We start from the raw sequence: 52,270 nt of genomic DNA, 5'->3' as shown, positions 1-52,270 counted from the left end.
CAAAAAATATCAATTTTATTCCTGTTTCTCCGATCATCCTTGCCTGGAGAACTAGGGTTTATCAAACTAAAACCCAAGCCGCTAGTAGTGTAAAGTTTCATGCTTACTTAAAAAGATTTTACCAATGTGATTTCTCGAAACAGCAAAATTGCATCATGAAATTTTATTCTGGAATTAGGCTTTCAAAAGTATCAAATAAAAAATTCATAAATTAAGAGTGTTGAACCAGTTTTCGCCAGAAGAGTGTTGAACCATTTTAATGTTTTTGCGACACGTGAAAAGTGTCGTTAATTTTTTGCTCAAATAGAGCAAAAATCACTTTTTGTCTTGGTTTCTCCAGTTAACAAAAACTAGACCTGTGATAATTTATGAAACATGATTGAATCAAGTTAGGCTTTATTAAACAACTAAACAAAAAAATGCTTTTAGGTCCACATTAGCGTGATAGCCGAGAGGAAAGGTGTGTGATTTACACGCCAATGATTGAGAGTTCAATCCCCTGCCTCCGTGAAGATATCTGTGTAAGGATGAGCTCTTACTTAACCATAGCTTCAGGTTGATCATAGCCTGACTAATGCTGGCTGCAATAATGGTACCACGTCAAAGTCTCAGATGCAAAAAAAGGGGCCATAGTAATCAAAAAAGAGCTTTCATGCTCACCAAATGAACAGTCTGAGATGTGGGGAATAATTGAAAAATGACAGGCAGCTGAGAACAGGCTACTGTTAATACACTGCATACTGAAAACCTAATGCTGCTCGGCTGCGATTACGCAGAAACACATTTATCTATTTTTGATAAATCAGTCATCAGTGAATCATAAGAAAAAAAATTTTTAAAATTTTTGCTGAGATTTTCTTTGAAAGAAAAACTACTGGGTTCAATTTAAGCGGAAGTTCAGCAAACATCTCAGATACGCCGATTAAAGATATAGTGATTATAAAAGTAAGGTAGCCCACTATTTATGAAGAAAAATTCAATGTTCGACAAAATTGTCCACTTTTGGAAAAAGTTCAACATCACTACTTCCCAACGCTAGTGATCTCACGAGCATCTGTTTATGAAATAAGATACAGCGCTCACTTACCGGATACCCCAATGTCAATTTGAAAAACTCCATTAAATGTTCACATCACAAAAATTTCTCATGGCGCAATATGTTTATGTACACTATGTTTATTCAGTGTATTACTAAGCTCAACAACTGATGTGCATGACTCTTTCGAGCATAACGATTCATTTCGACGCAACAGGCAGAGGAAAGGTTGTAATTGTTTTTTAAGTGTCATAATTAACTCAATTCCTTAGCAAGCTATATTCATATTCCTATAATAGCAATTTAGGGGCCTAAATAAGTTAATAAGAAAGTTAAACAAGTTATATCAGAAAATATTTGTGAGAATCCTTAGATAATCCGAGCTGTGCCGCTATAGCGCAAGCCTGAAGCAATATTACCTAAATTATGATATCAATTTCTAAGATTATATGATCACATTCTAAGATTCTTTATTAATGATCACCATTCTTGGACAATTGAACTCTTGAAAATTATAAACAGACAAGTCTCTGCTTATATTAAGTTATGCTTTACACTCAGCGTGTATTCATCAAGTTATTTTTTCGAAAACAGAAGTAAAAATTCCAGCCTATTTGATGACGTCATAAACCGCACATTCAAACTATTCTGCGCTCTTGGAAAAAAACTCAATTGACGTCAAAAGTAATTAAACAGGAGCAGTTAACTAAATACTGTAACTGATTATTTGACGATGATGTAGTCACAAGTAATGATTTTTTCAGAGATTCAGGTAGACATCTAAAAGTCTTTTTAAGTGATGCATAATTAACGACATAAACACGCTTAGTTTATACGTTTCCAACGTGTCTGCAGGGGATATCGTCATAAATAAATATTAGACTGATGAAATATATTAATCGAATAAAGCCAGACAATTAAGCATACAGTACACACACGCCTATTGATTTCATTCCCTTACAATAAAATAGGAGAAATGGCAAACGAGTTTCTTTGGTGTCGTTGAATCACTACTGAATACAAGAGTACATGGGGCTCGTTTCTATTTATAGAACCACCAGTTAGTTGGGTTTTTCATATATAGTCCCTCAAATTATTTCAAAATATTAATTATCGAGTGGATATAATTTTGTGGAGTGACCCCGCAGTTGACCCACAGTGTATTTCAGCACTGCCCGGGTTGAATTTTTCCGCCCAAAAGGACGTAAGAGTGGGGCTCCAATGGGAGAATTTTTTAAAAAAAATGCAGCTCAAAACTCTGACATCTTTTTGGGCTGCATGGGGCTTCCATCGGGGGTAAAATGGTTTAAGAGTGAGGAAGTAAAACCCAAATTAACCCCCCACTTTTACGTCTTTTTGGTCTGTCAAGGGGGTAAAACGATGTAAGAGTTCGGGGGTAATTTCTCCATTACCCCCGAACTCTTACATCGTTTTACCCCCTTGACAGACCAAAAAGATGCAAGAGTGGGGGGTTAATTTGTCTTTTACCACCTCACTCTTACACCATTTTACCCCCCTTGGAAGCCCAATGCAGCCCAAAAAGACGTACGAGTTTTGAACTGCATTTTCCTAAAAAATCCTCCTATTGCAGCCCCACTCTTACATCAGTTTATCCCCCTCGGCAGCCCAACTCTTAAATCATTTTACCCCCTCAATTTACATTATTTCAGCGCCCATACCTGAAGACTGCCAGTCTTGAACCCACAACCTCTGTACCCTCAGCTGCGTCGCCTTAACCTCCAGGCCATTAATGCTTGTCCAACTCTTGACAGTCTCTATATATGAATAATACTTTTTAGAATTGCCCCCTCTCAACAAATTACCCCCTCACTCTTACATCATTTTACCCCCTCAGAACAAATTACCCCCTCACTCTTACACCATTTTACCCAGTTGGAAGCCCAACTCTTACACCATTTTACCCCCTCTGAACAAATTAACCAATCACTCTTACACCATTTTACCCCCTTTGGCAGCCCAAATCTTACACCATTTTACCCCTCTGAACAAATTAACCCCTCACTCTTACACCATTTTACCCCCGTTGGCAGCCCAACTCTTACATCATTTTTCCCCCTCTGAACAAATTACCCCCTCACTCTTACAACATTTTAACCCCCTGTCCAACCATGAGGCAACCTAACTCGAGTAAAGCATGAGTAAGACGATAGAGTTTGAAGTGAGTACGCTGCGTTATGAGGTACGCCATTTGAAAGAAAGTCGGTAATAAATTCTGGCAAGTAGAGAGACAGTCTGAAATTAGTTCTGGCAATTAGAGGGGCAACCAGCAATTAACGCTGTCCAGTTCCAGGGCAGTCAGGCAATTTAATCTGTCCAGTTTGAAGCCAGTCGGCAAATATTTTTGGCAATTAGAGCAGCAGTGTACAAATAATTTAAGCACAGCTAAAGACAAGACCAATGACTCATTAGTAAAAAAAATCTGCTGACCATAATTTGTAAAGTTTGACACGAACATAGAAATGAGCATACTAAATAACAGAATGTTTTTTCTATTGATTCACCCCTGATTTACACTGACATCAAGTTCCGGGACTATAAAAGGAAAAAGCCGAACATCTCTGTTTACAGAAGTGTCAAATTTACAGATGCGAATTGAATTGAGCCCCAAAACGGAGGACTCGATGAACTCAACACCATAATTGAAAAAAATCTAAAATTAACGTAGTTGTTTAAAACAATGTTAACATAAAGATAGAGTATCATCTATATACCCTGAACAATTTGTTCTCTTTAAGTTGGTATCGAAATTTAGGGAAGTTCAAAAAAACTGAGACGTAGCGATACGCCTAAATATCACAGAAAGAAAAAAAGCTTAGAAATTGCAGGTGTGAGAAACTATCTGTGAATTAATGGCTAGGCTATTGTTTATGATACATTTTCTGAAGTTTTCAGTAATTTGTAGCGAACTTACAAAAATAGTGTGAGAATATTACCATCATTTTACCCCCCTTGGAAGCCCAATGCAGCCCAAATAGACGTACGAGTTTTGAGTTGCATTTTCCTAAAAAATCCTCCCATTGCAGCCCCACTCTTACATCATTTTACCCCCCTTGGCAGTCCAACTCTTACATCATTTTACCCCCTCAATCTTACATTATTTTAGCGCCATACCTGAAGACGGCCAGTCTTGAACCCACAACCTCTGTACCCTCAGCTGCGTCGCCTTAACCTCCAGACCATTAATGCTTGTCCAACTCTTGACAGTCTCTATATATGAATAATACTTTTTAGAATTGCCCCCTCTCAACAAATTACCCCCTCACTCTTACATCATTTTACCCCCTCAGAACAAATTATCCCCTCACTCTTACACCATTTTACCCCCTTGGAAGCCCAACTCTTACACCATTTTACCCCCTCTGAACAAATTAACCCCTCACTCTTACACCATTTTACCCCCTTTGGCAGCCCAACTCTTACACCATTTTTCCCCCTCTGAACAAATTACCCCCTCACTCTTACACCATTTTAACCCCCTGTCCAACCATGGGGCAACCTAACTCGAGTAAAGCCTGCGTAAGGCGATAGAGTTTGAAGTGAGTACGCTGTGTTATGAGGTACGCCACTTGAAAGAAAGTCGGTAAAAAATTCTGGCAAGTAGAGAGACAGTCTGCAATTAGTTCTGAGAATTAGAGGGGCAACCATCAATTAACGCTGTCCAATTCCAAGGCAGTGAAGCAATTTAATCTGGCCAGTTTGAAGCCTGTCGGCAAATAATTTTGGCAATTAGAGCAGCAGTGTGCAATTAATTCAAGCACAGCTAAAGACAAGACCAATGACTCATTAGTAAAAAAAATCTGCAGACCATAATTTGTAAAGTTTGACACGAACATAGAAATGAGCATACTAAAAAACAGAATGTTTTTCTATTGAATCACCCCTGATTTACACTCACATCAAGTTCCGGGACTATAAAAAGAAAAAGCCGAACATCTCTGTTTACAGAAGTGTCAAATTTACAGATGCGAATTGAATTGGGCCCCAAAACGGAGGAATCGATGAACTCAACACCATAATTGAAAAAAAAATCTAAAGTTAACGTAGATGTTCAAAACAATGTTAACATAAAGAGAGAGTATCATCTGTATACCCTGAACAATTTGTTCACTTTAAGTTGGTATCAAAATTTAGGGAAGTTCAAAAAAAACTGAGACGTACCGATACGCCTAAAAATCACAAAAACAAAAAAAGCTTAGATAAATAAACTATCTGTGAATTAATGGCTATTATTTATGATAGATTTTCTGAAGTTTTCATTAATTTGAAGCGAACTTACAAAAATATTGTGAGAATATCACCACCATTTTACCCCCCCTTGGAAGCCCAATGCAGCCCAAAAAGACGTACGAGTTTTGAGCTGCATTTTCCTAAAAAGTCCTCCCATTGCAGCCCCACGCTTACGTCATTTTACCCCCCTTGGCAGTCCAACTCTTACATCAATTTATCCCCTCAATCTTACATTAAGTTAGCGCCATACCTGAAGACTGCCAGTCTTGAACCCACAACCTCTGTACCCTCAGCTGCGTCGCCTTAACCTCCAGGCCATAAATGCTTGTCCAACTCTTGACAGTCTATATATATGAATAATACTTTTAAGAATTGCCCCCTCTCAAAAAATTACAACCTCACTCTTACATCATTTTACCCCCTCAGAACAAATTACCCCCTCACTCTTACACCATTTTACCCCCTTGGAAGCCCAACTCTTACACTATCTTACCCCCTCTGAACAAATTCACTCCTCACTCTCACACTATTTTACCCCCTTTGGCAGCCCAACTCTTACACCATTTTACCCCCTCTGAACAAATTAACCCCTCACTCTTACACCATTCTACCCCCTTTGGCAGCCAAACTCGTACACCATTTTACCCCCTCTGAACAAATTACCCCCTCACTCTTACACCATTTTACCCCCCTGTCCATCCATGAGGCAACCGAACTCGAGTAAAGCATGAGTAAGACGATAGAGTTTGAAGCGAGTACACTGCGTTATGAGGTACGGCACTTGAAAGAAAGTGGGTAAAATATTCTGGCAAATAGAGAAAGAGTCTGCAAATAGTTCTGGCAATTGGAGGGGCAACCGTTAATTAACGCTGTCCAGTTCGAGGGCAGTGAGGCAATTTAATCTGTCCAGTTTGAAGCCAGTCGGCGATTAATTTTGTCAATTACAGCAGCAGTGTGCAATTTATTCAAGCACAGCTAAAGACAAGACCAATGACTCATTAGTAAAAAAAAATCTGCAGACCATAATTTGTAAAATTTGACACGAACATAGAAATGAGCATACTAAATAACAGAATGTTTTTTCTTTTGATTCATCCCTGATTTACACTGACATCAAGTTCCGGGACTATAAAAGGAAAAAGTCGGACATCTCTGTTTACAGAAGTGTCAAACTTACAGATGCGAATTGAATTGAGCCCCAAAACGGAGGAGGAATCGATGAACTCAACACCATAATTGAAAAAAAATCTAAAGTTAACGTAGATGTTTAAAACAATGTTAACATAAAGAGAGAGTATCATCTGTATACCCTGAACAATTTGTTCACTTTAAGTTGGTATCAAAATTTAGGGAAGTTCAAAAAAACTGAGACGTTACGATACGCCTCAATATCACAGAAACAAAAAAGCTTAGAATTTGCAGGTGTGATAAACTATCTGTGAATTAATGGCTATTATTTATGATAGATTTTCTGAAGTTTTCATTAATTTGAAGCGAACTTACAAAAATAGTGTGAGAATATCACCACCATTTTACCCCCCCCCCTTGGAAGCCCAATGCAGCCCAAAAAGACGTACGAGTTTTGAGCTGCATTTTCCTAAAAAGTCCTCCCATTGCAGCCCCACGCTTACATCATTTTACCCCCCTTGGCAGTCCAACTCTTACATCAATTTACCCCCTCAATCTTACATTAAGTTAGCGCCATACCTGAAGACTGCCAGTCTTGAACCCACAACCTCTGTACCCTCAGCTGCGTCGCCTTAACCTCCAGACCATAAATGCTTGTCCAACTCTTGACAGTCTATATATATGAATAATACTTTTTAGAATTGCCCCCTCTCAAAAAATTACCCCCTCACTCTTACATCATTTTACCCCCTCAGAACAAATTACCCCCTCACTCTTACACCATTTTACCCCCTTGGAAGCCCAACTCTTACATTATTTTACCCCCTCTGAACAAATTCACCCCTCACTCTTACACCATTTTAACCCCTTTGGCAGCCCAACTCTTACACCATTTTACCCCCTCTGAACTAATTAACCCCTCACTCTTACACCATTTTACCCCCTTTGGCAGCCAAACTCGTACACCATTTTACCCCCTCTGAACAAATTACCCCCTCACTCTTACACCATTTTACCCCCCTGTCCATCCATGAGGCAACCGAACTCGAGTAAAGCATGAGTAAGACGATAGAGTTTGAAGCGAGTACACTGCGTTATGAGGTACGGCACTTGAAAGAAAGTCGGTAAAATTTTCTGGCAAATAGAGAAAGAGTCTGCAAATAGTTCTGGCAATTGGAGGGGCAACCGTCAATTAACGCTGTCCAGTTCGAGGGCAGTGAGGCAATATAATCTGTCCAGTTTGAAGCCAGTCGGCGATTAATTTTGTCAATTACAGCAGCAGTGTGCAATTTATTCAAGCACAGCTAAAGACAAGACCAATGACTCATTAGTAAAAAAATATCTGCAGATCATAATTTGTAAAGTTTGACACGAACATAGAAATGAGCATACTAAATAACAGAATGTTTTTTTTTTGATTCACCCCTGATTTACAACTGACATCAAGTTCCGGGACTATAAAAGGATAAAGTCGGACATCTCTGTTTACAGAAGTGTCAAACTTACAGACGCGAATTGAATTGAGCCCCAAAACGGAGGAGGAATCGATGAACTCAACACCATAATTGAAAAAAAATCTAAAGTTAACGTAGATGTTTAAAACAATGTTAACATAAAGAGAGAGTATCATCTGTATACCCTGAACAATTTGTTCACTTTAAGTTGGTATCGAAATTTAGGGAAGTTCAAAAAAACTGAGACGTACCGATACACCTAAATATCACAGAAACAAAAAAAGCCTAGAACTTGCAGGTGCGATAAACTATCTGTGAAGTAATGGCTATTATTTATTATACATTTTCTGAAGTTTTCATTAATTTGAAGCGAACTTACAAAGATATTGTGAGAATATTACCAAACAATTTTAACCCTAGAAAGGGATGAGATCAGTATGATTTGAGTTAAATAACTTTTTAAAATAAGAGAACTGGCAAAAAGCACACGAGTTCTTTTTTAATCATGATGCCAAAAAAGCCGGTTAGAATAAGAAAGTTATTGAAAAGCCGTCAGAGTTGTTTGTCTGTATGTCTTTAACAACAGAGAGGGGAGTAATAACAAGCTTTTTGAAAACAAACAAAATAAAAATGCAATAATTAATATTTTTTGGTCTTTTTTGGAAAAAAAATCAATCCTTGGGCACACAACAAATAAAACTGCACCCACTGGCGAAGAGAGAAAACTGATTGCGTTTTTTCGTCATCTTTCCAGAGTTATTCTGTTGCCTAAAAATCTCAAAGTCAAACAAATTGAGAATAATGAAAAAAACACAATGCTGCTACCATTTAGTTTTCTGTTTTCTTATAATTTGTAATTCGTTAATGGTAATCATCGAGAATTTTAAGCAAAAGTAGAACTCTGGAAACAGAGGAAAAAACAGCAAATCCTTGCTTCTTTCGTTTTTCATCAAAAGTGGAGCATCAATTCGTGTGAGTTTTCATCTTAATTTTTTGTTGCCAAATGTGTCATCTATCTCTAAATCCCATGTACATAAAATTGTTATTCTTTTTACAGAAGTTTTAATAAACGTTAATTCAAAAACAAGGATTTTTAAGATGCATTAGTTTTGATTATGCTTAGCCACGACAGAAGTTAATGATTTCCAGCAACTATGATATTATCGATTCAAGGGCTATAAAAATAATTCTGTTTTTCAAGTTGTTTCGGCAATATATTTTCGTCTGTATAATACGACTACGCTCACTCTCTGATGCATTTTATTATTTCAAAAGAAAACAATTTTTTGTTTTTGCATTAGATTTATATGTTATACTCGGAAATAAAGATAGAAATATTGAATTGAGACTACATTACCGTTTTGAAACCGAAGCGAGGATACATTGGTGGACATGCGTATCGTGTCAGACCTTTTGGTCTTCTTGTGAAAAATAGGATATTTTGATAAGGTTTCTTTGATTGAATTAAGAAAATAAGTACAAAACGTCTGATCTAAACAATCGATTCTGAACGTTTCAGCAAAAAAGGTTAAAAGTACTGGAACTATAGCTGGAAAGGTTACTAGCTCGAGATGAATAGCTCTGAAAGTTGACAAGATTGGAAGTTGAATAGCTCAAGATGACTATAAACCAGGATTGCCCATTATAGTTTATCAAAAAGGTCCTTCTATAAAGTATGCTTTTGTTACAATGATGCAAAATTTACTATTTAGAGGCTATTTTTAAGATATCAAGAGCATTGTTGAATAATCAACCAGGGCAGTATTTGTGTGTGAATTTTTTCTTACCAAGACAATTGCTATGAAAAGGAAAGTTTTAAGTTGACATTTCTCAATTTTCTGGACGCTGTGGAATGTTTGAGGGCTATAATTGATTTTTGTTCAAAAAAGTACAATCAGATCTGTATGATGAACTGTAATACTTGCGTGACTCATTGCCTAAAAATTTCTTTATTCTGAAAAAATTTAACAAAAATATAGATAACACATTTTAAAGGTTTTGATGAAATAAATTAACAAGCCTTTAAACTTTCAGGAGCTGAAAAACTTTTTATTAGCTCTTCTTTTTCCCCAAATTTTGTTAGAATGATTGTAGCAGATGTGTCTTTGCTTAACGAATCAGATAAGAATCAATTGAGTTATCGAAAAAGTAATTAAGTTGAGAAAAAACTACAAATTTTCGATTTCTCGAACACAAATTCAGTTTCTAAGTTTTTCAAAGTTTTTAACTCATTTAAAAAATTTTTTCTACTTATCCAAATTGTCTAAAATTTCACCTTTTTTTCTTTAATTTTTGAAATAGGAAAATATGAACTGAAGATATGACTCAAACATTGGTGAGCAGATCTGGTTTCTTATAATTTGAGATCATTGTTATGATGATGACAGTTCTTTTCCGCATTTTTGATGTGACATTTAACCAGATCCAACGGGTTGTAATTTTGACTTTCGAACGCGCACTCTCTTTGTATAGGTCACGTGACGCTGATGTAGTAACAGAGAAAACTCGACAAGCGGGTACCTCGTAGTGGTTAGAGACATAAGCCAGAATTTCGATGTGAATTTATAGTCGGTCCTATAAAGTTGAAATGATTGAACGTTCGAAAACCATCAATGTGCTCATTTGAATGACAACGCTTCTTCCGTTTACCTCGATTCCAGTGGTTTTTCTCCTCAAATTTAAAGTTTGAAAACTGTCAAGTACTTTGGAAATCAGAGTCGCGGAACCTTGTTTGAAAAACGCACTTTGCAAGATGACGACAGTTTTGAAATCAGGCACTGCATATAAAAAATCTGGCATCTTAGAATCTGACACTGAAGATATCTGGAATTTTAGAATCTGACACTGAAGATATCTGGCATTTTAAAACTTGCATGTGCATTTTTCAAGTAATGCTTATTTGACCCAGATATCAAGTCAAAATTTCGAGGAGAGTATTCCGCAAAGTCCTGTAAACCAAGCTTAATACACGAAAAGCGCACGTTTTAAAATGACGAAAGTCAACTTTTGGCTAAGTAGGAACTTCTGGCATTTTAACTTCTGGCACTGAAGACTTTCAGCATTTTAAAATGTGCACGTGAGTGTTTTAAGTTAAACAGAGAAATTTCTCTATTTAACTTAAAACACCCACGTGCACATTTGGACAATGGGATGTTTTCATACCTGAGTGCAGTGATGATGAGTTCACTGGGAGTGGGGTTGTGTCGCCAGGTGTAAACAAGGATAACCACAATAGCCCCAATCAGTCCAATCACCCCAACTGACACATTCACACAACTCTCTATCACCTCAATCACTCCCAGGAGACCTCCCTCGTCTCCCTCTCCCCCTATTCCCGATCCAGCAGAAGGGGAAGGGGTTGAATAGAGGTTACCACCGTTCCGACTCATCAAATTTGAGTTCTCATTCAGCCTGCTCGTTCCAGTCTCGTTTGAGCTGCGTAAATTGCGCGCCAAAAGTTCTTCAAGTGGGAGCATATTTGCAAAAAATTGGGTAACTTTAGGAATGCTTTTCAAAGCGGGTGTGAAATAATCGAGGATACAAATGCGACTTTGTAAATAATATTTCAAACAGGAAGACCATCAAACTTGATCACCATAATTAAACTATCAAATTCCTAATTTTCTCGTGAAAACCATCAAAAATGAGGGATAGCAAAAATTATTGCCTGCAAACTAGTAGAAGTAATGACTGGTTATAAATAAGCGAGGTTGTAAATAACACCATGTAGATAGCTATACTATTATCTTTAAGCTCGAGGGAACATGGAAAATATATCTATCTGTTCACGATTTTGGGCACATCAGATCAGATTTTAAAGCGGATTAAGGTCATAAAAATCTGGTATTTTTTTGTTGCGAGGCACCGGAGCGAAAGATGGTTCTTTTTCATCAAAAATAATCTACAGCTTATTCAACATAAATTCAACTGAAGCATACTGGTATGTACAACAACATAAATGCTCGTAAAATATTTTTATACTGCGTTATTTCGTGCTATTTCGTGTAATATTCTAGCTTATGTAATTTGCCAGAACATCGGAGTAAAAAGTATATTACAGCTCAAAACGGGGAACGGAAATTTTAAATTAAAAGAACTTTTAATCAATTTTTAATCTTTGAACTACACCAAAGGAAATGGAGTATTACCATAGTCAAATCCGGCCCAATTAAAGCATACACAAACGAGGTTATAAACATAGCTTTTAGAAAAAAAGTAATTTGCACGAATATTTTTCATAGTAAGTATCGATCAGATTTAGATAAAAATACAAGCAGGCAGGGGTTGTAAAAAATTTGTTCCAATTTGAAGTTATGAACAAAAACCTCCTGTGTTTATATTAACAAAAGTAAGATAAAGTGACGTGAATATTTGCTTTGGGCTAATAAAATTAAAGTTGAAGCTTAAAATCCCATCTGAGCCCTTCTTACGTAATCATCATTAATATGTGAATCAATCTGATTGGTTGTTTTTAATCGCCATTCCAATTCTGCTTTGTTCACACAACACCTGAAAATAGCAATCACTTCTGATGAGGTTTTTCATGAGACCGCAATTTGTTCCCACGCTTACCTGCGTGAGACAATTAACTTTTCATCTGGTGGCGACAATTTCTTTTTAGTATGGATTTTAATGATGACAGAATTGAGACAACAAAATTAAATTTTAACAATGGTAAATTGATTTCCTTATTCGATTGTGTTTAACATGTGAGGTCAGTAATAGACTTTAGTAATGTTAAAATAAACTTGCTGTCTTTAATTTTGTCATTAATTGGTATTTGAGAACCATGAATTTGCGCATCCAGTATAAATTTTTCATCACTTCATATTAAATATGTAATTTTAAGACCATAATTATGCTGGGTAAAATTTCCATAATGAAAATGGATACAAGAGTTTACAATTTAAATGTAAAAAAATTGACGATTCTCCGTTGACCAGCACAGAACAGTACTGCGCAGTGCTGTATTGCCTCAAAATTTCAAAATCAAGACGGCTGAAAACTAAATGAAATATAACAAAAATGAGGTAAAATTGGGGTTCATTCAAGTCTGTTTTATTTCTTTTCCCCTTTTCGGACAAAAGCTGCAAAATCCTTGCTGTTGATATCATGTTTTCAGTGGTTAGTCGAGTATTGCAAATAATTTAATAAGCCAGTATATTAAAATCCTTGTAATTTGTATCTGGTCTACCAGATTCAATGCTATTCTTAAAAGAAACCTGTTAGATATTAAAAAATTGCAAAATTGAGCAGATACAATTTTTTTGTTTTCAAGAAAAAACGAAGTGATAAAACTAGATAGGCAGTGGAAAGATCATTTGGTTTTATGATAGATCGCAAACGAGCGATACTAAATTCATCAAAAGACCAAGAGTATGAGATCAATTTCAGGTTCAAAATTCGAGCCATTAACTCATCTTGAGAATTTCCACAAAAATATCAATCAATGTCGGATTTGATGCCATGAGAACAAGAAAAATGATTCTAGTTTCATAATCTTATGACAGAATTTTTCAGCTAACTGGGAAAGTTTATAATTTTGCAAATAGACAGACAATAACAACAATCATGTGCTCAAATGTTGGTGGGTTCCATTGGCTTTCACAGTTTGAGCGTGAACTGAATTTGTTGATGAAGTATTTCCTTCTTAATGCGCTGGTTGGTGTGAACTGCTCATTTTTCACTTGTTACACGCTCAATCAATGCTTTGATCATTTGAGTTTTTTGTACAATACTGAAAACATGTAAAAAAATCAGCAGTTTTGTATTCTACAGTTTCAACTGTTTTTCATCTGAGAGTAGGTTGTACTTTCAATTTCAAAAAAAAAATCCGTCCTAAAAGAACATTGCACAATACAAACCCTCCCTAGAAATTTTGGTTTCTAGATTCAATCCTGTGAAAAATTCCTGATGATTAAAGCAGGTTATCAAACAAATTGTTGTTTCCTCAGATAAGTGATAACAAGAGGACTCGACACTGTGCGCGGCAAAGAATGATCCAATTTTTTTTCAAAATTTACCATCTTACTCTATTGACAGAATTAACAAACAGATAAACTGGGGAATAAAAGTTTGCTTTATGAAAACCAAATACGATACTGCCAGAGATCTACTTCTGGAGACTAAAAATTCTTCCAGCAGAGCTCCAAATAACACGGGTGTCTTTAAATAGGTTTTTCAATATTCTCCAACAAACAAGAAATCGCTCTAATAAACATTTCAGATTTTTAGAAAACGTGCCTATTATTGTAAACAAACGAACCCATAACCTTTTCTTAGAACAAAAATGTAAGTCAAAATGGAGTAATGGTTCAATTATTCGTAACTTTATTCGAAAATGGAACACACTTCCAATTACAATTAGAAAAGAAACGTCGAAGACCAAATTTAAACAAAAAGTTACAGCGGAAATGCTTAAACGACACGAAAGAGTTCCAATAGACAGAAAGGTTGCAGGATTTAAACATATTTTTTTAAAATTATTTTACGAAAACCGAACCTTAATTAGAAAAAAAATAATGTTTGATTAATAAATTTCTAACATGTAACATTAACCAAGTGGTTAATTTAATTTACATGTTTGCAGATTAAAAAAAATACGTCTTAAGTTTGTCAAAAACCTCTTATATCGTGAGTTTTTTACTGCCATTTTTTACTGCCAAAACCTTGAGTGAGTCTCTTCAGAACCCTCATGTTAATACAAATTTAACAGATGAAAAGCAATTGCGTTGTCAATTATTTTGCAAAAATAACTGATTTTCATTGATTCTTAAAGTTCAAAAAGTGCACCCAAAAAATTTAAAATGGAAAAAATGAAATAAAAATTGGGGTACAATAATATGTGAAGTTCTCTTTTGGGCAAAATGTTGATTTCTAAATTCGTAAAAGTTTGAAATTTACAAATTAAATAAAACCAAAAAGAAGATTTTATTTTCAACGCTTACGTGACAAATTGCAAAATATTTTTCTAAAATACTTTTCAAATTGAAAAACTGACAATTGTTTGCATGTCAGTTAACTCAAGCTGTTGGATTCTGTTGCATGCTAATTAGATGCTTCAATGACTTTTGGATCAATTGGAGATACGTTTAACTCAAGATCAAAGAAATCCTCAGATGCTAAGCCATGAGCAGTTTTGAAGAACATAATTTGTTCCTCATGTTTTGTCAACTTAAATTTTATCAAAATTTTCTCAAACCTAAGTTGACTCAAAGTTTCTATATCAGTAGAATGGAAACATCACTGCTCCGTCAAATGAAGTTTTTTTTTATCTGGAGTGCATGGGTCCGGGAAGTATTTTTCAGAAAAAAAGAAAAACATTTCTGTAGTTCACTAAGCAATCTTACCCTGTTTATTTGAAGTAATGATACTGAGAAGACGCCTAGTGACAATTTTCTTTTGAGTTAGTTGTTTCTCAAGGAAAAAAAACAGTGACGCGACTGCTCCACATTTTCAGTTATGTGAAATTAGCAATCAATTGTAAGCTATCTGTGGGACTATATTAGAATTTTTTGTTAATAGTAAAAATGATTCAAATTCTTAGGAATTCTTTTGAATACTCATCACAAACAATAAAAAAATAGAAAAAGGTCCGTTTTCTTCTCTCAAAATGAAAATTATTTTTTGTTCCGCTTTCAGGTAACCTCAAAATTGTACAACAATGCGAAATCAACAATTTTTCAATTTTAAAGTGAACTCTGGGATTTCACCTCAGAGAAACTGCCCGCAGAAACTGATATTTATTTATTTTTTCTTTACCATTTTTTTTAATAATTCAATTGAAATGGGAACTTATTAATAATTTTCAGATATTACTTCCGTTGAATCAGCAATTCTACAAAAAAGGGGCAACAAATTGCCCGCAAAATAGCGGGTTTAGGAAGTCACGGAACTGAGCACAAAAGTGAAAGAAGTATTTCTATTTTTTACAAGTCCTTACCTCATTCTCTGGAAACATTTTTTGTGCAATTCAATAGTATCACAAATGCTTGATTGGACTCTGTTTTAATAAGCTAAAAAACTAATAAGCTAATAAAAACACAATTAAAAGGTACTATAATTTTCAGATAATTTCTTATGAGATAAAAAAATTGGAAGAAGCTAAAAAATTTGCATTTTCGATTAGTAAATTTGTGAATTTTTGTCTTTTGTTTATGTGTTTCCCATTTCCACGTTGAATTTATTTTTTTCTACGTTTACATCAAAAATCTGTTGAACTATCAATTTTAAGTCACAAAAAAACTGTAACTAATAGAAGGAGCCGATGAAAAATTTACTTTTTTTGTTTTTTTTCTTTTTTACATGGTTTCCTATAAAGATATAAAGGAATGTCATGTTTTAAAGAAAACTGTAATATTACCAACAAACTCTCAGGCAATATTGGCAGCTGACATCCTTGACGCACATCGGGATTGAAACAGAAAAAGAAATTGACTAGAAATTGACTAGAAATCAGAGACTAGAAATTGACAGAAGTATTTCAAGGTGACCATTGTCATTTTTATTTTTGGGTGTGCAGTTTTAATAACATTCAAAAGTTATACTCAAATCAACTTCTAAACTGAAAGCTATTGCCCATCATCAAACAATTGCTCGAATGAAATTTGATCACCTAACGCACTCTCACTTAATGACCAAGCTTTATCAGTTTTTCCCGTTTTTTTTTTTATATTTCTACTTTGACCTTGCCCTTATGCACTACATTGCGTATCTCAATGAATGAATCGATTAACATTCTTCTCAGCAGAAAGATTGAGTCAGGTAGAAACAGTGGGTAGTAAACAATTTTGCAATTTGCAAACCGTGCAAAGGAATATAAATAAATAAACAAAATGGTACAATGTTAATGCATTCACTGGCTCATTTTTTCATCAGTGCAGCTTTAGCAAAGCATAATGAGGTGAAAATAGATTTCAAAAAAATTTTGGTAGGTTTCGTCATTTTTTAGGTTTTTTTCCGTATTCGAAGAAATACCTGATACATATCGGTTCAGAAAAAAATTCAGGAATTTTTCTGTTCCCCAATTACCAATTGTTTCATCCTTTATAACTTGTGAAAGAATTCATCTTGCAAACAAATTGTTGAGTTTTAACTGCAAAACGTGTTGAAGATCGGCTAATCTGTTGAATCAAACGCTGAAGATTTGTGGAATATGTTATATCTTAATAATGTCACATATTCCCAAGAAAAATATTCTAGGGGTCTTAATATTAACAATGTATCTATTGTTATTTGCAAACCGTGCAAAAGAATATAAATAAATAAACAAAATGGTACAAATGTTAATGCATACACTGGCTCACTTTTTCATCAGTGTTGTTTGTCGAAGCATAATGAGGTGAAAATTGATATCAAAAAATATGCTAAGTTTCGTCATGTCTTAGGTTTTTTTCAGTATTCCAAGAAATACCTGATACACAACGGTTCAGAAAAAAATTCAGGAATTTTTCTGTTCCCCAATTACTAATTGTTTCATCCTTTATAACTTGTGAAAGAATTCATCTTGCAAAAAAAATGTTGAGTTTTAGCTGCAAAACGTGTTGAGGATCGGCTAAGCTATTGAATCAAACGCTGAAGATTTGAGGAGTATGTTATATCTTAATAATGTCACATATTCCCAAGAAAAATATTCTAGGGGTCTTAATATTAACAATGTATCTATTGTTATTTGCAAACCGTGCAAAGGAATATAAATAAATAAACAAAATGGTACAAATGTTAATGCATTCACTGGCTCATTTTTTCAACAGTGTTGCTTTGTGGAAGCATAATGAGGTGAAAATTGATATCAAAAAAAGTTGCTAAGTTTCGTCATGTCTTAGGTTTTTTTTCCGTATTCGAAGAAAAACCTGATACACAACGGTTCAGAAAAAAATTCAGGAATTTTTCTGTTACCCAATTACCGATTGTTTCATCCTTTATAACTTGTGAAAGAATTCATCTTGCAAACAAATTGTTGAGTTTTAGCTGCAAAACGTGTTGAGGATCGGCTAAGCTATTGAATCAAACGCTGAAGATTTGAGGAGTATGTTATTTCTTAATAATGTCACATATTCCCAAGAAAAAAATTCTAGTGGTCTTAATATTAACAATGTAACTATTGTTATTTGCAAACCGTGCAAAGGAAAATAAATAAATAAACAAAATGGTACAGATGTTAATGCATACACTGGCTCATTTTTTCATCAGTGTTGTTTGTCGTAGCATAATGAGGTGAAAATTGATTTCAAAAAAAGTTGCTAAGTTTCGTCATGTCTTAGGTTTTTTTTCCGTATTCGAAGAAAAACCTGATACAAGACGGTTCAGAGAAAGATTCAGGAATTTTTCTGTTACCCAATTACCGATTGTTTCATCCTTTATAACTTGTGAAAGAATTCATCTTGCAAACAAATTGTTGAGTTTTAGCTGCAAAACGTGTTGAGGATCGGCTAAGCTATTGAATCAAAAGCTGAAGATTTGAGGAGTATGTTATTTCTTAATAATGTCACATATTCCCAAGAAAAAAATTCTAGGGGTCTTAATATTAACAATGTAACTATTGTTATTTGCAAACCGTGCAAAGGAATATAAATAAATAAACAAAATGGTACAAATGTTAATGCATACACTGGCTCATTTTTTCATCAGTGTTGTTTGTCGTAGCATAATGAGGTGAAAATTGATTTCAAAAAAAGTTGCTAAGTTTCGTCATGTCTTAGATTTTTTTTCCGTATTCGAAGAAAAACCTGATACACACCGGTTCAGAAAAAAATTCAGGAATTTTTCTGTTACCCAATTACCGATTGTTTCATCCTTTATAACTTGTGAAAGAATTCATCTTGCAAACAAATTGTTGAGTTTTAGCTGCAAAACGTGTTGAGGATCGGCTAAGCTATTGAATCAAACGCTGAAGATTTGAGGAGTATGTTATTTCTTAATAATGTCACATATTCCCAAGAAAAAAATTCTAGGGGTCTTAATATTAACAATGTATCTATTGTTATTTGCAAACCGTGCAAAGGAATATAAATAAATAAACAAAATGGTACAAATGTTAATGCATTCACTGGCTCATTTTTTCAACAGTGTTGCTTTGTGGAAGCATAATGAGGTGAAAATTGATATCAAAAAAAGTTGCTAAGTTTCGTCATGTCTTAGGTTTTTTTTCCGTATTCGAAGAAATACCTGATACACAACGGTTCAGAAAAAAATTCAGGAATTTTTCTGTTCCCCAATTACCAATTGTTTCATCCGTTATAACTTGTGAAAAGAATTATCTTGCAAACAAATTGTTGAGTTTTAACTGCAAAACGTGTTGAAGATTGGCTAAGCTGTTGAATCAAACGCTGAAGATTTGAGGAGTATGTTATATCTTAATAATGTCACATATTCCCAAGAACAAAATTCTAGGGGTCTTAATATTAACAATGTATCTATTGTTATTTGCAAACCGTGCAAAGGAATATAAATAAATAAACAAAATGGTACAAATATTAATGCATACACTGGCTCATTTTTTCATCAGTGTTGCTTTGTCGAAGCATATTGAGGTAAAAATTGATTTCAAAAAAATTTGCTAAGTTTTGTCATGTCTTAGGTTTTTTTTCGTATTCGAAGAAATACCTGATACACAACGGTTCAGAGAAAGATTCAGGAAGTTTTCTGTTCTCCAATTACCAATTGTTTCATCCTTTATAACTTGTGAAAGAATTCATCTTGCAAACAAATTGTTGAGTTTTAACTGCAAAAAGTGTTGAAGATTGGCTAAGCTAATGAATCAAACGCTGAAGAATTGTGGAACATGCTATATCTTAATAATGTCAAATATTCCCAAGAAAAATATTCTAGGGGTCTTAATGTTAGCAATGTATCTATTGTTAATTGCAAACGGTGCAAAGGAAAATAAATAAACAATCAAAATGGTAAAAATGTTAATGCATACACTGGCTCATTTTCTCGTCAGTGTTGCTTTGTCGAAGCATAATGAGGTGAAAATTGATTTCAAAAAAATTTGCTAAAATTCGTCATTTCTTAGGTTTTTTTCCGTATTCGAAGAAGTACCTGATACACATTGGTTCAGAAAAAAATTCTGGATTTTTCTGTTCCCCAATTACCAATTGTTTCATCCTTTATTACTTGTGAAAGAATACATCTCGCAAACAAATTGTTGAGTTTTAGCTGCAAAACGTGTTGAGGATCGGCTAAGCTATTGAATCAAACGCTGAAGATTTGAGGAGTATGTTATATCTTAATAATGTCACATATTCCCAAGAAAAATATTCTAGGGGTCTTTATATTAACAATGTATCTATTGTTATTTGCAAACCGTGCAAATGAATATAAATAAATAAACAAAATGGTACAAATGTTAAAGCATACACTGGCTCATTTTTTCATCAGTGTTGTTTGTCGAAGCATAATGAGGTGAAAATTGCTTTCAAAAAAATTTGCTAAGTTTCGTCATGTCTTAGGTTTTTTTTCGTTTTCGAAGAAATACCTAATACGCAACGGTTCAGAGAAAAATTCAGGATTTTTTCTGTTCTCCAATTACCAATTGTTTCATCCTTTATAACTTGTGAAAGAATTCATCTTGCATACAAATTGTTGAGTTTTAACTGCAAAAAGTGTTGAAAATTGGCTTAGCTAATGAATCAAACGCTGAAGAATTTTGGAACATGCTATATCTTAATAATGTCAAATATTTCCGAGAAAAATATTCTAGGGGTCATATTATTAACAATGTATCTATTGTTATTTGCAAACCGTGCAAAGCAATATAAATAAGTAAACAAAATGGTACAAATGTTAATGCATACACTGGCTCATTTTTTCATCAGTGTTGCTTTGTCGAAGCATAATGAGGTAAAAATTGATTTCAAAAAAATTTGCTAAGTTTTTTCATGTCTTAGGTTTTTTTCCGTATTCGAAAAAATAGCTGATACAAAACGGTTCAGAGAAAGATTCAGGAATTTTTCTGTTCTCCAATTACCAATTGTTTCATCCTTTATAACTTGTGAAAGAATTCATCTTGCAAACAAATTGTTGAGTTTTAACTGCAAAAAGTGTTGAAGATTGGCTAAGCTAATGAATCAAACGCTGAAAAATTGTGGAACATGCTATATCTTAATAATGTCAAATATTCCCAAGAAAAATTTTTTAGGGGTCTTAATATTAGCAATGTATCTATTGTAAATTGCAAACGGTGCAAAGGAAAATAAATAAATAATCAAAATGGTAAAAATGTTAATGCACACACTGGCTCATTTTTTCGTCAGTGTTGCTTTGTCGAAGCATAATGAGGTGAAAATTGATTTCAAAAAATTTGTTAAATTTCGTCATTTCTTAGGTTTTTTTCCGTATTCGTAGAAGTACCTGATACATATTGGTTCAGAAAAAAATTCTGGATTTTTCTGTTCCCCAATTACCAATTGTTTCATCCTTTATAACTTGTGAAAGAATTCATCTTGCAAACAAATTGTTGAGTTTTATCTGCAAATCGTGTTGAGGATCGGCTAAGCTATTGAATCAAACGCTGAAGATTTGAGGAGTACGTTATATCTTAAAAATGTCACATATTTCCAAGAAAAATATTCTATGGGTCTTTATTTTAACAATGTATCTATTGTTATTTGCAAACCGTGCAAATGAATATAAATAAATAAACAAAATGGTACAAAAGTTAATGCATACACTGGCTCATTTTTTCATCAGTGTTGTTTGTCGAAGCATAATGAGGTGAAAATTGATTTCAAAAAAATTTGCTAAGTTTCGTCATGTCTTAGGTTTTTTTCCGTTTTCGAAGAAATACCTGATACACAACGGTTCAGAGAAAAATTCAGGAATTTTTCTGTTCCCCAATTACCAACTGTTTCATCCGTTATAACTTGTGAAAAAATTCATCTTGCAAACAAATTGTTGAGTTTTAACTGCAAAACGTGTTGAAGATTGGCTAAGCTATTGAATCAAACGCTGAAGATTTGTGGAACATGCTATATCTTAATAATGTCATATTCCCAAGAAAAATGTTCTAGGGGTTATACTATTAACAATGTGTCTATTGTTATTTGCAAACCGTGCAAAGGAATATAAATAAATAAACAAAATGGTACAAATGTTAATGCATTCACTGGCTCATTTTTTCATCAGTGTTGCTTTGTCGAAGCATAATGAGGTGAAAATTGATTTCAAAAAAATTTGCAAGGTTTTGTCATGTTTTAGGTTTTTTTCCGTATTCGAAGAAATACCTGATACACAACGGTTCAGAGGAAAATTCAGGAATTTTTCTGTTCTCCAATTACCAATTGTTTCATCCTTTATAACTTGTGAAAGAATTCATCTTGCAAACAAATTGTTGAGTTTTATCTGCAAAACGTGTTGAGGATCGGCTAAGCTATTGAATCAAACGCTGAAGATTTGAGGAGTATGTTATATCTTAATAATGTCACATATTCCCAAGAAAAATATTCTAGGGGTCTTTATATTAACAATGTATCTATTGTTATTTGCAAACCGTGCAAATGAATATAAATAAATAAACAAAATGGTACAAATGTTAAAGCATACACTGGCTCATTTTTTCATCAGTGTTGTTTGTCGAAGCATAATGAGGTGAAAATTGCTTTCAAAAAAATTTGCTAAGTTTCGTCATGTCTTAGGTTTTTTTTCGTTTTCGAAGAAATACCTGATACGCAACGGTTCAGAGAAAAATTCAGGATTTTTTCTGTTCTCCAATTACCAATTGTTTCATCCTTTATAACTTGTGAAAGAATTCATCTTGCATACAAATTGTTGAGTTTTAACTGCAAAAAGTGTTGAAAATTGGCTTAGCTAATGAATCAAACGCTGAAGAATTTTGGAACATGCTATATCTTAATAATGTCAAATATTTCCGAGAAAAATATTCTAGGGGTCATATTATTAACAATGTATCTATTGTTATTTGCAAACCGTGCAAAGCAATATAAATAAGTAAACAAAATGGTACAAATGTTAATGCATACACTGGCTCATTTTTTCATCAGTGTTGCTTTGTCGAAGCATAATGAGGTAAAAATTGATTTCAAAAAAATTTGCTAAGTTTTTTCATGTCTTAGGTTTTTTTCCGTATTCGAAAAAATACCTGATACAAAACGGTTCAGAGAAAGATTCAGGAATTTTTCTGTTCTCCAATTACCAATTGTTTCATCCTTTATAACTTGTGAAAGAATTCATCTTGCAAACAAATTGTTGAGTTTTAACTGCAAAAAGTGTTGAAGATTGGCTAAGCTAATGAATCAAACGCTGAAAAATTGTGGAACATGCTATATCTTAATAATGTCAAATATTCCCAAGAAAAATTTTTTAGGGGTCTTAATATTAGCAATGTATCTATTGTAAATTGCAAACGGTGCAAAGGAAAATAAATAAATAATCAAAATGGTAAAAATGTTAATGCACACACTGGCTCATTTTTTCGTCAGTGTTGCTTTGTCGAAGCATAATGAGGTGAAAATTGATTTCAAAAAATTTGCTAAATTTCGTCATTTCTTAAGTTTTTTTCCGTATTCGTAGAAGTACCTGATACATATTGGTTCAGAAAAAAATTCTGGATTTTTCTGTTCCCCAATTACCAATTGTTTCATCCTTTATAACTTGTGAAAGAATTCATCTTGCAAACAAATTGTTGAGTTTTATCTGCAAATCGTGTTGAGGATCGGCTAAGCTATTGAATCAAACGCTGAAGATTTGAGGAGTACGTTATATCTTAAAAATGTCACATATTTCCAAGAAAAATATTCTATGGGTCTTTATTTTAACAATGTATCTATTGTTATTTGCAAACCGTGCAAATGAATATAAATAAATAAACAAAATGGTACAAAAGTTAATGCATACACTGGCTCATTTTTTCATCAGTGTTGTTTGTCGAAGCATAATGAGGTGAAAATTGATTTCAAAAAAATTTGCTAAGTTTCGTCATGTCTTAGGTTTTTTTCCGTTTTCGAAGAAATACCTGATACACAACGGTTCAGAGAAAAATTCAGGAATTTTTCTGTTCCCCAATTACCAACTGTTTCATCCGTTATAACTTGTGAAAAAATTCATCTTGCAAACAAATTGTTGAGTTTTAACTGCAAAACGTGTTGAAGATTGGCTAAGCTATTGAATCAAACGCTGAAGATTTGTGGAACATGCTATATCTTAATAATGTCATATTCCCAAGAAAATTGTTCTAGGGGTTATACTATTAACAATGTGTCTATTGTTATTTGCAAACCGTGCAAAGGAATATAAATAAATAAACAAAATGGTACAAATGTTAATGCATTCACTGGCTCATTTTTTCATCAGTGTTGCTTTGTCGAAGCATAATGAGGTGAAAATTGATTTCAAAAAAACTTGCAAGGTTTTGTCATGTCTTAGGTTTTTTTCCGTATTCGAAGAAATACCTGATACACAACGGTTCAGAGGAAAATTCAGGAATTTTTCTGTTCTCCAATTACCAATTGTTTCATCCTTTATAACTTGTGAAAGAATTCATCTTGCAAACAAATTGTTGAGTTTTAACTGCAAAAAGTGTTGAAGATTGGCTAAGCTAATGAATCAAACGCTGAAGAATTTTGGAACATGCTATATCTTAATAATGTCAAATGTTCCCAAGAAAAATATTCTAGGGGTCATATTATTAACAATGTATCTATTGTTATTTGCAAACCGTGCAAAAGAATATAAATAAGTAAACAAAATGGTACAAATTTTAATGCATACACTGGCTCATTTTTTCATCAGTGTTGCTTTGTCGAAGCATATTGAGGTAAAAATTGATTTCAAAAAAAATTGCTAAGTTTTGTCATGTCTTAGGTTTTTTTTCGTATTCGAAGAAATACCTGATACACAATGGTTCAGAGAAAGATTCAGGAATTTTTCTGTTCTCCAATTACCAATTGTTTTATCCTTTATAATTTGTGAAAGAATTCATCTTGCAAACAAATTGTTGAGTTTTAACTGCAAAAAGTGTTGAAGATTGGCTAAGCTAATGAATCAAACGCTGAAGAATTGTGGAACATGCTATATCTTAATAATGTCAAATATTCCCAAGAAAAATATTCTAGGGGTCATATTATTAACAATGTATCTATTGTTATTTGCAAACCGTGCAAAAGAATATAAATAAGTAAACAAAATGGTACAAATTTTAATGCATACACTGGCTCATTTTTTCATCAGTGTTGCTTTGTCGAAGCATAATGAGGTAAAAATTGATTTCAAAAAAATTTGCTAAGTTTTGTCATGTCTTAGGTTTTTTTCCGTATTCGAAGAAATAACTGATACACAACGGTTCAGAGAAAGATTCAGGAATTTTTCTGTTCTCCAATTACCAATTGTTTCATCCTTTATAACTTGTGAAAAGAATCATCTTGCAAACAAATTGTTGAGTTTTAACTGCAAAACGTGTTGAAGATTGGCTAAGCTAATGAATCAAACGCTGAAGAATTGTGGAACATGCTATATCTTAATAATGTCAAATATTCCCAAGAAAAATATTCTAGGGGTCATATTATTAACAATGTATCTATTGTTATTTGCAAACCGTGCAAAAGAATATAAATAAGTAAACAAAATGGTACAAATTTTAATGCATACACTGGCTCATTTTTTCATCAGTGTTGGTTTGTCGAAGCATAATGAGGTAAAAATTGATTTCAAAAAAATTTGCTAAGTTTTGTCATGTCTTAGGTTTTTTTTCCGTATTCGAAGAAATACCTGATACACAACGGTTCAGAGAAAGATTCAGGAACTTTTCTGTTCTCCAATTACCAATTGTTTTAACCTTTATAACTTGTGAAAGAATTCATCTTGCAAACAAATTGTTGAGTTTTAACTGCAAAAAGTGTTGAAGATTGGCTAAGCTAATGAATCAAACGCTGAAGAATTGTGGAACATGCTTTATCTTAATAATGTCAAATATTCCCAAGAAAAATATTCTAGGGGTCTTAATATTAGCAATGTATCTATTGTAAATTGCAAACGGTGCAAAGGAAAATAAATAAATAATCAAAATGGTAAAAATGTTAATGCACACACTGGCTCATTTTTCCGTCAGTGTTGCTTTGTCGAAGCATAATGAGGTGAAAATTGATTTAAAAAAAAATTGCTAAAATTCGTCATTTCTTAGGTTTTTTTCCGTATTCGAAGAAGTACCTGATACACATTGGTTCAGAAAAAAATTCTGGATTTTTCTGTTCCCCAAATACCAATTGTTTCATCCTTTATAACTTGTGAAAGAATTCATCTTGCAAACAAATTGTTGAGTTTTACTTGCAAATCGTGTTGAGGATCAGCTAAGCTATTGAATCAAACGCTGAAGATTTGAGGAGTATGTTATATCTTAATAATGTCACATATTCCCAAGAAAAATATTCTAGGGGTCTTTATTTTAACAATGTATCTATTGTTATTTGCAAACCGTGCAAATGAATATAAATAAAAAAACAAAATGGTACAAAAGTTAATGCATACACTGGCTCATTTTTTCATCATTGTTGTTTGTCGAAGCATAATGAGGTGAAAATTGATTTCAAAAAAATTTGTTAAGTTTTGTCATGTCTTAGGTTTTTTTCGTATTCGAAGAAATACCTGATACACAACGGTTTAGAGAAAGATTCAGAAATTTTTCTGTTCTCCAATTACCAATTGTTTCATCCGTTATAACTTGTGAAAGAATTCATCTTGCAAACAAATTGTTGAGTTTTAACTGCAAAACGTGATGAAGATTGGCTAAGCTATTGAATCAAATGCTGAAGATTTGTGGAAAATGCTATATCTTAATAATGTCATATATTCCCAAGAAAAATGTTCTAGGGGTTATACTATTAACAATGTGTCTATTGTTATTTGCAAACCGTGCAAAGGAATATAAATAAATAAACAAAATGGTACAAATGTTAATGCATTCACTTGCTCATTTTTTCATCAGTGTTGCTTTGTCGAAGCATAATGAGGTGAAAATTGATTTCAAAAAAATTTGCAAAGTTTTGTCATGTCTTAGTTTTTTTTCCGTATTCGAAGAAATACCTGATACACAACGGTTCAGAGGAAAATTCAGGAATTTTTCTGTTCTCCAATTACCAATTGTTTCATCCTTTATAACTTGTGAAAGAATTCATCTTGCAAACAAATTGTTGAGTTTTAACTGCAAAAAGTGTTGAAGATTGGCTAAGCTAATGAATCAAACGCTGAAGAATTGTGGAGCATGCTATATCTTAATAATGTCAAATATTCCCAAGAAAAATATTCTAGGGGTCATATTATTAACAATGTATCTATTGTTATTTGCAAACCGTGCAAAGGAATATAAATAAGTAAACAAAATGGTACAAATATTAATGCATACACTGGCTCATTTTTTCATCAGTGTTGCTTTGTCGAAGCATATTGAGGTAAAAATTGATTTCAAAAAAATTTGCTAAGTTTTGTCATGTCTTAGGTTTTTTTTCGTATTCGAAGAAATACCTGATACACAACGGTTCAGAGAAAGATTCAGGAATTTTTCTGTTCTCCAATTACCAATTGTTTTATCCTTTATAACTTGTGAAAGAATTCATCTTGCAAACAAATTGTTGAGTTTTAACTGCAAAAAGTGTTGAAGATTGGCTAAGCTAATGAATCAAACGCTGAAGAATTGTGGAACATGCTATATCTTCATAATGTCAAATATTCCCAAGAAAAATATTCTAGGGGTCATATTATTAACAATGTGTCTATTGTTATTTGCAAACCGTGCAAAAGAATATAAATAAGTAAACAAAATGGTACAAATTTTAATGCATACACTGGCTCATTTTTTCATCAGTGTTGCTTTGTCGAAGCATAATGAGGTAAAAATTGATTTCAAAAAAATTTGCTAAGTTTCGTCATTTCTTAGGTTTTTTTCCGTATTCGAAGAAGTACCTGATACACATTGGTTCAGAAAAAATTTCAGGATTTTTCTGTTCCCCAATTACCAATTGTTTCATCCTTTATAACTTGGGAAAGAATTCATCTTGCAAACAAATTGTTGCGTTTTAGCCGCAAAACGTGTTGAAGATCGGCTAAGCTGTTGAATCAAACGCTGAAGATTTGAGGAGTATGTTATATCTTAATAATGTCACATATTCCCAAGAAAAAAATTCTAGGGGTCTTAATATTAACAATGTATCTATTGTTATTTGCAAACCGTGCAAAGGAATATAAATAAATAAACAAAATGGTACAATTGTTAATGCATACACTGTCTCATTTTTTTATCAATGTTGTTTGTCGAAGCATAATGAGGTGAAAATTGATTTCAAAAAATTTTGCTAAGTTCCGTCATGTCTTAGGTTTTTTTCCGTATTCGAAGAAATACCTGATACACAACGGTTCAGAGAAAAATTCAGGAATTTTTCTGTTCCCCAATTACCAATTGTTTCATCCGTTATAACTTGTGAAAGAATTCATCTTGCAAACAAATTGTTGAGTTTTAACTGCAAAACGTGTTGAAGATTGGCTAAGCTATTGAATCAAACGCTGAAGATTTGTGGAACATGCTATATCTTAAAAATGTCATATATACCCAAGAAAAATGTTCTAGGGGTCATACTATTAACAATGTGTCTATTGTTATTTGCAAACCGTGCGAAGGAATATAAATAAATAAACAAAATGGTACAAGTGTTAATGCATTCACTGGCTCATTTTTTCATCAGTTTTGCTTTGTCGAAGCATAATGAGGTGAAAATTGATTTCAAAAAAATTTGCTAAGTTTTGTCATGTCTTAGGTTTTTTTTCCGTATTCGAAGAAATACCTGATACACAACGGTTCAGAGAAAAATTCAGGAATTTTTCCGTTCTCCAATTACCAATTGTTTCATCCTTTATAACTTGTGAAAGAATTCATCTTGCAAACAAATTGTTGAGTTTTAACTGCAAAAAGTGTTGAAGATTGGCTAAGCTAATGAATCAAACGCTGAAGAATTGTGGAACATGCTATATCTTAATAATGTCAAATATTCCCAAGAAAAATATTCTAGGGGTCATATTATTAACAATGTATCTATTGTAAATTGCAAACGGTGCAAAGGAAAATAAATAAATAATCAAAATGGTAAAAATGTTAATGCACACACTGGCTCATTTTTTCGTCAGTGTTGCTTTGTCGAAGCATAATGAGGTGAAAATTGATTTAAAAAAATTTGCTAAATTTCGTCACTTCTTAGGTTTTTTCCGTATTCGAATAAATACCTGATACACATCGGTTCAGAGAAAGATTCAGGAATTTTTCTGTTCTCCAATTACCAATTGTTTCATCCTTATAACTTGTGAAAGAATTCATCTTGCAAACAAATTGTTGAGTTTTAACTGCAAAAAGTGTTGAAGATCGGCTAAGCTATTGAATCAAACGCTGAAGATTTGTGGAACATGCTATATATTAATAATAATGTCATAGATTCCCAAGAAAAGTATTCTAGGGGTCTTACTATTAACAATGTATCTATTAATGGCTTGTCGGAAGGGTTTGCAAAAAACCTTGTTTGAATTAAGATTTGTTTCGAGCTTGTCTCAAAAAACGAAAGCGGAAAAAATTGAAAATTAAATAAAAGGTTTTTCTTTTTTTATTGCTTCTCAGGAAAAATTGCTGCTGAATTTTTCTACTTTTAGAACTTGGCGGAGCTAATCACTAGCTAGCTATTTCTTCAATCAATAAAACTATTTCCAATTTCATTTTCAATAAAGAGAACTTAAAAATGCGGATTCTATTTTCAATAAAGAGAACTTAAAAATTGGGATTACAATTTTTTGTGTGATGTTAACAAAAAAGGTGGCCGTAATGAGGATGAAAGAATACTGAGGAATAAGACAATGTAAATTAGTTTTCTTTGTGCTCAAGCGCACCGGAAAATGAAGCAGCGGGGTTTTGAAAGTCACAAAAAAGACCCCCAGCAGAAATCTGTACGGGTTATCCCATCTCATGCAGGTATCTTATAACATCAAACAGAGATCTTTAATAATAACTGGGCAAGTAAGCTAACCATTATTAACCCCGGTTGTATGTACTAACTAGCTTTATTACTATAGTGGTGATTTTTATGGCGAATGACGGCGATGCAGGAAAATAGGGGAAAAATCATGTATTTTTAGCCTAGGAGTGATTTTATGGTCTCGGCGGAAAATTGGGACAATTAGATCTGCTGCTGTTGCTGTTTATAACCATAACAATCATTTCATTCAAGAAAAATATCCACGTCATACCCACCAAGTAAAATACCCCCCCCCCCCACCCCAGTACACCACATTGTTTTGAACATGATACGGATTCATGATGGCGTTGCAATTTGCTAGATTTTCAGCGCCATTAGACAGCCTATGACGTTTTGCTTCACTAGCAAACTGAAACTAATGGTTTTTTTCACCTTGATTGCACAATGTCCCTTTAAAAAACACAATTTACGTCAAAATGTAGATTTTTAGTAGCAACATTTTTTCAGTCATTTTACAATTTTGTATACCAAAAAGTCTTTAAATTGCTGTCTTTTCCTCCAATGTTTTTATGTTCAAACTATGGTCTTTTTCAGGCGCTATTTAACAAATTTCAAGTTTACTAACAATAAAAACGATGTAAAATAAAAATGAAACAAGAATTTTGGCTTTAGCGGTCAGCTTAGTAGTCGTATAGCCTCCTCCCCCGCTACCGTAAATATACAATGACGACACTTAATATCTTTGGGCGCTATAATGGGAAATACCCGCATTTTATCCCGAAATCTATGCTCAATTATAATGTATGCGCTCGAATCGTTTCCGGCTAATTGAAATACCTGTAAATTAGAGTTCAGATTCGCTTTTTGTTATATAACACATTATTGCTGTCAGTGCTTTTATTGCATAATGGAGCTGTAAATTGGCGCCAAATCCTAGACATTCCCATTATGAAAAGAACAGACAGTTCTTTCAATTTCAATTTAAAATCAATAGAAAAAAATTGCTATGAAAGCAGCATACAACATGTCCCTGGGTAATGATCATCAATCTACTATTATATTAAGAAACCACAAAAGAATTTTGGGGTTTTTTCCTATTGTAACCCCAAACATGGTAAATATAGCATAATGGGAAAATAATTTCATTGGGGGGGGGCTATGGCGGGAAAGACCCGAGTTTTCTGAACGTTCTGTCTCTGCTCCAGTTGAAAAGATGTATTTATGCCCCCCATGAATTTATGCCCCCCCCCATGAATGTATAATGAATTCCTTTCCTTTTTGGGTAAAAATTTGGGAAAACGGTAGGACTAAAACAATACCTAAGCTATATCTGTCTTAGTATGATCATTGGTTCTGATTATTACAAAAAGGGAGCTTCAGGTTTCAGACTTTTTTTTACCTGGAAGCAGGATTTATAATGCGAAATAGATGCTAACTGCTGGCAGTTCTTAGAGCCAAATGATATTTAAAATTAATAACAAATATTACCCAGAAGAGAAAAAAAATTAAAAAGTGAAACGATTCCAGACACAAGAGCCTCGAGCTATTGTGAGATAATGACTCCACAGGAACGCAGTTGACTATTTTTCTTTTTTTTTAAATGAGGTTAATATAACTATTCTGTCACAGCAACTTAAATAAAACTGGACACTGAATGTGATTATCAAGTACAACGGAAGCTCTGTCTTAATTAATGTTCAGAAAAATTGGCACAATGACTTTTAGGGCAGCACAATTTCTGATCAGGAAAATTTTCAATCTGAGTTAGCGTTTTCGGAAGTTTCTTATTCGTTATTATTGTTAAATCGTCAAAATTGGACACGATTAGGCCAATTTTTGACAGACGATCACAACAGATTAAAAAAATCGATACTAATTAAATGACCTCCAAAATTGCCTTTCTACCTAATTGAATGCAGTCGAAAATCCAGAAAACAAACATTTCAGAAGCACCAAAGTTTAAAATCGTTTGAAAACGCTTTTTCAAAGAACAAGTTCAAGAGAAAATTTTCAAGGATATCAACTGCAACTTTCGTTGATAAAAATCCGATGAACAGAACTCCAACACACGCACACACACACACACACACACACACACACACACACACACACACACACACACACACGCACCTGCTAAACTCACACGCTCACACTCACTCTCTCACTCTCTGTCGTTCTTCTCCATCTCACACACACTCTCTCTCTCTCTCTCTACCGCTCTCCCTCACACACACAGTGCAACTTCTAATTCCCAGTAAAATACTAGCTTCAACAGATGAAGCTAGTATTTTACTGAGAAACACATCGCTCAGATTTTATTTTAAAAGTTTTAAAATGTAAAAATTTTACCACGATTATACGTGAGCAAACAACACAACAACTGTTTTCATGCAAATATACATCTACTTTATACCCATCATTCATATTGTTTTTACAAAAGAATGTAGTAATCAAACATACAACTGTCTTCATTTCACATTCTGATCTTTTTAACCAATGGGATGCTTTTGACTAGTGAAATATGAGAAGTTCAGAAGACATATACAAACCCACACATACACACACACACGCACACACACGCACGCATGCACACGCATTGTTGCACGCACAAACACATACAACACGCACACACGCACACACTCTCTATCGCTCTCTCTTTCTCACATATACAATGCCATTTCTATTTCACAGATAATTACTAGCTTCAGTTTTTACATCTGTTGAGTAGTGAATTGATCGCACACATATAGCTCATTATATAACTTTCAAAAAAACGTAAAAAATTTGCCACAAAAATACTTAAGCCAACGACATGTCAACTGTTCTCATGCAAATTTTCATGTGATTTACGCAACATCTCGAATAAACTTAGCTGGAAGATTTTCATTGATAAATAGAAAATCTGAGCCACATCTCTCATAAATTATTACATTAACATGAGTCAGGCATTCAAAGATATAATTGTCTTCTTTAAATGTTTAGAGCTGAGGCATTCACCTCACCAGTGAAAAATAACCCTTGCGGAATTTGCACTCATATTGAAATAGTTTATGTTGGAGCTTTAGTTGCGTGTAGTTTGAATTAACTTCATTTTGAACATAAAAGGCTTGCCTAGTCCTGCGCGTTGCACAAAAAATTCATGCATTTACCGTTGATCATGCGATAACACGAGGAATTCAAAAAAAACTACAAAATGGAAAAAATGGGATTTCAAAAACGCTTCAAATTCAGAGTACATTAAGGACAAAAAATTACACAAAAAAGAAGGTCAAATGGATTTTTTAAATAGTTTATTATGCTTTGGTTTTCAGAAAATGAAAAATATTTATTTAATACAATTAACGACTAAGTTTTTTGATAATCTGATTTAAATATTTTTTTTATATTTATACAGTATAAAAACGTAAAAACAAAAAAACAAAAAACAAAAAAATAAAAAAAGGTAATAAAGACAAGTGATATCAAATCTGTTCAAACTGGAAGATACGAAGAAACGGTCAAGTAGACTTAAATATGACGCAATAGAGACCAAATAGACCTTTCAATAAAAAAACAACTACAATCAGGGCAAAATCCACAAAACCTAATAAATTTTTTCAAAACAATTGGTTTCAAAACCACAATAGCATTTATATTCAAATTTATATCATTAATTTAATTCACAATGGGTTTATTACAAAACCCATGTAAACATTGTTTAGGGAGTCTAATGGACAGGGCAACAAAAATAAAAAAAAACGTGTGAGATGCAAAAAAAAACAGCCAACTGCTTTAAAAACATGTCAAATAAACAGTGAAATTTTAACAAATACTGTGCGATGGCCGAGATTTTTCCAACGAGATTTTTCATAAGTGACACTAAGTAACAAAAAATTAAAAACAAATATCGAAGATTGTAAAACAAAAAAAATATTCTTTTTTGAAAACAAATGGCTTCAAAGTCGTTAAAACTGTTAAACTTGAGTTCTAATATTAAAAACTCAAATCCGTTTCTTTAGAGGAGTCAACAGGACCAGTCAGTCAATTATGAAACTATTGAGCGTTTGAACACACCTACATCCAGACTATTGTGCGCTCAAAAACATCTATGCCCAGTCTCTGGTGCGTTCATTTTTCTTTCCAGCGCATTTTGAACGCACGACGCCCCTGGTGCGCTCATTTCGGTCTGGCACTTCAACCAGGGTAGTAATAGTGACTTGTAATAGAAAAACAATTTTTGTATTACTATTTTTACCTGTATTTCCGTTTTATTCTAATTATTGATTTAAATAGGTCAGTTAGATGTCAGATGGTAATGTCAAGCATTTCGCAGAATTTTACAGACTTTGCAATTTGAGCGCAGGATGCGCAGGTGTTGACTCGAAGGTGGTCTGATCAGAAGTCACGTCTCTCTTTGACCTTGACCTGGAAATCACTGATGTAAATGAGACGTTGAAAATTTTTTGAAGATTTTTTCATATGACTTTGAAGATTTTTTGTCGGGATCGAAGCCGGGCCTTGATTTTTAGCTTAAAAATCTTACCGTATTGAAGTTATTTTGTTATCTGTTTTATTTGTTTTCTAGGCTGGTCGATCCATTTGTGTTTATTATTACGATCTTTCCAGTTTCTGATAGTTTGTTTAGTTAGCAAAAATTATTACTGTCGGTTCGCAAATCATGAAGATCTGATATGAAACTAAAGAAAAACAGAAGTGGTTTTAAACTTGAGATCCAACGCCTTACTTGGTCTAGACCCAAAACTAGTTCAAAATTGATAAGCGATTGCAAATTTTTAAATGATCAACTGAAAACTCTATTGTAATTCGACAGACAAGCTGCTAAAAAGTCACTCGAATAGTAAATTTACTGAAGCTTGGAGCAATAAAAGCGTGTCTCCCTATGTGTCAGCCCAAAGAATTTACAACTCATCTAAATTTTATTGATCTTATTTTCTTCTAACAAACATTTTGTGACATTTGATTGAAGTAAACGTACCATTCTTCAATTAGATAAGCTTATTGTGGGGAAATCCAAAAGTAATCACATAATTCTTTTCAACATTTTTTGTACAAAAAAATGAATAAAAACAATTGAAAAAGTAGCGGAATTAATTCCCTCAAAAAAGAAAAGGCTTGGATTTTAGATCTGATCTATTTTTAAAGCCATAATTGCTGCCACAAAACAAGGAAGATAATTTGAAAAGATTTGTCGCCAAAAAAGAGAAAAGAAACCATTTATAAAACTGATCTCAACTTTTTTTCTTATAGTAACTGGGTTTGAACTTTTTCCAGAGAAATGTCAAAAAAAACGTAGCAGTTTCTTTGTCTACAAGAGTTATTGTCGTGTAGAAGTGAAGATTGTCTGTCTGTAACAACAAAATTAAAGAACTCATTAACAACGACATTAAACTCAAAACTGAACAACTCTTGGCAAAAATTCATACACAAAAGCAGCAGGTAACAAGCAACTGAAAAATGAGAAAGCATTGTAGTGCTAAAAAGTTACCTTGACCCCCTCCCCCCTTTCAAATAAAATTATCACCACATTTTGGCACTCACCCTGCCCGAAGCTCAACTATTGAGGGCTCAATGACCGCTGAATTTTCTGTTGGAGGCTGACTTAACAGCAAAACGATATTGAATTCTGATAAAATATCAAAAATAGTTCTTCATACGAAAAGATTGCAATGATTTAAAGAAAACCTATCACAAGAACTTGTAATTCAAAATGAAGAAAAAAACAGTAACATAGCTACATGTGGTCAATACAATAAAACAAATAACATAAACACTCATCAACTGATGATAGCAGCGATTGAAATTTTTTTTAGTAAATACGTTTTAATAAAAAATACCAAAAATTGGTAAAAATTGACAAGTGTAGCTCCGGCTGTGGTCCTCGTTACAAATTACTTTAAAAAATACATATCCAGACAATGATATCATAGGAAAATACCCAGGCAGATCGAAATCACCTATCGTCTATAGACTTTGGCTCGTTCAAAGTTGCGCTGCGTCCATGAGACCATCCATACCAAAATGGTTCATGATCCAGACATTAGCTTGTTCAAGTTATGAAAATACTAACGAGGACCAAAAATTGCTATGACCCAGACTCGTAGACTCGTTCGTCCACATTCGTGAAGTCGCTTATGATGCAGACTTCAAAATTCAGTTGAGCAAAATGGATTGATAATTAAAAAACTGGTCCATCAAAACTGGTCAGCGCTAATTCAATGTTTTATTTTGGCAAAAAATGCAGAAATGAGGTAAATCTTACGATAAGTGATATACAACTTCGAGTTTTGTAATTTCGTTAAACTTTTCTCAAAAAGTCCGTCAAAATTCGGACAAAATCTTCTCTTTGACTTTACCGAATATTTGAAAACCATTTGCAGTGTGGCCTGGGAACGAAAAGAGAGCTCACAAATATCTTCGACACTCAAATGCATTCATTTAGTGCACCCTTGTTCTGTAACGATCCGTTAATGATGCCCGTTAATAATTCCCTGGCTTGTGTATGTTTGAGCTCGCAATACCCCCTGTGTCCGTTCAAAAAATGTCTGTATCTTTGGGCGAAGACAAGTTTTAACCTCAAACTTGGAGGGGAGAGTTTTTCGCAAGCATTTGTTGCATTTTGATGGGAGCTCCGGATTGAATTGCTTACCACAAAAAAACATCAAACTTTTTCAATTGCTAAACGAAATCACCGAAAGACTTAATTTACTAATCTCATCAAACACTTAATAGACCAAATTAAGCCAAAACCGAATTGTCAACTGAAAAAATAATTAGAAAAAACTTTTGCAATATGCACTAAAAGCGATTTATCTCAAAAAAGAACTGGAATAGTTTTCTTTCATATACATTGCGATTAACCTTTTTTCTGAAAAAAATTAAATGGGTTTATTTTATTGATTTTCACTATAAAAACTGTAGTGCAGTGAAAAAGAAAGAAAACATGGATGCTTATATTGCCTAATCAAAACTAGGTGAAAATTTCTCATAATAACTGGTGACAAAACAAGGCGGCTCGTTAATGTGCGTTCGCACATGATGTTCCGACCCGAGCTCATCTACATTTTTGACTAAAATGTCAACCAAATCAAGAGATAACAAAAATAGATGTTTGAGTTTAAAACAATCGTTACACATTCTATCTACTAATTGAATTACTAATGCCATGCTTCATTACAGCACCAACGTGACCTGACATTGAAGAGACTAGAAAAAAAATAGCACCAACAAAATTTTGGCGGCAAAAAATGAATATCTAAATTTAAAAGCACCTGGTAACAACGTCAAAATGCAGTCAGATAAAACCTTAACTACACAAGTTTACCTTTTACTAACTATACAGCAGATGAAAAGTTTTCTTAACGAGACTAGGTAACAAGCCGACAAAAAGAACGAACAGTGAGGCGAAACTTAAAAATTAATCAACATTTTTTGCACCAAGAAAATTCAAAAATCTTAAAAAACATTGGTTTTTAATAAAAAAATCCTTGATAAATTACTAAAAAGTCATTACAAAACCAAAAGCACCCGTCTGTGGTCAGACTATGCCATAGAAACAAACTAAAGAGAAACTCAAAAAATTACAAACGATTTGCGAAAACACAAACCTTTGCTACCATTAAAATCAATAGCTATCATCTGAATATGTATTTTTAATTCAGTTGTTATTTCTGCTATTTCAGTTGAAGGATTTATACTGAAAGATTAAATAAGTTTACTTGGGCCACATTTAAAAACCATTGGGATCTGTTATTACGCGATTGTTCTGAAGGAAGAGAAAAAGAAACGCAAAAAATGGCCATTCAATAAACGTTCAGAAAAACGAAACAACAGTGGCACATAATATCAATATATATGTTATTTCTTGAAATACACGAAATTCGACGGGACATCTGATTGATGAATAGAAGTTAAATTTGACGAAAGGAACTTATTCGCTATATACTGAATGTTTCGAGCAACATCATTCATTCAGTCCTCAATTACAAGCCTATGAGATCTGTGAGCAATTTACGGCTACCTAAAGAACAAAAACAGCGAATTCAGGAAAAAAAATTGAGCGACAAAAGGGTCGAAGGCATTAAAAAAATGAACTTTTCACTAAACACTCTTCAATTTTAAATTAATTTTTCAGGAGCAATGGGAAAACCTTTTTTATCAATATAATTTCAAAAAATCAACAAATATAAACAAATACATTAGACGCACGAAAATTGCGGGAAAACACGTATTATCAACGCCATTAAATTCATTAGCCTTCAACGGAAGCCAGTATATACAATAAATGATGCCTCGAGGGGACAATAAGTTTTTTTGCCAATCGTATTTCATCAATAAGACCTTACAACAAGTTAATGACTATGAAAACAACAACAGAGAGAGGCAAAAACCACAAATTCAGTAGAAAAGTGCCTGAAGAAAATATCGAAGCAACTCAAATCATAAGCTCTTCCCTGAAAACTTTATTTATGATCCGTTGAACTTCTTCCCTAAACCAATAGGGACTCTCAGCAGTAAGATGATGTGATAAGATTTCAAAAGGATCGAAAAACAAAATAAAGTACCCAAAAAAAATATGAATTCTCGTGGCATTGATGTTTTAAAACTAATAGGTAGAAGATAAAACCGCTAACCAGATTAATTTTGGCTATAGTAGAACGGAAATGGATTCTGTTAGAACCAACAATGACCAAGAGTATTCACGAAAAAAAATTAGGAATGGTTGAATTTCAAAAAAGTTTCGAAAAATTATTTTTAAACCCTTAACAGCCAGTAAACTCAATCTTTCATCGGAGCTCAATGACGATGCTCAGATATAACCCATAGGGAGGAAAATGATGTCTGTCATGCATAGATAGTTAAAAAGACATCACAATAAGTCTTATGACAGAAAACAATAACAAAAACAGCAAAAACTAAAATTCAGTAGAAAAATGCGAGAAGAAAGTGTCGAAGACAATTAAACCATTAGCTATTCTCTGAAAACTTTCTCTGTGATCCACTGAACGTCCTCTCTAAGCCAATTGGATTACAATAATCTTTGGATAATGTGATAAAGAGTTCAAAAGTGACCAATAATTCAAAAAATCCAAAAAAAAAAATTTAAAAAAATTGAAATCTTTGTCATTGAAGTCATATAACCAATAGCTAGAAGATAAAACAGCTAAACAGAATATTTTTAGTCGCAGTAAAAAGCAAGTGGGTCCAGTCAATACTGAAACTCACTAACAGTTCAAGAAAAATTTAGGAATTGTTATTGTTCAAATAGAATTTTCGAAAAATGATTTTTATTTTAACAGACATTAAATTCTATAGCTTTCAACGGAAGTCAATAAAAACGCTCAAAGATGCCCCGGTGGCAGTACATTTATGTTTGTCATGCATAGGTATTCATTATGAGATCACAGTAAGTATAATGACTATTAAAACAACAAAAAAAAACAGGAGAAAACCAAAAAATCAGTAGAAAAGTGCAAGAAGAACGTGTCGAAGCCATTTAAACCATAAATTTTTGTTTAAAATTTTTATTGGTCATCCACAGAACATCGTTTTTAAGCTAATGGGAACTGTCAATATTTGGATAATGTGATAAGATTTCAAAAGTAACCAATAATACGTAAAAATCCAAAAAAAATTTTAAAAAATTGCAATTTTTTGTCATTGAAGTCATATAACCAATAGATAGAAGATAAAACCGCTAACCAGTTTAATTTTGGTTGCAGTAGGAAGGAAGAGGGTGCTCTCACCCCTGGACTGACTTACAATTCACTATAATAAGATTATGATTCTTTAATATTCGAAAAAAAATTCGAAAAATTATTTTTTAAGTCTTAACAGCCATTAGCCGCCCCCTCAATGAAATAGACATGTTCACTTAATGCTCATTATGGAACATATTGCACTGTTAGTCAATGAATCCCTACCATAGGACTCCAAAAAAAATAGTAAAACTTCAAAAAGAAATTCAAAATTTCATTCAAAATTACGAAAACTCAGAATCGAAGCCAAAAAAAAACATGAGCAATTCCTTGAAAACGACGTTTTTTGTTCATTGCGCTTCATTCGACTATAAAGGAGTTTTGTCATTAATAGAACGTCGATATAAAATGTGACTTGTCTCTAGGTGACTTAAAAAAGCAAAAAAGAGAAAAGTTTTATTAAAAAAAGGGCTCTCAATTAGAGTTCGATTTTTTTTTGATAGTGAACTTCCCTATGAGACCAGAACTAGTCTTTCTATCGCCTTGCATTCAACTTTTACGAACTCAAAATTTATTCTTTTTATAGAAATTTGAATTAATGTTTTCGTAAAAAAGATCTTAGTTTGAAGAAAATTGTACTAAAAGTGAACAATCATGCTAAAGATCCCATTGTTCACACAAAACTTCAATCCTCGATAACTCCTCGAAAAAAACGAAATTCAAAAAAATCTTTTTACTTTTGAATTCTACGCTGGACCAGCTTTTTAATGATACCACTCACATTTCTCTACGACGAATATATCGATCGGCCAAAATTCACTGAACAAAAAAAAAAAAACCCATTTGAGTATATAGTTCCTTCCCCCACAAGTGGGGTCGGAACAATAAAGTTTTATAGAACATTCAGATTAGAAGGAAATCCGGAAATCTGATAAAAAAAACAATTTAATAATTCAGATAAAGAAAATCTTCCAGAAAGTTAAGCAGGTGCGGCATCACATTTTGTAAAAGAAGACCTATTTTGTGCAGTAGCTGAAAGCATCTTTAATCAGTGCAGAATTTTCCTTACATTATATCGAGCAAAAAGTCTTCATCGATGATAGCACTTCGGTTTTGGAAAAATGCTTAAATCAAATCGCAAGTTGTAGTTTTTTGACGTTGTTTTTTTCCTGTTTTTTCAAACTTTTGATTATTCGGTTCGATCATCGGGCATAAATTGTAAAATCTTGAAAAGATTTGATTCTTTTTTTCCGCATATGAGTTTTATGTAGAGTAGTACACAGAAGTGGCCAAAATTGATATAAACTGCCTCTTCAATTTTCTTTTACCTTCAATTATTTTTTGATAAAAGAGAATCGACGTTTTCCATAACAGAATTGTTCAACCGAATCAAGAAAAAAGCTTTCCAAGCAATTTCTGACATTTTATTTAATTGAAAGGAATTCTTACCAAGGCTGCTTCCACTTTTTGCGGTACCCCTGGAAATGAATCCGCGTAAAAGAACGAAACTTTCATATTAAATTATCGAATAAAAGTTAAAGGCTTAGAGTTATCTAAAAGCAATATTTCTGCAATCAGTGATAGCTTAAGGTAAAAGTTTTGAAATTAAGAAAAGTTGGAAAAATTAAAGGAAGTGTATTTTGCTTTAGTTTTCTACAGTTTGATTAGTTTACAAAAATTATAATGAAGAGTGACGCAGGTACTTTGGGAGGTGTCAATTATTTGTTCCGTCATTTTTTCCTATTTAAAAGAGGGATCTTTCGCTTTTAAGCTCCGCCCAGCTGAGTGATCATGTTACGTATATAGGCAGCAAACCCTCCACCCTCACCCTCCCAATAAATTTAAAAATTCCATAATGATGGCCATAATTCCTTGGAAGTGAGGGGGGGGGGGGGTTCTTGAGTGGTAAATTAACCTTAACTTTGCTTAATGTGTAATTGGGAAGCCCCAAATATAGTTACCAGAAAGAGGTTCGTTTTAACTTAAAAAGACTCCGAAGATTTCATTTTGAAGTCTATAGATTTCTGTTGTTATGCCCAGACTTTCGTGCGTTTTTCCTTGTTTCCAGACCATGTAAATTTGAACGCACGACACCCCCGTCGTGCGTTCATCTGGCTCTGGACATATCGACTTTCCGTCTGGGACCTCAACCTGGGTAATAATAAACCGTCATTTTTTCCGTTGTATCTTCTCGTGTCTTTGGACATCAAAAATCAATTAACAAATTTGATCGCAAATCAGTTGGAATCAGTTGAGTTAATTATTTAATTAAGAACGCTATTATAATATACTCGAGGAGACATCTGGATAATCACGGCTGGATAGAAGCTTTTTTTGAAATGGCCTAATTCTAATTAATGATATAAGAAAATTGACGACGGCAAATAAGACAAAGAGTTTAGGGAAATATTGAAAAGCTACTTTCTTCGACAACTTCAGGAGCCAATGCGATGCATTACCAGAAATTTTGGCAGTGTTTTTGAAAAGATGGCCCAAAACGAAAACCAGACACATGACCGAGAGGAAACAAATCACCATCAATAGCTAATTAACTTCTCCTCATCCCGGACTGAATTGCAAGTCAAGATCAGTACTGTGCACGTCTAAAAACAAGTCTGACAAGTCTTTACCAAGACTTGGATTACAAATCCAAAATGATTCCCAAGTCAAAACCAACTTTTCAAAGAATTTCGAGTAAAAATTTCGAATTCAAAAAAATTTATAAATGACACCAGACTTCAGTACAACATTTTCAGTGCACAACAGTGAGATAGCCGAGAGCGCAGGACATACGTGACATGATATTTGTCTTGGGCTTAAAGATATTCTCACATGAATGATATACAATATGATCATTTTTTACTGCTCGGTTTGCGTGAACTTGCAAAACGTAATAACAAGAATATTCAAAACTGGTTTCATTCGCCCGGTTGGTTTAAAGTCCACAATTGATAGTTTTACACCTTTGGAACGGTAAATGAAGTTTCATTATCAGTGCAAAAACAAGAATTTGTGTGTTCACACAAAGTAATGAACACAAAAGAATTCACGGGAGTGCAATGAATACAAAGAATCAGTCTATATGTTCAGAGGTCACTTGAAATATGTGCCATTTTTAAAAAACCGGATGCAAAGTTGCGAGCAATTTTTATCCCATAGTGGCGCAGACAAATAAATCTCAACTTAATTTGCTTAGTCAACATTGCTCACTTTGAACCTCCCTTTTATTGGAAAAAATGTTAGTGCCACGGAAATGCGATTAGAAGTTTTTGTAAAACATCTGATTTTGCGATTTTTTGCTGGTTTGCTGTCTGTTATCATCGGTTAAATGTATTCGCAATTAGTATTACCTTTAGCGAATGTTCACAAACTAAAAACTCACTTGCAGTAAACATGAAGAGTGGCATCGAAAAACTTCATATAATTCTTTTTTGAGTGGTTGAATTCTGAAAAAAACAGTATTGTTTATAATAAAAAATGATTTAATTTCAATTAGAAGTTCTTCTTGAACCTGCAGATTTTTTTGTTCCTTCTCGCGCTCTAATTTGATTCCCTATATTCTGTGAAAAACAATTCAAAGTTGATCACACAAACTCAAACACAAACAAACAGAAACACACACCAACATACACAAACAATCACAAACGGCGTGCATGTGCATGCGTAGCTGTACGTGTATTTGTATGCGTACTTACACGTGTACATCTACGTGTATGTGTATGTGTAAGTGTATGTGTAAGTGTATGTATGTATGTGTGTGTGTGTGTGTGTGTGTGTGTGTGTGTGTGTGTGTGCGTGTGTGGGTGCGCGTGTGTGTCTGTGTTTAGTGTACGTGTGTGTGCGTGTGCGTGTGTGTCTATGTGTGTGTGTGGGTGTGCGTGTATGTGTGCGGGTGTGTAAGTGTGTGTGTGTGTGTGTGTGTGTGTGTCTGTGTGCTTGTGGGTGTATGTGTGCGTGAGTGTGTGTGTGTGTGTGTGTGTGTGTGTGTGTGTGTGCGTGCGTGTGTTGTGTATGTGGTATTAACTACGTCAGCGAAAAGCTTTTTAAATAAATTTTGGAAAAAAATAAAACTTTCGAGCAATTTTGAAGGTCAAATTCAACCAGAAGGTCGTTTGAATATGAACATATCGTCACTTTGGACGGAACCGATAATTATAGATTACTGCACAGAGCTGTTAGCGCTCAAATACACAAAGGCTGGAAATAGAAGAGACAGTTAAAACAGCCAAACATTAAACAGTTAACTTTGGTTGTTTTCGAAGCATTGTTTGAAATTCTCATTATGAAATCAAAAGTTTTCTTTGCTCCGATTTATTAAAAATGACTGCAAGACTGATGGTCCAAACAAACAAAAAGCAAGAACTAAGGAAAAAACACTTAAAATATGTGAACAGAAAAAATTCGAATTAAATACTGTAATATAATTGAAAAAAAATACATATTTCTACGGTCCTAGAAATCAATAGAATTAAAACATTGAATTGATGTTTCATATAAACTAACAAAGAAAATTAAATAATTGACCCATCTATCAGGATTTCAAGATCTCTAATGCATCATTTTCGTATAGGAGAGTTCTTTTTTCTGATTAGATTTACTATGAAATAGGTACGCGGGAGAATCGGACCACATATGGGTGGCTAGGTGATTAAATGAGTTGCATCGAGGTGCTCTGGCTCTACTAAAACATAATTCATAGCAAATTTAGTCAGAAGCAGAATTTTTCCCTAGAAAAAGTTATATAATAGAAACCTTGAACCATAGAATTTCAGTCCCCACAAATGAGTCGCTAAGAGAATGTTTTTGAAGTGTCTATGTTTTGACTCTCCTGCATTCCATAAGCTTGAGAAGTGTTTTTGCGGCATTGTGTTCTATTAACCCCAATGGAAAGCAGAGGTTTGCCTTGCAACACTATTTGCACCGCTTTGTTTTTTAAGAGATAAAAAATCAAATATTTTGAATTGAAATCATATGTGATTTATAAAACAAAGCGATTCATTTATGATTGTGAAAATATTTATAACAGGATGAAATTAATTTTGCTGCTATGAAAGCCGAAAATGGAAATAGGCACGTTATTATTTTGGTGGTGCTATGGAAAACAAAGGTTTAACCGTTTGAAAATATATTGTTAGTTCAAACTTAAGTAGAAAGCAAACCTTTTCCTTAAGATTGAAAAAAAACTCAATTATATTTTTAAAGAAAAACTTTTATTCCATATGGTTACTAATGCTAAAAAGTGCGCAAACACAATTAACAATACACCGTTTTTTGAAAAACAATTAGCTAGACATTTTATCAAGTAGCCAAGACTTACGACCATTGAAGTCTTGCTTTCACTCATAGCAATGAGCAGCTAAATTGATATAATAACCTCAACAATAAAAATTTGGACAACTATCCCCATCAGATGCATCACTGAAGCCAGTTTACGAAACCAATTGACCGTTTCGTTAGCGGCATCAACTTCAATTAGCGTAAAAGATTATTTCAGGCAGGCTTGTCTCAGTTCTAATAGCTGGTGCTCTGAGCTAGCATTGTGGATAAATATTTGGTTTCTGGAGTAGTTGGGAATATTAAATGTCAATTATCGGTTAAATCAAAAATTTTCTCGTTATCAATGTTTTAGGGCATGCAAAAAAAGAAAAAAAACAAATAAGACTTCCGAGCCTGATAGGGAGTGAACCACTGCACCCAGTTTGATCAGATGAAGAGATCATTGTTCAAAAAGCAATTGTTTTCTTTACAGGCCCGGCTGTTTTACGTTTGTTCACAGCTTTTGAAATTTCTGAACATAGGGGGTAGGCCAATTTTTTTCACCGTAGTAGAACAGATGATTCAGCGTATTCTTGCAATGGTTTTTCGGGAAATGTATTTTTATTCGGGCGATTCCATTGTTTTGATTTGATTTTATCATTTTTTTGAGCGTTTGAAGAAATTAATTGCTGATTTGATCTGAATATCCCTCACATCAGACATATTAGTTTTTTCCCTGAGTTTTTTCACACTTTACAAAAGAAGTTTCTCATACAGATTCTCAAGCTCTGCTTTGAGTAAGCTGTTTTTTGTAGTTAGTGTACTAGTTTGGATAGTCAAGCAAACTTTTGAGGCAAAAATAGTGGTCGCAATTATGATTCATCAAAACCAGCGAAAACTGTTTTCATCAATGCTTATTTGACTTAGCCGCCATATTTGATAGATTCTTTTGTTTGCCCTTCCAAACAGATTTTTATATTTTTACAATATTTGTTTCAGTTTAGATGAAAATTCAAAAAAGAGATCAAGTCGAGAGCTTTTTAACGGGATTTCGAGAAGCAACTAATATTCTCCTAGGATTTATTCTTTGACAGATTTCTGCACAATTTGATTAATTTGGCTATGAGATTGGGCCTTCTTTTGTATTGATTTACCAGACTGCCACTTGTAATAAATGGCAGAATCGTCAGCAAATTGACAAATTAACTACTGAGACACTGTCCTGAATATCTCCAGTCCAGTTTTTTTTTAATTTTACATAGACACAATCTGTGGGAAGAAAAAAGTTTACCAAGCTTGTCACAGGTTTTTACACTTCAATAGTTTGCAAACTGTTTAGTAGTCCTGCTCTTCACACTGCATCAAACGCTTTTTTCATCATCTAAGCACTTGAGACCACTGATACGCTTTTGATATGTGATGAGTTTGTTTGTGCAGTCTATCAGCTGTGCAGTTGTTTCGTTTATATTTACTTTGGGTTTCGTCGAACACATTGTGGTTATCAGAGAGCCTTAGGGCAATATCCTTTACAACAATTTGGTATACCTCTGCCAGACTGCTAGTGATGCTCATTGGTTGGTATGTTCTGTTTTCGTTCGTCTTTGGTATCATCTTGACTTCTGACATTCCCCAAGTATTTGGAACAATAAAATTGTTTATAGATCTCGTTAAAAGCAGACAAATGTAAGTTTAAAAGCATTTAGGCAACCTTTTATAATGATGTAGCTAATATTGTCTGGTGCTAGACTTGAGTTAGTAACTAAATCGAAGTACTAGCTGTCACGTCAATTGAGGCAATAGACTGTGACTAAAATACAACTGCAATAGTACAACTGCGACTAACATTTTATTCATTGAATTTGGTTCGTTTCAATGTTTACAGCACCTGAAGAGGGTAGTTTTGCTTCGTTAGAACGGAAAATTTATTGGCAGTACTGGCGTTTTGCCATAGATACTGTCACCTATAGACATTATAGACTGTCACCTTGCCATTCCTATAGACTGTCACCTTGCCATTCCTAGACAAATTCTCGGTAAGAATTGTTTCATTTTTTTAATTTAATCGTCATAATTAGATTATACGACTTCATAGCATTTATACGATCTCATATAATAGTTCTTAGCAATCCTATATGAGACACTGGGATTCAAATGAAAATCAAACTGATTTCGAGAATATGATTTTTATTGGGAGAACACATGCTGTTATGTTGATTATCAAGAAATTTTCATTGTAATTTACTTGTTATTCCCATCAAAATTTTTTATTGAAAATGCCTGTATTGAAAAAAACTCATAAGAAACCAATCTTATGAAGAAATCAAAAGTGATAATGAATAATGGGTAAACCTATGATTTTTGAATGGCGATTTAAATGTGACAACTCCGTATGAACAAATCAATAGTGATAATGAATAATGGGTAATTCTGCAATTTTTGAATGACGATTGAAATCGAAGTGACGACACTTACCTTTCATCAGGCCACAAAAACCGTAATTGAAGCATAATTGCGCATCCGCTTGATCAGCACGGTTAAGAAAGTGAAAACCTTGTTCTGAGAGCAAATCAAATCCATTTTTTCTTAATTAGAAAATTCTACCGCGGCAAAGCAAAGTTAAAACTCGACGCAAACGAATTCAACCAACAATATAGAATAGTTTGAAATTTAGTTAAGTATTATCGAATCAAAACCAAGATCTCTCATTTACGTAGAATATTTACAAATCAAAAGAGTCTATGGTTTACAACCATAAAGAAACATAAAACTTGGAGTAAAATGGATACATGTGGTGTAAATATGTTATTATGAAATTTATGAACGATGTTCAGCCCAAGGTCGCGAAAGCCGAGTACAAGAAGAAATAACTTCTTAACTGATAACCAAGATAAAGTTTCGAGAGAAATGTTTTTGAGGTGTCTATGTTTTGACTGTCCTGAATTCCATCAGCTTGAGAAGTGTTTTTGTGGAATTGTGTTCTATTAATCCCATTGAAAAGCAGAGGTTTGCCTTGCATCACTATATTTGCAAAAACTTTGTTTTTTAAGAGATAAAAAAATCAAATATTTTGATTTGTATTCATATGTGATTTATAAAACAAAGCAATTTATTTATGAATTTGAAAAAATTTAAAATAGGATGAAATAAAATTTGCTGTATGACAGCCGAAAATGGAAATAGGCACGTTATTAATTTGGTGGTGCTACGGAAAACAAACGTTTCACCGCTTGAAAATATATTGTTAGTTCAAACTTAAGTAGAACGCAAACCCTTTCCTTGAGATTGAAGAAAAATTCAAATATATTTTTACAGAAAAACATTTATTCCATAAAGTTACTAATGCTAAAGAGTGCGCAAAAACAATTTAAAAAACTCCGTTTTTAAAATTGGTTAGCTAGACAGTTTATCAATTATCAAAGACTTACGACAATTGAAGTCTTGCTTTCACTCATAGCAATGAGCAGCTAAATTGATAGATTAACCTCAACAATAAAAATTTGGACATCTATCTCCATTAAAGGCGTCACTAAAGCCAGTTTATGAAACCAATTGACCGTTAGCGGTATCAAATTCAATAACCGTAAAAGATTATTTGAGGCTCGGCTTGTCTCACTTCTTATACCTGGTGTGCAGGGCTAGCATTGTGAATAAATATTTGGTTTCTGCAGTAGTTGGGAATATCAAAAGTCAATTTTTGGTTAAATCAAAAATTTTTTCGTTATCTATGTTTTAGGGCATGCGAAAAAAAGAAAGAAAAAACAAATAAGATTTTCGAGCCTGATAGGGAATGAACCACTGCAACCGGTTTGATCAGACGAAGAGATCCTTGTTCTGAAAGCAATTGTTTTCCTTAAAGAAATGTGTAATGTATATTGTAGGTCTCCATTCGTTTGATAGTTATAAGTTTTTATTGATTACGGAGCTGACTTATCAATAGTATAATGGAGATTTTTCTTTTTCAAGCAGGTTGACAACTAAAACTGACGAAAAGTTTATAACAATAAATAAAACAAGAAATAATGTAAGAAAACTTCACAATTACAAGTTTCGAAATGTTCTTTGCTAACCTGAACCATAAAACCAGTTTACCAAACCGCGGACAGCCCGAAACTAAAAAGTTTGATTTGATGTAATATGTGATAACGATATCAGAGCAGTTAGTATGAAAAGTAGTAGCTTTCTGGGTAAAACTTTAGCTAATGGAGGAACTAGAATTTGATTGTTTTTTCTTGCATCTCGTGTATGATGGTGAGTGAGTCCACCCATCGGATGAAAGTTGTGAAATTATGCTTTGCTAGATGTTTCACCTGTGTGTTTAGTACAGCTAAAGCCCCCATTTACTTAATGATCGACTAGCTTTGCCGTTAAATATAGGAATGAAGCAGTGTTTGTTGTTTTTTTAATGTGAAATAATTATTCAAGCAGCTAGCAAAAATTTTTAATTTGAGAGCTGTTGCAAGATAATTGACCAGGAGGGAAAAAGCAAAAAAGGAGAAAAGAACCGTTTCTGTTAACCGAACCGTCATCTTCTGTTTTATGCATTTCGTTGTCAAAACGGTTATCATTAGGCCAGCTTAAGCTGCTGGTGGTTGATATATACATCAGTTTGTGGTCAATTATAAATCTAATATTGGAAGCTATCGCTGTTAATCCGACAATCGCCTTGCTTAACGAATAGTAATATCAAGTCCTTGAAATTCCTTCTGACTGTGCAGCTAAACCGATACTCACTGGTATCTGTCAACAAAAATGTGAGCCAAAACGAAGAATTAATCCGAAGTTGCTTGAGTGTTTTCTTATGATTTTAGTGGCAGGTACTGTAACAAACGGTGTATATATGAATTTCTGTAGTGAGGGTCGAACCACTCTGATAGAAACTTTTGATAATCAAGTTTCTTTCAGTAATTTGGTTACCCGGCTGTTTTAATTTGGCTGCCCAATTTTTGAAAATTATAAACATAGGTGGCATGCCGATTTTTTGACCTTAGTAGAACAGATAATTCAGCGCGTTTTTGCAATTGCTTTTTGGGAACTTTGGCTTTTTCTGAGTGATTCTATGTTTTGATTGGATTTTACAACATTTTCGGCGTTTGAGGAAATCAATTGCTGATTTGATCTGAATATCCCTCACAGCAGGCATTTTAGCCTTTTCCTTGAGTTTTTTGACACTTTACAAAGGAAGTTCCTCATACAGATTTTCAAGCTCTGTTTCGAGTTAGCGGTATGTTTGTAATTACTGTACTAGATTGGTTGGTCCAGCAAGCCTTCGGGGCAGAAATAGTTGTCGCAATCATGATTCATGCAAAAGCAGTAAAACTCTCCTTATCAATGCTTAGTTTCATTTTAGATGAAGTTTTAAGGTAACGCCAAAAAGGTTAAATGAATTTGCTCGTTCAATAAAATTGTTTTACGGGAAAAATCAAATCTAGAGCTTTTTGACGGGTTTTTGTGTAGCAATTAATATTCTCCCAGAAATTATCTTTATTGACAGATTTCTGCACAATTTGATTAATTGGGCAGTGAGATTGAGCTTCATCTTGTATTGATTTACAACCCTGTCAAATGTAATAAGTGGCAAAATCATCAGCCAATTGACAATTGTGGGCTGATAAGGTTGGAATAATGCTGACATAAACAAAAAAGAGCTTTGTTACAAAGCCACTGTCCTGGGGTACTTCAGTCCAGCTTTTTTTGAATTTTACGTAGGCACAATTCTTGATAAGAAGTTCTTGAGTTTACCAATCTTATCACAGGTTTTTGCAATGCACGGATTTGCAAACTGTTTAGTAGTCCTACTCTTCACACTGCATCAAACGGATTTTTCATCACCTATGCAGATAAGTTCTACCATTGAGGTTCACTGATACGCTTTTAATATGTGCTGAGTTTGTTTGAGCACGTTATCAGCTGTGCAGTTGTTTCGTTTATACATACTATGGATTTCGCCGAACACATTGTGGTTATCACAGGTTGTTGGGGCAATAGTTCCTTTACAACAGTTGCGTATATCTTTGCCAGACTGTTAGTGATGCTCATTGGTTGGTAATTTTCGCTCTTTTATGTTTTTGTTCGTCTTTGGTATCATCTTGACTGCTGACTCTCCCCAAGTAATTGGAACAATAAAAATTGTTTATAGATCTCGTTATCAGCAGACAAGTGTAAGTTTGAAGGCATTTAGGCAACCTTAGCTAATATTGTCTGGTGCTAGACTTGAGTTATTAGCTAAATCGAAATACTTGCTGTCACGTCAATTGAGGCAATACCACTGTGACTAAAATACAACTGCAATAGTACAACTGCGACTAAAATGTTTTCATTGAGTTTTTGTGTCATTTCAATGTTTACAGCAGTTGAGGAGAGTAACTTTGCTCTGGCAGAACGGAAAGCTTATTGGCATTATTGGCGATTTGCTATAGACACTGTCACCTTAATTGCCATTTCTAGACAAATTCTCGGTAAGAATTGTTTTGTTTTTTAATTTAATCGTCATAATTAGATCATATGACTTCATAGCATTATACAATCGCATATATTAGTTCTAAGCAATCCTATATGAAATACTGGGATTCAAATAAAGATCAAACTGGTTTCGAGAATATGATTATTATCGGGAGAACACATGCTGCTATGCTGATTATCAATAAATATGCTTTGTAATTTACTTGTGATTCCCATCAAAGTTTCTTTATTGAAAATGCCTGTATTGAAAAAAAGCTCATAAGAAACCAATCATATGAACAAATCAATAGTGATAATGAATAGTAGGTAATTCTGCGGTTTTTGAATGGCGATTGAAATCGAAGTGACGACACTTACCTTTCATCAGGCCACAAAAACCGTAATTGAAGCATAATTGCGCATCCGCTTGATCAGCACGGTTATGGAAGTAGAAGCGTTGTTCTGGGGAGAAAAACAAATCCGATATTCGTTAAATTAAAAAATTCTACCGCTGCAAATAAGCAACCTTAAAACTAGATACAAACGAATTCAACCAACAATATAGAATAGTTTGAATTATTGTGAAGTATTATCGAATCAAAAACAAGATCTCACATTTACGTAGAATATTCACAAATCAAAAGAGTCTATGGTTTACAACCATAAAGAAACATAAAACTTGGGGGTAAAATGGATACATGTGGTGTGCATATGTTATTAATAAACTTACGAACGATGTTCACCCAAGGTCGCGAAAGCCATGTACAAGAAAAAATAATTTGTGCTTAACTAATAACCAAGATAAGGTTTCAAGGAAAAACGGACACGTATTGGCATGAATAAAAATTTCCACGCATTTCAAGCTAATAATTTTGTCAAATAATCCTGTTGACAGAACGAATTTACTTAAAGTTATGTCAATAAGGCCTCGCGTCAGCAAATTTATTTTCCCAAACAAAAATGTGAACTTTTCTTTTCACAATAATTTTCGATAAATGAAGTGCGGCGCGGTATGAACACTTTCAAAGCTTTTGGAGTGTATAAAAGAGCAGTATA

The 52,270-nt window shown here is 33.6% G+C and overlaps 1 protein-coding gene across 1 annotated transcript; it reads right to left on the bottom strand.

The window, feature by feature from the left end:
* Nucleotides 1-11,028: 11,028 nt before the first annotated feature.
* On the bottom strand, nt 11,029-47,320 carry LOC142355131 (uncharacterized; the record flags this gene model as incomplete). Its single annotated transcript, XM_075407390.1, has 2 exons — nt 47,249-47,320; nt 11,029-12,375 (listed from the first exon to the last, which is right to left on the bottom strand). A coding segment is annotated over exon 2 (314 nt), but the record flags the coding sequence as incomplete, so codon positions are not given.
* Between the last annotated feature and the right edge of the window lie 4,950 nt (nt 47,321-52,270).

This window comes from Convolutriloba macropyga, unplaced genomic scaffold, assembly GCF_964194025.1.
Source record: "Convolutriloba macropyga unplaced genomic scaffold, txConMacr16.3 SCAFFOLD_1395, whole genome shotgun sequence".
In the NCBI taxonomy this organism is placed as follows: domain Eukaryota; kingdom Metazoa; phylum Xenacoelomorpha; order Acoela; family Convolutidae; genus Convolutriloba; species Convolutriloba macropyga.
This window is presented reverse-complemented; position numbering and strand designations above follow the sequence as displayed.